This window comes from Rhinoderma darwinii, chromosome 11 (assembly GCF_050947455.1).
Source record: "Rhinoderma darwinii isolate aRhiDar2 chromosome 11, aRhiDar2.hap1, whole genome shotgun sequence".
NCBI classification, from domain to species: domain Eukaryota; kingdom Metazoa; phylum Chordata; class Amphibia; order Anura; family Rhinodermatidae; genus Rhinoderma; species Rhinoderma darwinii.
Window position 1 is genome coordinate 57,405,561 of NC_134697.1, and position 60,948 is coordinate 57,466,508.

At 41.0% G+C, this 60,948-nt stretch overlaps 1 protein-coding gene across 1 annotated transcript; it reads left to right on the forward strand.

The window, feature by feature from the left end:
- The first annotated feature begins 6,745 nt into the window (after positions 1-6,745).
- Positions 6,746-57,649, forward strand: WNT8B (Wnt family member 8B). Its single transcript, XM_075842729.1, has 6 exons — positions 6,746-6,867; positions 35,586-35,619; positions 42,883-43,021; positions 49,303-49,428; positions 53,389-53,531; positions 55,527-57,649. The coding sequence occupies exons 1-6, from the start codon at positions 6,803-6,805 to the stop codon at positions 56,091-56,093; spliced, it is 1,074 nt and encodes a 357-aa protein (XP_075698844.1). The 5' UTR covers positions 6,746-6,802; the 3' UTR covers positions 56,094-57,649.
- Positions 57,650-60,948: the final 3,299 nt, after the last annotated feature.

Genomic DNA, 60,948 nt, shown 5'->3' on the forward strand with positions numbered 1-60,948 from the left:
CCGTTGTATATAGTGCCACAAAGCCCCCCCCCCAAAAAAACAAAAAATTGTACTTACCTAGCCCTGTTCCGGCGTTGGACGGATCGCTTCACAGCCTCCAGGTGCAACCATTGCACAAGCCAGCGTTCTGCAGTGATGTAATCATGCCGGCCTGCGTAGGGATTCTTCCCAGCGCCTTATAGGCTGCAGCCTAAAGTGTTCAATTGTATCTGCATCCTGAGGACGCAGATACAAGTGAATGTGGCTGTCATTATCACACGCCCCCGCGGTGCTAGTGACGCTACCGGACATGAAGGGGATCATGACACCCTGGCCATAAATGTTCTGTGCCAGGCGGTGCGGTCCCCATAGCAGCCGCTATGGCTGCTATAGTGGGCAGAAGGCCCTAAGAAGATGGGGGCCCTGGGCAATTGCCCAGTTTGCCCCTCCCCCTAGCGCCAGCCCTGCCACTGACTTCTGTTGGGAAAGCTTGGCATGCATACAGCGTAGAGCATGCTGTAATTAAAGTGTCAATATAATTTATCACAACTTCTGACACGACGGTGCAAAATGACAGTAACCCTTTTAAGTGAAAAATTATGAGTTTACTACCTGCATAAATTAATTTGCATTTGGAAGGTTGGTCACAACTACGGGTGTCTTATCCCCTCTGATGGTTGCGTTGTGTAGTTTCTTGTTTCTTCTTGCATTTACCTCACAGGATAAATGGATTACGACCACTACTGTTGGAGACACTTGATTCCCTCCCTGATGAGGCTAACGAAGTACTGGAAGCGGATCGTGGTCACTTTGTCGTTTTTTCAGAAAGCTTCTATCTCCTCTTCCAAGACTGAAAAAATTGTTGGCATTATGTTTGATAATCAACTCAATATATGTAACAGAGCATTTGGAGCTCGCCTCCTCCGACTGACTGATGAAAGCATCATCTACAATGGGGAAGGAAGGAAAATCTGAATGCGTAGACCTCTTGGAATAAGACCCCACTGGATATAGTTCTCAAGTGAAATCTTATTCCACCATAAAAGAGTACAACGATAAAGTAGATACTTAATCAGATCCTTTTGAGATTTCCGCTGAGTCTAATCCAGTTATTGTACCGGGTCTTTAGAGAGAACATTTTCCAAATATGCCCTCCAGGACACATCTATAGCTTTATAGTCCATGAGGGTAGAGAAAGATAAGTTACCTGCTCAGGTGGCATTATACTGTATAGGGGGGCACCTGCTTAGGCAGCATTATACTGTATGGGGGCACCTTCTCATGCGGCATTATACTGTAGGAGGGCACATTCTCAGGAGGCATTATACTGTATGGGGACACCTGCTCAGGGGGCATTATACTGTATATAATAAACACACTATAACGTTACTGCAGTGTCCTGACAATGAATATACATTACCTCCAGCCAGGATGTGATGTGTATTCAGAATCCTGACCACTTCTGTAGCGTCTCTGTGATATTTACAGCAAGGCAAACGCGAGATTACGCTTGCCTTGCTGTAAATATCACAGAGACGCTACAGAAGTGTCAGAATTCTGAATACACATCCCGTCCTGGCTGGAGGTAATGTATATTCATTGTCAGGACACTGTAGTAACGTTATAGTGTGTTTATGTGGCTGCACATAGTGATATAGCTATATCGCTATGTGTTGTGTAAATGAATGGGGAGAAGTGTATGACACTGATTGGTCAGCATCATACACTTCTCTCCACAACGCCCACTTGGCCAAAAAGTAAAACACGCCCAGTTGTACATTAAGAAAGTCATTAGCATAAAGCTAAAATAGGTCATAACTCCGTCAAAAATTATCGTTTTTCTAAATAAATAATCTACATTATAGCGCCGATCACATCATGTACAATATAGGCCACTTATAATGTGGCGACAGAGCCTCTTTAAAGGAACAGTGTCACCAACATTTTTTTTTTTATATCAGTTTTATGTTAGGGTTTTATTAAAAACGTTTATATTTATTTGTGTGTTTGTGTGTTACTTTTTTCTATTTTTACACTTTTTCTTCCATCCACTTTGGTGTACGCCGTGTGTGTGGGAACGGCGCATGCGCCGCTCCCACACAGTCCGATTTGAAATGCGCGCCGTCCGGCGCCATTTTCCTGTGGACCGGAAGTCGTGGCCGGGCAGTAAGATTACTACTTCCGGTCGCGGCTTCCAGACTTGTGCACATGGAGCAGCGGCAGCAGACGGAGCGGACGGACCGGAGGGAGCGGCGGCGATTGGAGCAGGTAAGTGATTTCTATGTATGTTCGTGTTTCAGTGTGTTTTACTAGTGTATGTAAACCTTCTACACTGTGTGTTAGCTCAAAAAATGGCGACACACAGTGTAGGAGGTTATACCGTTCAAACCCCTCGTTTCTCCCGGCACTAGCCAGGATAAAGGAGGGGGGGATTCTGAGAGCTCACTAGAGCGAGGGATTTTTTCCCAATTTTGCAGCATAAAGCAATGTGGTTGCTTTACCACATGCAATGCTGCAATTTTGGGTATTGCTCCATCTAGTGACCAGTGCTGGGAAATATTATAAATTGAATCCAATTTATAATATTTCCTGACTCGTGAAAAAAATAAAAAAAATTAGAACAATGTTTAATCACCTACACACTAATTGTTTAACTAAAAAAAAAAAACATGTTTTGCTGGCAACACATTACCTTTAAGCACACAAATACACGCACAGAGACACACATATTGGAACATATACACATACAGACACAGACACATATAGAGGCACAAACAGCAGACAGATTCTCCATTAGGCACTCACCATCTCCCTTGCTGACAGCACCCCTGGGGAAGCCACATTGTGGCGATGCGGGTGGGGCTCTTTGTCCCCTTTTCCCTCCATGGCAAACACAGCTACACACATCTGATGGTTTGATGCAATATTTAGATTTATCTATGAATTAGCGACGCATATTGAGGGGATTGGTGGTTTTTGTGGGGTTTCATATTCTGTCCACTTATCAAGGTGGCAGCCCCTGTGAGTATAGTGGTTAGCATGTTTATGCTATTTTAAATGTTTTTAATTTTTGTATATGTGGTGTAATTTGTTTCAAATAAAATTTATTTTTGTGTCATATACAGTGGAGGAAATAAGTATTTGATCCCTTGCTGATTTTGTAAGTTTGCCCACTGTCAAAGTCATGAACAGTCTAGAATTTTTAGGCTAGGTTAATTTTACCAGTGAGAGATAGATTATATAAAAAAAAAAAAGAAAATCACATTGTCAAAATTATATATATTTATTTGCATTGTGCACAGAGAAATAAGTATTTGATCCCCTACCAACGATTAAGAGTTCAGCCTCCTCCAGACCAGTTACACGCTCCAAATCAACTTGGTGCCTGCATTAAAGACAGCTCTTACATGGTCACCTGTATACAAGACTCCTGTCCACAGACTCAATTAATCAGTCTGACTCTAACCTCTACAACATGGGCAAGACCAAAGAGCTTTCTAAGGATGTCAGGGACAAGATCATAGACCTGCACAAGGCTGGAATGGGCTACAAAACCATAAGTAAGAAGCTGGGTGAGAAGGAGACAACTGTTGGTGCAATAGTAAGAAAATGGAAGACATACAAAATGACTGTCAATCGACATCGATCTGGGGCTCCATGCAAAAGCTCACCTCGTGGGGTATCCTTGATCCTGAGGAAGGTGAGCGCTCAGCTGAAAACTACACGGGGGGAACTTGTTAATGATCTCAAGGCAGCTGGGACCACAGTCACCAAGAAAACCATTGGTAACACATTACGCCGTAATGGATTAAAATCCTGCAGTGCCCGCAAGGTCCCCCTGCTCAAGAAGGCACATGTACAGGCCCGTCTGAAGTTTGCAAATGAACATCTGGATGATTCTGAGAGTGATTGGGAGAAGGTGTTGTGGTCAGATGAGACTAAAATTGAGCTCTTTGGCATTAACTCAACTCGCCGTTTTTGGAGGAAGAGAAATGCTGCCTATGACCCAAAGAACACCGTCCCCACTGTCAATCATGGAGGTGGAAACATTATGTTTTGGTGGTGTTTCTCTGCTAAGGGCACAGGACTACTTCACCGCATCAATGGGAGAATGGATGGAGCCATGGACCGTCAAATCCTGAGTGACAACCTCCTTCCCTCCACCAGGACATTAAAAATGGCTCGTGGCTGGGTCTTCCAGCACGACAATGACCCGAAACATACAGCCAAGGCAACAAAGGAGTGGCTCAAAAAGAAGCACATTAAGGTCATGGAGTGGCCTAGCCAGTCTCCAGACCTTAATCCCATCGAAAACTTATGGAGGGAGCTGAAGATCCGAGTTGCCAATCGACAGCCTGGAAATCTTAATGATTTACAGATGATCTGCAAAGAGGAGTGGGCCAAAATTCTATCTAACATGTGTGCAAACCTCATCATCAACTACTAAAAACGTCTGACTGCTGTGCTTGCCAACAAGGGTTTTGCCACCAAGTATTAAGTCTTGTTTGCCAAAGGGATCAAATACTTATTTCTCTGTGCACAATGCAAATAAATATATATAATTTTGACAATGTGATTTATTTTTATTTTTTTTATATAATCTATCTCTCACTGGTAAAATTAACCTAGCCTAAAAATTCTAGACTGTTCATGTCTTTGACAGTGGGCAAACTTACAAAATCAGCAAGGGATCAAATACTTATTTCCTTCACTGTACCACTACTTGATTGTTTTTGCCCTATTCATACCCTATTGTTTTTTCGCTCATTTCTTACTGTTAGAAAAGATGACAAACCACAGGGGATTATGCCATGCTAGACACTAAAGTTGCTACTGCTGAAAATTAGCCTATAGATAACCCTGAGGATACATACAGCATGTGGTGACTGTGTATAGGCAGCTTTTACAGTAAATCACTAGAAATAAGTAGACATACCTATTGTTGACATATTAGTCTTTCTTTTTGTAACGTATTGGGATACATATAAATTTGTCATTTTAATATTGCAAAAAACTCTGTGTGAACATAGCCTAATAAGGTCTAATAGGTTATTTGTGAATTAACTCATAACAAAAAGACTTGCAGCCAATTATTGTGTCAGACATTGGACCCACGAGGGGGCCAATCGAAACCTGAATTATAGTTTCGATGATGTCACTGTGGTTTCCTATTAAAAAGAGGAGGGTCATACTCTCTTTTGCAGAACATGGGCTATGCAAATGCCATGCAAACACAGCACTGCCTGCCTAAGAGAACAGTATTTCCACATTAAAAAAAACAAAACAGGGTGTGTAAAGACACAGGCCGTCCATTTATAAATTTGTGTTCCTAGATGTAAACTATAGGTTATCATGTGCCCAGTCATTATTGAATCAAATAATAACATGTGACTTATTCATCTGTATTAGTTTTACTATTTCATTATATAGCAATAACATGTTCTTTGGCACATGCAGAATTAGGGCTCGTCCACACGTACCATTCCTGCGTATTTTCCCTCTGGAATTGCGGACGGAAAATACGCAGCAGAATACAGTAGCAGAAAAGTGGGTGAGATTAAACAAACGTCATCCCCACACTGCGTAGATATTCCGAGCAGAAATTGACCTGCGGTGCGTATTTTTCACACCGCAAGCATGTGAATTCCTGCTGCGGAAAGTGGACAGAATTGCTGCGTTTTTCATAGGTGATGTCATCACCTCCCAGCATTGTGAAAAACACAGCAAAATATGCACCATTTTGTGTAGTTAAAAACACAGGAAATGGTGCGTTTTTATCGCAGTGGAATTTGATAGTTTCAACGGAATTGCTGCAGAAATTTTCTGCAGCAATTCTGTTACGTGTGGACAAGCCCTTAGAATTAGCGACTGGCTAATACAAGAATTGCACACGCCTAAAATGAATCAGGTGAGATACGACAGAACATAATAAAGGGAAAACTATTAGGACCAATGTTGATACCGCACATTTAAGGACTACACATAAGGCCTCGTGCCCACTTCAGTTTTTTTTCGTCATGGTGCTATTTGTTGTTTTAACTGATAGCACCCTGACACATTCATTTCAATGGGGCTATGCACACTTCCGTTGTCTTAACGGAACCGTGCAGCCGTTCTGTCAAAAATAGGACTGGTCCTACTCATTCCCGTTTTTGACAGAACAGTCTCTGCCTTTTCATTGATTTGGTCCGTGAAACATCGGAATGCACACGGAAGCCATCCGCGTACTGTCCGTGTTTCACGGAACCTTCATTAGCGGACGCACACCGGCCGACGGAAGTGTGCATGCAGCCTAAATCTTTGTCCTTCTCTGAATATCATATGCAATTTGCCATGGTCCACTGGGGGGATGTAGCTTATGACCCAGACCCTAAACACATTCAAGCTGATCTGCAAAGTCTCCGCTTCAGCTTCATAGAATTATGCCTTCTGCATCTCACCGTTTATATTAATAACAATTACTAGTGTGAAATGAAACCACAAGGTCCAGATGAATGGCATTACATGCACTGTACACATAGGATCCCTTTTTCTAGAACTCCCTCCTCCCTCTTAACTGCTGTCTTCTGTCTTGGTGTTTGTTTTATTGGAGCCTGGGGTGTTCTTTTGATCAACTCAATCTCTCTCTGGCACTTGAGTCCTGATTGGCTAAAGGGTTTAGAGGGAAAATCTTTAATTAAGTAGATAATCTCTTCTTAGTAGGTTTGCAGCTCCATTTCTCTACCCCCTTGGTTCTCACTTGGGATCCCTTACTGGTCCTGACTTAAACTTGCAGAAGAACAGTCTTTGCTTGTAGTGTCTCAGGGTTTTCCAGTGTTGGATTATGTTGTATATTGGCTCTCTGTTGATCATCTTTCTCCTACTTCTAGTTCATTTTGGGAATACTTGGTAAGTACCAGTGAGTGCCTCCTGTATGAAGCTAGGATTTATTAATACTATTACACCCATGTTCATACTCCTATTAATAAATGAAGAAGGTAACAGACAGGGAATGTTTTTCCCGAATTTGAGTTAAAGAACCAATAGTGGTTGATACAAATACACTTTCCAGATGTATAAGAATAGATAGATATTAGTTTATTATTAGATGTATTAGATTATACCTGTGCATGTATTATCATAAATATTATTTCTGTAAATCTTTCTGCTTCTAGAAAAAAAATCCTTTGTTATGTATAACTTCCTTTTCTTATAGCGTTGCATCTTTTAGAGTGCAGATCTGTAAATCCGTGATACATTCCTTACATCTCTCTCACTTCTAGACACATGCTGGGTTTCTAGCATGTGATGTAGGGTCATGAAATGCAGACATCTGATTTTGCCTTAACTAAGAAGTCTATCCTTTCAGTGATTATTAAATTCATACTGCCTGTATTCCATATGGCAATCTTCTGTGATGGACAGCCATGATTCTGAACATTTTGTTGTTGTACAATATGTTAAATGTTTTAATTTTCATGTATAATTATTGCATGTTTGAAACTAGTTATTGAGTTGCAAGAATGTTTTCTTGATTTTACCTTGTAACACAAAAGCCCTTTAATAAATTTGAATATTTATATATAACTAAATATACATACATACATATATACATACATACATACATACATACATACATACATACATACATACATACATACATACATACATACATACATACATGTTTGCAGAATAATCACCAAGTATATAATTCTATTTGAACAATGTAATGCATTAACTTATAACTCCCAATAGAGAGATAGATATTAGATAGATATTCGATACATAATAGATAGATTAATATGAGATAGATACCTTATTACAAAGTTGGTTTTCTCTTCTAAATGTTTATTTTTTTATGTTTATGCATTCAGTAAACCATTTGACATATTAATGTGAAAAATATTTCAAATGAATTACAGAAAAAAAAAAGCTTGAAATAGTTTTGATTAAAAAATTAATTTTCAAATAAAATCTAGACATGTGGTATATAGCACAGAGGAGAAATAAACAGTTAATACCAGTCAGCAGGAACAGGGCTAACTATTGGCTTGTGCATATGCCAAATGTTTCCTCTGATAATTAATGTGCAATGTATCTGTAAAACATTGATGCTAAATTTTCTCATGTGTAAGCATTAATTCTTAAGCTGGACATAGATGCGAGAATTATTTTATTTTTAATTGGAAGGGAGGGGGCATACAAAAATATATTTCCCATGATATGTAAGATTGTATCATTGTATCCTGTGAAATATTGTTTATTTATATTACCCCACATATATTTTACACCGGCAATATTTACTTAAATGTTAATGACCGGGGAAAATTTTTGCAACATGAACAATAAGTGTTCTGACCAGTGGAGCAGATTTGCATTGGTTGGGACCGATCGTTTTTAGCATCATAGACATAACAATTGTCATCAATAGCATTGGTCAGATCATGTATGATAATAGTTATGTCTATGACCAGCTCAAGGAGCTCTACAGCATTTATAATCTGGCTATTGATTTATATATTAATGAACATTACAACTGGACAGTCTTTTCCTTCATATTCTAAATGATGTAAACCTGCTGTGCTCTTGAATATTTGAATGTATCATAAAAAAATATAGTTTATTATTTTTTATTTCTGTACAGTACAAATAAATCCCTGTGAATTGTAAATGTTTCATATATCAAACTGTTGCTACCTAAAAAAAAAAAAAGGGCTAAATGATGCACCAAAAAATGACTTCTGACAATGTAGCAGAGCTAGTATTACTACACCAAATGGAAGACCTTTTTTTTAGGATTTAAGATCATAACTTTATTGGGGTTTTTGCTGAGGCACATGATGTACAGAAGACATTCCTAAATCTGCATTTTATTTATTTTTAAAGCTACTGTATTTTGAGTTTCAAAGTATTTTGTGGTAGTATTGAATCGTCAATAACTTTGATAAATAAGATATAGTAGCAGTTGTATATTTCAGAAATAAAACTATTATTCCTATATAGTAAACCAGTTTTTTGCTGGAATCACATTTTGCAGATTCTTCGCTAATTAGGTGGCATTGGAGATTTCATTGGCCAGATTTGAGATGCGCTTTTGGCAAATTTATGAGAATAATAGGCAAAGTGAGCAAATCGGCCAAATGGACAAATGCATTTGCTCATCCCCACGTCTACTAATTTATTAAGTCATTGACATAAATGATAAATAAATGATCTATTAGCTAAAAACAACTCCTACTTCTTTGGCTTTATTCAGACGAACGTAAAATACGCGCGTGCAACGCGCGTGATTTTCACGCGCGTTGCCCGGACCTATATTAGTCTATGGGGCCGTGCAGACATGTGCGTGGTTTTTGCGCAGCGTTGCTCCGTTGCCAAAAAGGCACGACATGTCCGTTGATTCAGAGTTTTCAACGCATCACGCACCCATTGAAGTCAATGGGTGCGTGAAAACAACACAGGGCACACGGAAGCACCTCCGTACGCACAGCGTTTTTCACGCAACACTTGTTAAGTCTATGTAAATGAGTTGAGCAGACTAGACAAAACAAGCACAAACCAGGAAGTGGCTTTTCACTTTCTGAGCACATGCGCACAGTTTAAACTGACATCTGCAGCAATAGTAGTTTTTTTACCTGTAAAACCACCCAAAAACAACAAACACGGGCCAAAGTGTGAGGTAACATGAAATCTTGATGCGAACATGTGCTCACAGCAAGCAGGTGTTGGAGAAGGTGTCTTTTTGTAGGCTGCCCTCTCCATTACTCCACCCTCCGTTGTTTTGACGCGCGTAAAAAACGCATGCCATACGCGCGTTAAATACGCTATCACGCTGCCCAAACGGATGCCACACGCAACTCCAAAGCAACCGAAACGGCGCTTTTTTCACGCGCGCAAAAACGCAACGTTCGTGTGAATCCAGCCTTTCAGTACCATAGTGGCCATTCACACAAGTTCATATACTTGCTGTTACTTCCTGAGAAGAGTCTAACCTTTCATCCTGTCCATCCTTACAGAAGATATTTTGTATCTGAGTTTGGAGACAAATGATAATAAATCAGTGAAGGATCATTTCTTTATGTGTGTGCACAAATGATCATGTTTCTCGAGTATGGGATGTAAAATGATGTGACCCGGTAATAATAGTGGCCACCACACTCCAAGGTCCTTTGACTTGGAATTCCCAGGAAGTTAAGCATTATTATTAGGATGGAATGTCTGGGAAATTTATGGAATCTGAGATTTGAAGTCACTTTTGTAATTAGCCTAAATGATCAGGATTCCACCTTAGGTCAAAGTCCTGCAAGATAGGACATAAGCAGTAAATAATGGTCTTCACATTCCTAACTCTATAACTATACTCATAGGTGATTGCCTTTCTTTTCACTAATAAAATGCATAAGAAACATTCTTTCGTGCTTTAACTTTCCATTTCACTGATGGAAAAAAATGTTTATTCGTTTTTAAGTCCGAGATTTTGTTGCAACCTTGCTTTACGTTTCTACTTGTATTTCTCATGCTGCGGGATCACTATTTCCCTAGTTCTTTGTCTGCGTGTCTAGGGGACTCTCTTCTATGTTTGCTCATACCAGAGTTTGTTATGCTGTTCTCTATAAAACCTTAAATCAAGAATAAGGGCTCATTCAAAACTCGTCCGTGTGGTGTGCGTGGAAATCACTCACAGCACACAGACCCATTGATTTCAATGGGGCTGTTCACACATGGTGAGTTTTCACGCAGCGAGAGTCTGTTGCGTGAAACTCTCTGCATGTCCCATATTGGTGTGTTTTCACGCACCTACGCGCCCATTAAAGTCAACGGGTGCGTGAAAACCACGCACAGCACATGGATGCACATGAGTGTGCTGTGTGTGATTTGCGCATCAATTCCATTGAAAAAAAAAAGTACTTTGCGAGTGCGTGAAAAACACATGCAACTCACAAAGCACACTGATGCAATAACGCAACGCACAGGGATAGATTTACACACGTTTTTTTAGGCTTGTAAATTTGTCACGCTTGTGTGAATGCAGCCTAATTTTTTTTTTATTAGTTTCTACCATTGGTACGTTTGTGACGCTAATGGAAAAATCTTAAAGGGTCTGCTTATTATCTTCCACCAGCAGTATAGGAATATAGAATTTGATGACCGAAAATAATCTACTAGTCCATCTAATCTGCCCTTTTTGAAACAACGCTGCTTGTCAATTGGCTGGGTCTGGAATTGTAGCTCATCCCTAGTTTCTTGAATGAGGATGACTGCAATACCAGACACAACCAGTGGTCAAGCGTGGCGCTGTTTCTGGGGAAAAAAGCAGTCCATTTTATCTAATCCTGGGCAACGCCTGTTAGGGATATTGTTACCTTAAAAAAATGTGTATATGGATAAATATTATAACATAAAAAATATAACTCCACTCAAACTGACCTGTCCACGGTTTAATGGACCACTTGTTACTGAACTGAATGCTGAGCAATATTCAATATTTGAGAGTGGTAAATTCTTATTTATTTATACATATATTCTTACTATTTAGAACAGTAAATAAAATGAGATTGTTTGAGTCATTTATATACACGAAAAGGAGGTGATGGTCACCCTTACAATTGGAAAAGGTTTTACCGTAAAGTAAATGCAGTAAAAAAAAACAAAAAAACTGTCTATCCTTCCTGCAGGGCATTTTTGGGATGAAAGTGAAGCCATAAAGGGTGTTTTGGATGTTTGTTTTCGTATAAGTGATCCTGAGATAACCGGCATGCTAATTACACTAAGCCTTTCCACTAATAAGATAAGACTTTCCTCAGTTTATGACTGTCATAAAAAGCAGGCAATCCTTTGGAAAACCAGACATGGGCATCCTATCCTTTGGAACCTTGTGATAACAATCCGATGTTTCCAGAAATATTCATGGTTTCTGGAATTATTTAAACTTTTGTGACCTTTCATTTTTATTGCCTTGGAATAATCAGAAGCCATCTTAATAAAATAAAACCTGTAAAAGCAGAAAATAGTAATGATAAAATGTACACAGAATATGAATGATATACAGCTGCTGAAATGGTAACACTTGAGTTTTGTATATGAAGACTATAAGTTTCCCATTTCTATGTGAATTGCAGTGTTGCCAGGAATAACTAGAGAGGCTGGTTTCCTATGGCTGTCACACGGCCGCAGTTTTATATCTGTATTACGGCTTCTTGAGTCGAGCTCCCTGCGACTTTACTGAACTTAAAGCCCTATGGCAGTCACAGTTCAGTAGAACTGCGGGAGTTCCGGGTGTTACGTCTGTAATATGGATACTGAAATGCAGCCATATTATGTCTGTGTGAAACTGGAAATGCCTCTATAGTTCTACTGCCTGTTACAGTCTCTCACTAAGGCTACATTCACATGGACAGATTTACGCGTGTAAAAAAAGTGCGTAAATCTGTCCATGGGCATTGCGTATTTGCATCCGTGTTGCATGTGTTTTTTACAAACACTTTTTTTTAAAATGTAAATAGTGTGTGGAACACGGACAGCACACAGATGTGCGCCCATGTGCTGTCCGTGGCTTTCAAGCACCCATTGACTTCAATGGGTGTCTAGGTGCGTGAAAGCGCACCAATATAGGACATGCGGTAAGTTGTTGTTTTTTATACGCTTCTTTTTTTTTTGTAAGATTTGATTGCTTGACTAAATAGTGGTAATTGCCTTGGTGGAAAGAAATATATACATATCTATCTGCAAATGAATTTACCTTTTGCGAAGTACTATTTACATATGCATTTTTTGCTGCATATTTAACAATTTGGGACACTTTCCCTTTAAAGAGACTCTGTCACCAGATTATAAGTGCCCTGTCTCCTACATAATGTGATCGGCGCTGTAATGTAGATAACAGTGGTTTTTATTTTGAAAAACGATAATTTTTGACGGAGTTATGAGCAATTTTAGATTTATGCTAATGACTTTCTTAATAGACAACTGGGCGTGTTTTCACTTTTGGCCAATCGGGCGTTGTAAAGAGAAGTGTATGACGCTGACCAATCAGTGACCAATCAATATCATACACTTCTCATCGTTCCCGCCCAGCTTCTTTCACTGCACACAGCGTGACCTCGTGAGATCACTCTGTGACGTCACTTCCTCCCACAGGTCCTTCACCGCCGGGTCAGAACAGAGAAAAACACATCGTCTCCAGGGTAGATTCTCTAGGGAGTTCACTATGCTTACCTGCACACTGTGATGCTGCTGCAGATTCAACTCTACCCTCTCGGACGCCTGGAGACGGTGTGTCTTCTCTCTTTCGAAACGGCGGTGAAGGACCTGTGGGAGGAAGTGACATCACAGCGTAATCTCACGAGATCACGCTGTTTGCAGTGAAAGAAGCTGGGCGAGAACAATGAGAAGTGTATGACGCTGATTGGTCACTGATTGGTTAACGTCATACATTTCTCATTACAACGCCCAGAAATCTAAAATAGGTCATAACTCACGTACAGCACCGATCACATTATGTAGGAGATAGGGAATTTATAATCTGGTGACAGAGCTTCTTTAAGCACGGCAGTATAAAGATGCTGCATTACCCTGTACTGATTGAACAGCTCTGAGGAAATCCCGTACAGGAATCAAAGGCGTCAGCTGGAACCATCAAGTTGCTCACGGCAGGTAGTGACTTCAACCATGCTTTACAATCCCAGGCAGTTTTGAATGCCATATCGGAGATAGCACAATCTGATTTCTTACTCCACCAAACTTTTCTTTAGACCTCTATATTATCTTAGAGGGGACTATGTTCTTATATGGATCACCTTAAAAGCCTTGGGATGAAGCTTACAGGCAGTTTGAAATAATGGATTGAATCGCAACTAAATCCGCGTAGCAGGCTCTTCAACTACATGGGAGTATTTGGTGGTGATATTAGACCGGACCTGGTCAAGACCTGAATGACTCACCTGCTCTCCCATTATTTCCTATGTGGTCTTTGGAAATGGGATCCAACTAAAGGAGGAAACGCTCCCTTGCAGTCCTGTCGTTTACTCCCTAAACCAGATGAGTATAACATGGTTATTTTGTGGAACCAATATACCCGTGTCCATAAATAGTTATTGCACTCAGTGGACATACTGTGCTGATCTATGTCTCAGAATATGCAAATATTTGCAAGTGTGAATGAAGTCAAGCGGCTTTTTAGAAAGGAAGAATTTGCTGGCTTTGAAAAATTCCAGTTATATTATTTCCTCTGTATTACCGATTCTCCACTAATGTGATGGGTTATTAAACTACTTATTGCATATCCAACTGAAGGAATTAAAAGCTCTTCTGCAGTCTTGGCGTTTGCATTTTACCTCGCGGACGACAAACAGATGAGTGTAACGTGGTCATTTTTTTCTTTTTTGAACCAATATACCCGTATCTATAAATCACTATTGCAATTGATGGGTAGACTGTTTTTATTCACGTCTCAGAATATATAAATAACTGCAAGTGTGAATTAGGTCAAGCAGTTATTTGAATTCAAAAGGAAGAACCTGTTAGGTTAAAAAAATAAAATAAATACAGTTACATTATCTCCCCTGCATTACTTATTTTGTACTTTTTAATGGGCTTTTGAATTATTTATTGTATATTTAAAATCGTAGATTTGTTTAGCCAACACATAGATGGGGGATATATCTGAATCTTGCAATAGGAATATAGTCTATTTGCATTTATGTTAGAACCTGGCCAGGTGGTGTTTTTAATTATTTTGTATAATGTTATGAAAAGTATCTCTAGTAATCTTTCTATAATTCAAATAATAAATTCATACAAATTATTTCATATCTCAGAGTGCCTGCTATGTTTCTGGAATCTTTTTTTTCTTTTTCAATAAATTAGCTTTTTCCTGAGCAGGATAGCTACTGTATTTTTTGGGATCTTTATTAGATACGGTGTAAACCATATTTTAGTCTATACATGCAGTAAGTCTCACGCAACGGACACTCGGGGTGTGAAAACTCACGCATGTGTGGATATCGCCATTGAAATCAACAGGTCCATGTGCTCTGCGTTGTTTCAATGTACGCGGACGAGAATTGCGCTCGTTTGAATGAGCCCTTGCAGTCAATGATATGGCTATTGCTTCATCTATGTAGTTCACTCTGTATTATACTTGGTATCTCAGAGACTGCAGTATGTGAAGACGCACGTATATACAGTAATAAACATTCCTTCATATAGTGCGGCTCCAGAAATCTCTGCTTAGAGACTGACCGATATAGCTAAATGATAACTGCAACTGTAGTTCTGCTAAAAAATATATATATATATTTGTAGTAGTACACACTCACAAGTCATAGGTAAAAAAAAAAAAGTACTCAAAGATGCAAAGACATGTTAAAACAAAACACTATGAATGAATTTCAAAGATGCCGTGAACAACTACTTACACATTCTTCTTAGATGTCTGTGACAATGCAATGCAGACACGGTCTGGTATGTTGGTTTGAATAACCCTTTTGCAAAACCTTTTTATTTTTTATTAAATGGGTTCCCCTGATCACAGTGTCCTACTGCTGGGACCACCAGTGATCATCTGTAAAATGTTGGGGTACCTGGCAGGCGAATGTTCAATTCCCCTACAGCGCCACTACAGGAGAAATTAAAAATTACACAGTTGCCATCCGTGTAAAAGAGTCCAAGTCCTCCAGAGCGACTGGTGATATTTGTATTAACTCTCTTCTCTAAATAATAGATGAGGGTCCTAAGTGGGAAATTCCTCCCTCTATTAACTCAGAATAATAGAGTGTTATAAAATGGTGTTTTTTTTTATGGGTTTTAATGTTTTTTTTGTGGTTAAATTAGAATGAAAAATGTTATTGTCATAAAAATTCTTACAAGAACCCCGAAGTTACATATCTTATGTTTCTAACCTCACATTATAGAGAACATGCTTGGATCTAGGAAATTGACTAATACTAATTTCTCTAGAACATGTATAGTGTCCTTTCAGGGATTTTAACAAATAAATGTTCCAAAATTCATGGACTATTATTGAATTTAATAACTATTATACCCATGCTTATTTAGCTTAAAAAGTACATTATCCTATATAAATATGTGTATACACAGAACCTGAATGGTGGTACACAGGGTTCTAAAGGTCTATACTCGGTGTTCCACCACATGTTGCCTCTGTGAGGAACCATATTTTTTCCATAGAAGTAATGCTTTTAGTGGGAAAAATATCTCGGCAATATGAAATGGATTGGAACATGCTACCTCTGAGGGCCTCCGTAGAGAATCTGAGAACCATGATGTACAATATGGGCCTATTGGATGTGCCCTATATGTGTATGTCCAGCTGAAGAGGTCCACTAAAGAATTGGATGTTGACTGCATTGTAAAGCATTGGTATATTGTGACCATCTTCTCTGTAGTAAAAGGCAAAAACAATAATATTGGAGTCCCTATCTAATTGAATTTGTTTCCTGATGTTCCACCTCGCTTGCCCCTGTCACACGGAGCCATGGCTGGGGACGAGCGGTCGTTACTCCCAATACATTATTATCTTGTCGGCAGCACGGCTCCCTAAATACAGGGAGATGTGCTGCCGACAACGATAATCTTTTACTTTTTTAAAACGATGCGACCAGCAGATGATCGAGCATTTGCTCATTCATCTGCTGATCGCTGCCCTTTTTTACACAGGGCAATTATCGGCAACGAGCATTATATGAACGCTCATCTGCTCGATAATCGTCAAGTGTAAAACCCCATTTAGGCTACATTCACACAAACGTGGCCAACCTCAGACGTGGAAAACTGCAATTTTTCATGTCCGAGGTGTACCCGTGCGGGACGCGTTATCACGCATCACCCATAGACTATGGAGGGATGCACGAAGCGCAAAAAAATAGGACATGTCCTATTTTTTCACGGACCCTTCACACGCTCCTTTGAAACAACAGTCGTGTGAACGACCCTATTGAAATACATGAGTCCGTGTGACGGCTGTTGTTTTAACGGCCGTCACACGGACGTGATACGCTCGTCTGAATGAGCCCTTACACTAGCAGTTTTCTTGATTTTATAAATTTTTGTCATAGACAAGTTTGCTGGTGTCAGCTTAACACAGTACACATTGAAAAATTAACAATTTAGATAAAGGCAACTGCGGATTTTCAAAAAGGCATGAGTGATCACAGACTGTGCTAATGTGTTTGCCCAGACCTGGAAATTCTTGTAGTAATTGTGTTAATTGGACATGAGAACGAACATAAAGCGGAGCAGAGATAGAGTGGAATTTATTCATGAGCAGGAAATATAGTGGTCCTATGTATTGTACAGTCTTATCTGGACAAATGTGCTTTCACAGTTCTCGCAATCCGAAACGTATCTCCATTCTATTAATGGCAGAATATATACAAGAAAACCGTTAATAATACAAATGTGCCTGTATATAAAGCCGGACATAAACGTACGTTACATTAACCTTTCTGTCAGAAATTAGGAGATTAGAAACCCAACAGTCAACGAATGTTTGTATATGTGAAGTCTAAAACAAGGACATTTGGCCTCTTCAAAGCTGTCCATTCACTTTGACATAGTCCTATTGCAGATTAGGGAATATTACAGTTCCCTCACAGATCCACTTCATACCAGGTGTGACTGGGTTTAGAGTTAATAGGATTATGATAATGTTGACTGGTCACCAGCATCAATGTTTTTCCACATGTTCTTTATCCCTTTTTGTCCTGTGGTATCAGAGGTTACCTCTTCAAATTAATCCCCTTGGTATCCTGTTTGGTCCTAAATGCTTTACAGGAACACAGCCCTTAGCATTCCCCAACCTAAATACATTTGATTTGAAGAGGTCAGATGAAGTGCTTGGAATAGTCCGTGAATGGAAACACTAGAATTATGCAGGCCTGCAATGGTTGTTACCCCTTCTTTCAATATCCTGTTTTAGAAAAGCTCCATAGAAATGGTTACCAAGTAATTAAAAAAATATGTGGTGTGCGTGTTTTAATTTTAAGACTTTTCGTAATTAAATGTTATTTGGAACTTGATTTGAGACACAACTAAACGTGTTGAGGCCCAACCAGAAAGTTGCAGCCGTATCCGGTGCAAATGGTTTCAGTTTGTCACCATTGCGTAAGGGTTCCGTCGTTTTGACGGAATGAATAGCGCAGTCGACTACATTCCGTCAAAACGGCGGAACCCTTACACAACAGGGACAAACTGAACCATTTACACCAGATCTGTCACCATTGAAATCAATGCTGATGCAAACTGAAACCTATGGTTTCTGGTTGTTTCAGTTTGGATTACATTTATGGGTTCCCCTGATGGAAAGCTCGGACGGAAACCATGAACGGAGTCCCACCGCAGATGTGAACAAAAAGCCTAAGATTTAAAAAACAAGCCCATCAAGTTCAGATATGTTGATTTAGGCAAATCTTTTATATGCTGATAGGAATTCCATGTAGTATTAGCCAGGGGATCCCAGCTCTCAGACCTGTTCTCTTTATTATCTAAGTGAAAAAGTTAAAGGAGTTGTCCAGTTTAAAAAACGTATATACCCTATAAAGGAATTCTGAGGTAATAGAGGTGGTCCTCTATTCAGGATCCTCATCTCTTGGTCAGTAGAGGGTGGTAACAAAGAGCGTCTTGAGCTCTGGAAGACCTGTCCTGCATTACGCGGACAAGTCATTGATATGAACAGGCACTGTGTAATGCTTAATTTCTCCTGTGGTGGTGCTACAGGGAAATTGAACACTTACTGACAAGTTTCCCCACAGATAACAGCTGTGGGTCCTAGCAGGGGGACACTTTGTAATCTTCTTATTGTCAAGGGACCCTTCTAATGAGTAGGGATTGTCCAAAGCGTAGAATGCCTCACCACCTCTGTAGGGGACAAAATCTTGTCTGCAAATTTCAATACACAATTCCTGTTCATTTGCTAAATTTTTTATGGTTAAAAAAAATAATAAACAACATTTGGCATGTTGGATGCAACATTTCTTTTCAGAATACTTTTATTTCACAAATATTCTTCGGTCTTCTTACATGCGTGTCTGGGGACTGAGAAGGCCATTTCATAACTTTAATCTTTTGTTTGTAACCCCTTCCCTGTTTGGCCACTTTTGACCTTCCTGACAGAGCCCCATTTTTAAAATATGACGTTTCAATTTATGTGGTAATAACTTAGGAATGCTTTTACCTATCCAAGCGATTCTGAGATTTTCTCGTGACACATTGGACTTTATGTTGCTGGCAAAATTTGCTCAATTTAATTGTGAAAAACACCAAAATTTTGTGAAAAATTGCAAAAATTAGCATTTTTCTAAATTTTAATGTATCGGCTTGTAACACAGGCAGTTATACCATACACAATTGTTGCTAATTAACATCCCCCATATGTCTACTTTAGATTGGCATCATTTTTTGAACATCCTTTTATTTCTTAGCAGACATTTCCCACATTTACAAGAAAATTTCAAAAGGCTATTTTTACAGTGGCCAGTTCAGTTGTGAAGTGGCTTTCAGGGCCTTATATATTGGAAACCCCCAATAACTCACCACTTTTAAAAAATTCACCCCTCATGGTATTCAAAACCGCATTTAGAAAGTTTCTTAACCCATTGGACATTTCATAGGAATTAAAGCAAAGTAGAGGTAAAATTTACAAATTTCCTTTTTTTTTGTTGCAGAAATTCATTTTTAATCCATTTGTTTTGTAACACAGAAAGATTTACCAGTGAAATGAAACTCAATATTTATTGAAAACTGGGAGGAATCCTCTGGCTCACCTACAACTCGTCTCGATCAAGACTTCGCCCGGATCCTGCGCGACAGCACACGGCAAGGAAATAGAAGAAAAAAGGATTGATCCAGCGCTTATGGAACATATTAAAAGGCAGCAATGTTCCAAGTTTATTTTCCAATATTAAAATGATTCTCAAAGTGCATAGGGGTGGTGACAATAGCCAACATGTTTCGGACAACGCTCTTGTCCTTATTCATGGCTCGTCCGAAACGTGTAGGCTGTTGTCACCACCCCCATGCACTTTGAGAATCATTTTAATCTTGGAAAATAAACTTGGAACATTGCTTCCTTTTAATATCGTCCATAAGCACTGGATCAATCCTTTTTTTCTTCAATATTTATTGCCCTGATTCTGCAGTTTTAGGAAATATCCCACATGTGGTCCTAGTGTGCTACTGGACTGAAGCACCGGCCTCAGAAGCAAAGGAGCACCTAGTGGATTTTGGGGCCTTCTTTTTATTAGAATATATTTTAGGCACCATGTCAGGTTTGAAGGGCTTTTGCAGTGCCAAAACAGTGGAAATCCCACAAAAGTGACCCCATTTGGGAAATTAAACCCCTCAAGGAAATTATCTCGAGGTATAGTGAGCATTTTGACCCTCCAGGTTTATTGCAGAAATTATTGGAAGTAGGCCATGAAAATTAAATTTTTTTCAAAGGAAATGTTGGTTTCGCTAATTTTTTCTCATTTCTACAAGGACTAAAGAGCAAAAGGCACTGCAACATTTGTAAAGAAATTTCTCTTGAGTAAAACAGTAGCCCATATGTGGTCATAAATGGCTGTTTGGACACACGGCAGGGCTTAGAAGGGAAAGAGCGGTATTTGGCTTTTGGTGCTCAAATTTAGCAGGAATGGTTTGCGGAGGCCATGTTGAATTTGCAAAGCCCCTGAGGGGACAAAACAGTGGAAACCCCCCAGAAGTGACCTTATTTTGGAAACTACACCCCTCAAGGTATTCACCTAGGGGTGTAGTGAGCTTGTAGAAATTAGTGTGCACTCAATGTTGCAGAGTGAAAATGGGAATTTTTCCATAGATATGCCAATATGTGGTGCCCAGCTTGTGCCACCATAACAAGACAGCTCTCTAATTATTATGCTGTGTTTCCCGGTTTTAGAAACACCCTACACGTAGTCCTAATTTTTTGCCTGGACATTCGACTAGGCTCAAGAGTGAAAGAGTACCATGCGAAGTTGAGGCCTAATTTGGCGACTTACAAAGTATTGGTTCACAATTGCAGGGCTCTGATTTGAAGTAATAAAAGAAACCCCTGAGAAGTGACCCCATTTTGGAAACTGCTCCCATCAAGGCATTTATTAAGGGGTGTAATGAGCATTATCACCCCACAGGTCTTTTCCATAAATTATAGCGCTGCGGATGGTGCAAAGTAAACATTTTCCTAGATATGAGATTTCAGTGGCAAATATGCCGTGCCCAGCTTGTGCCACTGGGGAGACACACCCCGAAAATTGTTAAAAGCGTTCTCTCGGGTATGGCGATGCCATATATGTGCAAGTAAACTGCTGTTTGGGAAGGCTGTAGGGTTCAGAGGGGAGGGATCGCCATTTGGCTTTTGAAGCGTGGATTTTGCTTGGTAGATGTTTTGTTTGAAGTATTAATGGTATTTCAGTTTATAATGTGGGGGTACATGTAAGCTTGGCAGAGTACATCAGAGGCATAGTCAGGTGATATAATAATGGGGTAAAGAAAACAAATAAAATAATCCATCGATGTGTATTACACTGTGACACAATCCTTTATGCACATGCCGCTATCGCACTGATAAATGTCCTTCCTTATCCTCCTTTTGGTCCACACTCCGCACCTTTGCAGTTTGGGGAATTTTGCTGGGAAGTGTTGTCCTGGTATAATACGGGCGCCCTCGCTTCTAGCAGATATATTTGGCCCCTACTCTTCCTGGTTCCCTAATTTTAGGGCCTTGATATTTTGCCTCTTGAAACAGTAGAAATGTTCCCCTCGGGCCTGCACAACTGCATATTTTTTTTTTCCGGGCTTATTGGAGCCTTAACTAACTTTATTTTTTGATAGACGTAGTGGTATGGGGACTGTTTTTTTGCGGGACGCGCTGTAATTTTTATTGGTACCATTTTGGGGTACATGCAACTTTTTGATCACTTTTTATCATATTTTTTGGGAGGCCAGTTGATCAACAAACTGCAATTCTGGCATAGTTTTGTTTTTTTTGTGTTTTTTTTTTATATACAGTGGTCATCATGTGTTTATAAATTAAATGTTAACTTCATTCTGCGGGTCGGTCCAATTCCGGCGATACCAAATTTATAGCACTTCTTTATGTTTTACAACTTTTTGCACAATAAAATTATTATTGTAAAAAGAATGTATTTTTTCTGTCGCCAAGTTGTGAGAACCATAAAGTTTTCATTTTTTAGTTGACTGAGCTGTCTGAGGGCTTGTTTTTTGCGAGACGAGCTATAGTCTTTATAGGTACCATTTTTGGATACGTGCGACTTTTTGGTCACTTTTTATTCCAATATTTGTAGGACAAAGTGACCAAAAAACAGAAATTCTGGTATAGTTTTTTTACGGGTTTTTTTTACGCCGTTTACCGTGTGGAATAAATAACATAATATTTTTATAGTTCAGGCCATTACGGTCACAATGATACCAAATATGTATGGTTTATTTTATTTTTTTGAATAATAAAGGACTTGAAACGGGAAAAGGGCGATTTTATTTTATTACTTGAAACTTTTATGATCTGTTTTACAACTTTTTCACTTTTTTTTTACACTTTTGTTTTTTAAGTCCCACTAGGGGAGTTGAAGGTCCAACGGTCTGGTTTGTTTTTTTCTAATACATTGCACGACCTATGTAGTGCAATGTATTAGATCTGTCAGTCATTCACTGACCTCAAGCCGATTAGGCTTCGCCTCCCAGTGGGGCCTAATCGGCTTCTGTAATGGCAGAGCAGGAGGCCATTGTTAGGCCTCCTGTTGCCATAGCAGCAGTCGCTGCCGATCTGCTAGCAACCTCTAAGATGCAGCGATCGCTGCATCTAAGGGGTTAATGGCAGGGATCGGAGCTAGCACCGGTTCCTGCCATTACAGGTGGATGTCAGCTGTAACATACAGCTGACATCCACCGCTGATGATGCCGGCTCAGCCTCTGAGCCGGCGCCATCTTGCCGTCGGCTACAGAAGCCTTTCAGGCCCCGCCTCCGGGTGGGGCCTCAACGGCTTTCGTGCTAGGCAGACCGGGACTCCAGTATTAGGCTTCCGGTTTCCATTGCAGCCACTGGAACCTCAGCAATTTCATTGCTGCAGTGCCGATGAGCTGCAAACACCTTAAATGCAGCGATCGCATTTGACCGCTGCATTTAAGGGGTTAATGGCGGGGATCGAAGCTAATTTCAGTCCCCACCATTACAGCCGGATGTCGGCTGGAATACACCGCTGACATCCGGCGATGATGGCACCGACTCAGATTCTGAGCCGGTGTCATGCATTTGTCGTATAGACACGGTATGGACACGGCAAAATGCGGGAAGCACTGGCTTTCCATGAAATATCCATACGGCAAATGTCGGGAAGGGGTTAAAGTAGTTCACGGTTGATTTTTTATTTTTTTTTAAAGTATGGTTTAGAGCATAATCTTGTTGCGATATTTCACTTTCTTCACCATCTTAATAAACCTCAACAAATCCTGGAAGCCAATTTTATAAAGTACAGTAAAAAATAGTGTAGTACCATGTTAGCCAGAAACAATATGCAATGTTAAATACTTTTGTGTCAAAAAAGACAAAAGTAATGTAGGTATGATACCTTTATTGGCTAACTATAAGGGTATCTTCACACGGTCTATTTTCGGCAGTTTTTCCGGCCGTAAACCGCCGAAAAGTCGGGAGCAGAATGCCTCCAAACATCTGCCCATTGATTGCAATGGGAAAAACAGTGTTCTGTTCCAGTCGTTTTGAAAAAAGGCCGCGGAAAAAAACGCCCACGAAAAAGAAGTGCAGGTCAATTCTTGGGCCGTTTTTGGAGCCGTTTTTCATAGACTCTATTGAATACAGCTAAAAAAAAAAGCCGTAAAAAAAGCTGCAAAAAACGCGAGTTGCTCAAAAAACGTCTGAAAATCAGGATCTGTTTTCCCTTGAAAACAGCTCTGTATTTTCAGACGTTTTGGAGTTTGCATGTGACCATACCCTAAAAATTATATATGCAAGCTTTCAGAGCACACAGGCTCCTTCTTCAGGTAGGTTTACAATTGAACGAATGACAACATTTAACCCCTTAGTGACCATTTTAAATCTTCATGACCAAGCTATTTTTTGCATTTTTCCATCGTCGCATTCCAAGAGCTATAACTTTTTATTTTTGCATTGACATAGCTGTAGAAGGTCTTGTTTTTTGCAGGACAAGTTGTATTTTTTAATAGCACCATTTTGGGGTACATATAATTTATTAAGTTTTATTAACTTTTTGGGGGGTAATGGAAAAAAAACCATACATTTCGCCTCTCTTTTTTGCGTCTTAGATTTACGCCGTTTACTGTGTGGAATACATAACATAATAACTTTATTCAGTGGGTCATTACGATTGCGGTCATACCAAATTTATATAGATTTAGTATGTTTTACTACTTTTCCACAGTAAAAACAGTTTTTTTTCAAAATTATGTGTTTTTCTAGCGTCATGTTTTAAGAGCCATAATTGTTTTATTTTTACGCCGATGCAGCTGTATGAGGTTGTTTTTTGCGGGACGACTTCTAGTTTTTATTGGTACCATTTTGGAGTAATTGCGACTTTTCAATCACTTCTGAATTTCACAAATTCTGAAGGCAGGATGAACAGAAAACAGCAATTTTGGCATTGTTTTTTATTTTATGTTTTACGGCGTTCTCCGTGCGGGTTAGATAACGTAATCGCTTTATAGGTGGGGTCGTTACGAACGCGGCGATTACAAATATCTGTCATGTTTTAATTTTTTGTTTTTTCCTATTAAAGTAATTTATAAGGGAAAAGGTGGGTTTTTCATTTATTTTATTTGGGATTTTAATTTATTTATTATTAACTTTATTAAACTTTTTGATAACTTTATTTTTAGTCCCACTAGGGGACTTCACTATGCAATCTTCTGATCGCTTTTATAATACACTGCAATACTTCTGTATTGCAGCGTATTATTCCCTGTGTATTATTCCCTGTGTAAAACTGACAGGCACCTGCTAAGTCATGTCCAGGCATGGCTTAGCAGGCATCCACTACAGGCAGATCTGGGGGCCGTTGTTAAGCCCTCGGTTGCCATAGAAGCCATTGGCACCCTATGATTGCAATTGCAGGGTGCCGATGGGGTGAGAGAGGGAGCCCCCTCCCTCCAAAACCACTTGGATACGGCACTCGCTATTGAGCTCCGCATCTAAGAGGTTAAATGGGTGAGATCTATGTTGAAATCGATCACACCCGTTAGTGCAGGTGTCCGGCTGTCTTTAGACCGCACGACACCCACTTTAGCTGGCACAGGACACCTGTGCCGGGCTTATGTCAGAGCGCCGTGAAAAGGCGGCGCTCTGGCATAAGTACCCTTAATGGCCTCCGTGAAAAGGCGTATTGGCGGTCATTTAGGGGTTAAGAAGTTACACTTCCACAGATTGTGGCTGAAAGAATTATTTTCTGACAAAACAGATATGACATCACAAGCTAGGATGGGACAAGAAACATCAAGAAAGAAGAAGACAAACTGGACCCCACAATATGGACACAATCCAACTCTGGATTACTACATAGACTGTTTCAGAAAAAAAGTTAAATCTGAGATCTTGGACCAACAGCACAAAGTAACACACAATCTCAGCATGGAGGAAAGGAATGCCACAAAATCACTAAAATCCAACTGTAACGTCCTTGGTCACTGACCACGAACTCCTCCCATCCTGTCGACGTCCTTCTCTCCAGAGATGTCTGCACATGCGGCCGTTCTGTTTTGCGGTGACCACTAGGGTGCGTTCGCGAGCTCAGTCCAGCCTTAAAGAGGCTCTGTCACCAGATTTTGCAACCCCTATCTGCTATTGCAGCAGATAGGCGCTGCAATGAAGATTACAGTAACGTTTTTATTTTTAAAAAACGAGCATTTTTGGCCAAGTTATGACCATTTTTGTAGTTATGCAAATGAGGCTTGCAAAAGTCCAAGTGGGTGTGTTTAAAAGTAAAAGTCCAAGTGGGCATGTATTATGTGCGTACATCGGGGCGTTTTTAATACTTTTACTAGCTGGGTGCTCTGATGAGAAGTATCATCCACTTCTCTTCAGAACGCCCAGCTTCTGGCAGTGCAGATCTGTGACGTCACTCACAGGTCCTGCATCGTGTCTGACACATCGGCACCAGAGGCTTCAGTTGATTCTGTAGCAGCCTCGGCGTTAGCAGGTAAGTCAATGTAGCTACTTACCTGCAAACGCTGATGCTGCTGCAGAATCAACTGTAGCCTCAGGTGCCGATGTGTCCTCGCTCGTCTGACACGATGCAGGACCTGTGAGTGACGTCACAGCAGTGATCAGGCAGAAGCTGGGCGTTCTGAAGAGAAGTGGATGATACTTCTCATCAGAGCGCCCAGCTAGTAAAAGTATTAAAAACGCCCCGATGTACGCACATAATACACGCCCACTTGGACTTTTACTTTTAAACACACCCACTTGGACTTTTGCAAGCCTCATTTGCATAATTACAAAAATGGTCATAACTTGGCCAAAAATGCTCGTTTTTAAAAAATAAAAACTTTACTGTAATCTACATTGCAGCGCCTATCTGCTGCAATAGCAGATAGGGGTTGCAAATTCTGGTGACAGAGCCTCTTTAAGGAGCTAGAACTCACACATGTGTGAGATTGAGCTGATTGCTCCCAGGTCACCCTGGACTATAAGAAGGTCTCTGCTCCTCCCTGCATTTCCTGAGAGTTGTTCTCATTACCTAAGTTTGTCTCTGCAAATGGTCCACTAAGTGTCTCCAGTTCCCAATGTTCCCCGTTCCTGCCACCTGTAACCTCTATCCCGTGTTATCCTGGTAGAAGTGCCATATTCGGTTGGAGTCGTGCTGCGCTGAGTACCTCGCCTGTCCTGCTTCACCATGCCTCGTGCCTGCATGCTGCCTAGTCCCATCTGAGCCTGTCTTGCTACTGTCTATACGAACTATAGACTTTGACCTGTGTCCTGTTGGCCTGCTGCCTTACCGTTAAGGCGGTACGGCCCAGTGGGTCCACGCACCCTTCGTGACACCAACAAAGACATCATCATCAAACCAGCTGATAAAGGAGGCACTGTAGTAATGCTGTATACATCTGATTACATCCAGGAGGCACACAGACAACTCTCAGACAAAAGAATATGACACCCTGCTTAAAGAAGATCCCACTAAACAATACACAGAGGAACTTGTCCATATCATCAATAGTTTCAACGTTGTGTCAGACAGTGTACTGGACCATATACCGGACAATCCCAGAATGGGTACATTCTACATGTTACCCAAAATACATAAAGAAGGCAATCCAGGGAGACCAATCATTTCTGGTGTTGGGACTTTAACTGAGAATATTTCTGGCTGGGTGGAAAATCTTCTAAAGCCCTTGGTGAGGTGCACACCCAGTTATGTCCAGGACACCACAGACGTCCTCTGCAAACTCTCAGCCCTAGGTCCACTACCAGAGGGAACAATATTGGCAACTATAGATGTGGAGTCTCTGTATTCTAACATCCCCCATGAGGATGGCATAGCCGCATGCCAACACTTTCTTCAAAAAATCAATCTAGCGGCAGAGCCAGCCCTACAACTCATCAGGTTCGTACTCCAACACAATTATTTTTTATTTGACAGACATATATCTGCAATGTATGGGAAGCGCTATGGCTAGCAAAATGTCACTACAATATGCTGACCTCTTCATTGCCAAAAAAGAGGAGGAGTTTGTCAACCTGCACAAATAAACCTCTAGCATATTTCCGGTACATTGATGACCTGCTGATAATCTGGACAGGCTCTGAACATGAACTGCTTTCTTTCCATAAAAACTTTAACAAGTTCCATCCTACCATCAAACTCACTCTGAACTACTCCACATCTCAAATACATTTCCTGGACATGACCATATACATGAGAAGCAATACCATACAAACAACAATCTACCATAAACCTACAGGCCGTCCAGCATATCTGAGATGGAACAGCTTCCATCCGAGACACATAAAGGAATCCATAATCTACAGCCAGGCTCTGCGGTACATACGGATCTGTTCAGACAGTGGGGACAGAGAACAACACCTGCTATCACTGAGGAATACATTGTTACAACAGGGATGCCATCCAAGGATTATAGATGATCAGATCTAAAGAGCAACAAGAATTCCAAGGAGCAATCTTCTGGAGTACAAAAAGAAGGAATACTACAGCAGGGTGCCCCTAGTGGTCATATACAACCCACAAATGAACATCTTGAGGAAAATTGCTGCTGATCTCCAACCTGTATTTAGCAAAGACAATACATTGAAGGAAATATTCCTGTACTTACCTCTCCTTGCATACAAACAGCCACCAAACCTAAGGAATCTCCTGGTCAGAAGTGCCCTCTCACCACCATCAGAGACTGGCACTTTTCCTTGCAACAGTAGAAAATGCAAGACCTGTACCAACATCTTGTCATCAAACACCATCCAGATACCAAACACGCAGCAGGACTATAAAATCACTGGCACGTTCCCCTGTACATCCTCCAATGTAGTGTACATGATCCTATGTACTAGATGCATAGATAAAGGAATCTACATTAGAGAAATGAAACAAAAACTACAAACCAGGATGAATCTACAGATATACAATAAAACAGGAGGTGGATACACCTGTGGGAAAACACTTCTCTGGACCAGACAAAAGTTTGGCAGATTTAAAGGTCCTAATACTGAAGACTATATTAAAAAAGAAAAAAGTACAAAGCGCACATAGTGCATGAACCAGTAATCCCAAAGATATGAGAAGCGGTGGTTAAATATGCTGACCTGGTATAGTTATGCTAGGAGCATAACATCCAAAAAAGCGTGCTCCAATAATCCACCTAGGTGGAATGCTTGGGGTAAGGTTGCAGCCCAAATTCCGATTCGAAAGCCGTGGTAGCCTCGCTGTGTATAATGGAGATATTTGGAGAAAAAATGCAATATACAAGAGCGCAGCCGTAGTCAAACTAAATTTTAATTGTACAGATAAAACGACTCGTTTCAAGGCCGAACTGGCCCCTTCATCAGGTTAAGTATATTCAATTTTTTCTCCAAATTTCTCCACTAATACTGAAGAGTCATTTTAAGTACGACCGAGAAAAAAAATTGGGAATTCAAGCTGATAACATTCCAGTCATTGACACAAAGGCCTCAATCTAACACCTGTATTTATGAGCCATTACATGGACACACATCACCTCCCCCATCAGACTGACTCCAGATCCCTTAAAGGGGTTTTCCCACCAGGGACATTTATAACATATCCACAGGATATGTCATAAATGTCAGATAGATGCAAGTCCCACCTCTGGGAATTCCGACCAAAAATTCCGGCAGGTGAATTCTGACCATAAAGAAGGAAACAGCATAGCTCTCTGAGCTACGCAGTTTCCGTAAGTCCAATAGAACTGAATAGTAGTTATGGAAACAGCTTAGCTTGCATGCTACGCTGCTTCCATAACTGCTATTCACTACTATGGGACCTACGGAAACAGCGTAGCTCAGCGGACTACGCTGTTATCGTAACTCCCGACCATAAAGTCAGGAAGTGGCCGGGAGGCAGTGAGAGCAGAAGAAGGTAGAATGGGGTTTAGGGGGCCCCGTTCTAAAGATAGGTGCGGGTCTCAGAGGTGAGACACACATCTATCTGACATGACACATCCTGTGGATTTGTCATAAAGGTCCCTGGTGGGAAAACCCTTTAATTCTTAAAGGGCACCTGTCACCAGCATTTCACCTATTGAGCTCTACTCACCCCTTGCTGGCTGCTGATGTCAAAAGTTCATTGGCGTTATCCCCTCTGTTAAACTGCTCCTCCTACCGTAAATAGTGGACTGCAAACAATTTGCGCCTTTTATAGTAATAATCTGGCGTTCCTTTGAGCGCACGCACCAGAACAGGACATCGATGACAGGCACGGGATTTAGTGTGTGTTGGGGGGGGGGAGGCGAGTAGCTGTCAATCAAGTAAAGAGACGGGGTAAACTCGGAAAGGCCTGAGGAATGAAGATATGACTCTTTTCAAGCAAAGATATGACTCTCATCTGCTCATTAGCATACGGTGTGGGAACACTAAACTGAATACTAAAGGTACAGAGCCTCCTTCTGAGATAATTATAGGTTACATAAATATGATTTTTCACCCACTTCCACCAGGTATTGCTGCTTTAATAGGTAAAATGCTGGTGACAGGTTCCCTATAAGTCATCACCCCTTTAACCTCTGTTTGATTGCCCCGGCTTATATTAATGATGTATCACCTCATGTACTAAATTTCTTTGTGTAACGTGCTTTTTTTCTAAGTCATTCATTTGTAAATTTGCCTGAAGAAGGAGCCTGTGTGCTCTGAAAGCTTGCATATATCTTTTTTCTCATTAGCCAATAAAGGTGTCATACCTACGATACTTTTTGTCTTTTTGATACAAAAGTATTTAACATTGCATATTGATGTTTATTACAATTCATTCTTCTCTTTAGCACATATTTCCATTGTCACAAACTGCCACACATCCCCAAAACCTACCAGACTTCCCCTCATGCTGACTAATGGCAAGATTTTCTTGCTTTGCAACGATTTTTCTTTTTTTTCTCTAAATACTTTATACTTTTGGCCATAGTTCAGTATTTTTGGTTTTTTTCAGACCACCGCGCTTAAAGAGACTCTGTCACCACTTTATCAATTCCCTATCTCCTAACTAATCTAATAGGCGCTTTGCTGCTGATAACTACAGTGTGATTTTTTTATTTTTTTTTAAACGTTTATTATTTTCAAAGTTATGATCATTTTTCTAAATATGCTAATTTGGCTATACTTCCCAAATGGGAGGTGACTCTTTCTTTTCACTATGGGGGTGTAATGTTTTCTGTATGACGCTGTCCAATCAGCATACAGCTTCTCCCCTTCCCTGCCCAGCAACAGAGTGATCATATAGCATACAGCTTGCATTCCTGACTGTGTATTCAACTGGTGATACCTCCGGTTGTGTCACAGCTAGAACTGCGATCCTGGTGTCATATGAAAGATTAGAATGTCATAATGATGGCGGCTGCGCGAAAATCATGCAGCCGCGCATAATATGCTGATGACACACGGAGCTTTTATGGACCTTTTGCGTGCACAAAACGCACACGCTCGTGTGAATCCGGCCTAAATCTAAAATCTAAGGGGGGTGTGAAAAAAAAAACACAAAAAAATGATACCACACACACTTACATAAGCCATAAATGTAGGATGGGAGGGCAGTGGAGGCCCCAAAATAAATTCAGACCTCAGACCAGACCCTTAAAGCGTCCTTCTAGTTATAAAAGAAAAACTATTCTATTAAGAGAGTTTGTAATATAATCTTTTTTCTAAACCATTGTGTTAGGCTAGATTCACACGAGCGTTGCATCCGTGCTGTACGCTGCGGGTTGCGTTATCACGCATCCCCCATAGACTAGAGTCTACGGAGGGATGCGTGAAGCGCAAAAAAATAGGACATGTCCTATTTTCTCACGGACCCATTACACGCTTCGTTGAAACAGCGGCCATGTGAACGGCCCCATTGAAATACATAGGTCCGTGTGACGACTACAGCTCTCTCCAACTGTTTGATGTGCATCGCGTAGCGAGGACATCGCCCAGTCTGTGCTGCAATTTAACATCAATATACCATAACAGATATACGATTATATTGGAAACTCTTGCACTATAATCATAACTGAAGGTACGCTGTAAAAAAAATCAGACCTCAAACCACACATCACAATGATTTAAAACCCCAGACCAGACCCCTGATTTAAAAAACAAAAACAACCCCAGACCTCCTAAATAAATAAGATCCTTGACGCTACCCCCCAAATAACCCTTCGGAACTCCATCCCAACCCAAACACACCCTTCCTGTCTTTTGTGCATCACTGTTTACTTCCAGAGGCTGAACACCCCATACGTTATTCTTAGTTTGCTACAATTGTATCCAGTCTTGACCATCCTCTGCCTGGACTTCAAACTGATACATTGAGCTGTATTGTGTTTTCATAAAAAACCCCTATTGGTAAATACAGCCTAAAAATAAAACCATAGGTACACAGGTTAATTAACATGTAAACATGTGACTATTTAACGCTATGGTTTAATTAAAATGTAAATAAATGACTAAATATTTGACATCTTCAAATACTAAATGCCCTTTTATTTTTGCTTTTGAGGAATTTACTTTTAACCCGTTAGTGACCATCAATACGCCTTTTCACGGTGGTCACTAACGGGCCTTAGGCTAGGCCGCCGCCTTTCCTCGGCAGCCTAGTCTAAGTCCTGCATGGGTGTACTGTGCAGGCTGGAGCAGGTGCTTTGCTGTCTGATGGCAGCCAGGATCCTACTCTAGTGGTCACAATTGAAGTTTACTTAGGTTGCGACAGTTTAACCCCTTAGATGCTGCGTTCAATAGCGACCGCGGAATTTAAAGAGGCTCTGTCATCAGATTTTGCAACCCCTATCTGCTATTGCAGCAGATAGGCGCTGGAATGTAGATTACAGTAACGTTTTTATTTTTAAAAAACGAGCATTTTTGGCCAAGTTATGACCATTTTTGTAATTATGCAAATGAGGCTTGCAAAAGTCCAAGTGGGTGTGTTTAAAAGTCCAAGTGGGCGTGTATTATGTGCGTACATCGGGGCGTTTTTAATACTTTCACTAGCTGGGTGCTCTGAAGAGAAGTAACATCCTCTTCTCTTCAGAACGCCCAGCTTCTGGCAGTGCAGATCTGTGACGTCACTCACAGGTCCTGCATCATGACGGCCACATCGGCACCAGAGGCTACAGTTGATTCTGCAGCAGCATCAGCGTTTGCAGGTAAGATCGACTTACCTGCAAACGCTGATGCTGCTGCAGAATCAACTGTAGCCTCTGGTGCCGACACGATGCAGGACCTGTGAGTGACGTCACAGATCTGCACTGTCAGAAGCTGGGCGTTCTGAAGAGAAGAGGATGTTACTTCTCTTCAGAGCACCCAGCTAGTGAAAGTATTAAAAACGCCCCGATGTACGCACATAATACACGCCCACTTGGACTTTTACTTTTAAACACACCCACTTGGACTTTTGCAAGCCTCATTTGCATAATTACAAAAATGGTCATAACTTGGCCAAAAATGCTCGTTTTTTAAAAATAAAAACGTTACTGTAATCTACATTGCAGCGCCTATCTGCTGCAATAGCAGATAGGGGTTGCAAAATCTGGTGACAGAGCCTCTTTAAGTGGTTTACAAAGGGAGGGGGTTCCCTCTGTAACCCATCGGTGGCCCACAAATGCGTTCGCGGGCCATCGATGTGTTACAATGGCTGTCAGGGCCCTGGCTATGTGCCTAATAGGTAGGCATGGCCTCATAGAGTTTACATTGACAGGCAATAATGCTTTGGTATACTAAGTATACCAAAGCATTAAATAAGCAATCAAAAGCTTTCCCTGGTGAGACTTAAAAAAAAATGAATGTGAATTTTTTTTATTTAAAAATGTTAACCGTAAAAAAATAAAAAATGATTTTATTTTTTAAAAGTGTAAAACAAAAATAAAAACATACATATTTGGTATCGCCTCGATCAGGATGACCTGAACAATAAAGTTACCATGTTATTTAAACCGCAAGGTGAACAAGGTAAAAAAAAAAACACCAAAAACAATTGCTATTTTCCCATTCCCCTCCCCAACAAAAGAACAAATAAAAGTTAATCAATAAGACCCTTGTACCCCAAAATGATAGCAATAAAATCTACATATCATGTCACAAAAAACAAGCCCCCATATAGCGACATCGACAGAAAAATACAAAAGTTGTGGCTCTTGGAAAGCGACGATGCAAAAACAAATAATTTTAGTTCAAGTGTTTTTATTGTGCAAAAGTAGTAAAACATATAAAAAAAACCTCTACATATGTGGTATCGCCGTAATTGTACCAACCCATAAAATAAAGGTAACATGTTGTTTACACCACACGGTGAACAGCGTAAATTTAAAATGCATAGAACCATGGCATAATTGCTGTTTTAATAAAACTTCATCCAAAAAATTATATGTACCCAAAAATTATTCCATTGCAAAATACAACTCATCCTGCAAAAAACAATTTCTCATAAGCTATGTCGATGTAAATATAAAAAAGTTATGTCTCTTTTAATGCGACGATGGAAAAACAAAAGGAATTGGTTGGTCATAGCGGCATAAAATAGGCTGGTCACTAAGGGGTTAAGCTTCAGCCTATAAAATCTGTGAACACATAGACACACTATATAAACAAACACCTACAGGAGCTTTTATGACACCTCATTCTATATTCATAGGCATTAACATGGAGTCGTCCCCCCCACACACCCCTTTTGCAGTAAAACTGCTTCCACTCTCCTGGGAAGGTTATCTACAAGATTTTGTATTGTGTCTGTGGGAATTTTTTCCCATTTCATCCAGAAGAGCATTTGTGGGGTCAGACACTGATGTTGGAGGAGGGGGCCTGGCTCGCAATCTCCATTATAGTTCATACAAAAGGTGTTTGATGGGGTTGAGGTCAGGACTCTGTGCGGCCAGTCAAGTTTTTCCACACCCGACTCACCCAACCATTCCTTTATGAACCTTGCTTTGTGCACTGGGCAAATTCGTACAGGAACAGAAAAGGGCTGAACCCCAAATTGTTCCAACAACGTTAGGAGCTACAATTTTCCAAAATGTCTTGGTATGAAGCATTAAGATTTCCCTTCACTCGAACTAGGCCAACCCCTTAGAAACACCCCTATAGCATTATCCCTCCTCCACCAAACTTTACAGATGGCACAATGCAGTCAAGCAGGTAACGTTCTCCTGGCATTCACCAAACCCAGACTCGTCCATCAGACTGGCAGATAGAGAAGCGCGAATCATCACTCCACAGAACACGTTTCACTACTCCAGAGTCCAGTGGCGGCGGCTTTACACCACTCCATCCAACGCTTGGCATTATGCTCGGTGATGTACGTGTTGTATGCAGCTGCTCGGGTCATGGAAACCCTTGCCATGAATATCCCGGCGCACAGTTTTTGTGCGGAAGTTAATGACCGAGGAGGTTTGGATCTGAGTCAGCAGAGAGTTGGTGACTATTATGCACTACGCGCCTCAGCACGCAGCGACCCCGCTCTGTAACTTTACGTGGTGTGTCGCTTTGTGGCTAAGTTGCTGTGGTTCCTAAATGCTTCCACTTTGCAAAAATACCACTCACAGTTGAATATCTAGGAGGGAAGAAATTGCACGAACTGACTTGTTCGAACGGTGACATCCTATTACAGGACCACGCTGGAGATCAGTGATCTCTTTAGAACGACCTATTCTTTCACAAATATTTGTAAAGGCGACTGCATGGCGAGGTGCTGGATTTTATGCACCTGTGGCAATGGGACTGAATGAAAAACCTGAATTCAATGATTAAGAGGTGTGTCCCAATACTTTTGTCAACATATTGTATCTGTCTGTGTCTCATCAAATCCATCACGCATTTACTCATAATAAAATAAGTGAATGAAAAATTCTTGGAATGGTCTGAATGATGAAGCTGGGGTTTGTTTCTTTCAATTAATGGTTTGCTCTGACTCTTGCAGGTCAGTGAACAATTTTCTGATGACCGGCCCCAAGGTAAGAGACATTCCTTTGATCTACATGTAGACTTTGTAAATTGATTTCTGGCCTGTGCAAGATCTCATTTGTAATCAGAAGCAGGGTTATGGCTTTGTCTTGTTCTCAGTCGTGAATACAGATTATTGCAGAATATGAATTTATTGTAATTGCTGCAATTGTCAAAAAAACTTTTAGTTGAGGGCCTAAAGAGCAATTCCACCAATTATATATTTACATATCTACATTTACATTACTTTAAGGGTTATTTAAGAAAAAAAAAATCCACTATAGAAGCCTTTTCACGGTCCTGATGTTTCGGAACTTCTCTTAGATCGGTAGGTCTTCTCCCTAGGGTTGGAGATTTATTTCCTATTGCTTATTTAGCACCAACATATTTTGCAGCGTTGCAAAGAAATTGTTACCATTCGCATCAGTCCTTGTTCCCAATGGGGCTCACAATCTAATGTCCCTAACTCAGACACAAACTAGAGCTAATGTCATAGGAAACCAATAAACTGATTTAGTATGTTTCTGTAGTGTAGGAAGAAAATGGAAAACACAGGAGGAAAACCATACAAACTCCATGCAGATGGTGTCCTTAATAAGATTCCAACCCAGGACAACAGAACTCCGGGCCGATTCTAGCTTTTCTGCTGCCTGAGGCGATAATTAAAAAATAAATTTCCATACCCCAAAAAATCCATACCACCCATTATCTCGCTACAGAGCATACAGTGACTACAGTACTGATTAAAAGCAGAATAAATATTTACATTGACCCCTCCCACACCTTGACGTAACTGCACATCACGGTGAGCAGTTAGTTAGCGCACCTTGACGTGCAGTTATGTCTGGAGTTTAACAGTTAACCGCCGCACGCCACTATACCACAGCAGCGGTTAACTGTGCAGGGTATCTACCCTGGTCTCCCACTTGCCGATCAGCGGCCCATTGGCGCTGATTTAGGCAATTAACCCCTTAGATGTGGGGTTAAACCGCATTTAGGCGGTTTGAAGCACATTGGCAGCCCCGCATTTCGATTTCGGGCGCTGACGATGGTTGGCATGGCAACTGGAGGCCAGACAATGGCCTCCAGGTCTGCCATGTACGGAAGCCTATGTGGATAAGCTTCCAGCTGGTCCTCATACGCTTCCTAGTACATCACTGTCTGTATCAAACTGACAGTTAGAATACATTACACTACATAGGCAGTGTAATGTATTCTAACAGCAATCAGAGCTGCAAGTCTTCAAATCCCCTAGTGGGACAAAAAAAAGTTTGGAAAAAGTTAATAAAAATATTTTATAAAAGTGTAAAAATAAAGGTTATAAGTTACAAAAACAAAAAATGCTTTTTTAAGAAGTGTTTTATTATAGGAAAAAAATGAAAACGTTAAAAAAATGTATACATATTTGGTATCACTGTGTTCGTAACGACCCAAACTGTAAAACTATAATGTTATTTTCCCCGCGCGGTGAACACCGCAAATAAGTAAAGACCAATGCCAGAATCACTATTTTTTGGTCTACACCCCTCCCAAAATCTAGAGTAAAAAGTGATCAAAAAGTCGAATGTACCCTAAAATAGTAGCATTAAAAACTACAACCCGTCCCACAAAAAACAAGCCCTTACACAGCTTTTTTGACTGAAAAATGTAAACGTTATAGCTCTCAGAATATGGTGACACAGAAAATGTATTATTTTCTAAAAAAGGGATTTTATTGCGCAAACGCTACAAAACATAAAAAAACTCTAAACATATGGTATCGCTGTAATCGTATCGACCTGCAGAATAAAGTAAAATTTAATTTATAGCGCACGATGAACACCGTAAAAAAAAAAAAACTGAATTGATGGTTTTTTTAATCACCTTGCTAGCCAAAAAATTTAATAAAAGTGATCAAAAAAATCGCATGTTCCTTAAACTTGTACCAGTGAAAATTACAGAGATTGTCCCGCAACAAGTAAGCCCTCACACAGCTCTGGTGGAGATAAAAAAGTTCTGTCTCTCAGAATATGGCGACAGAAATTGTGCAGTGTTCCAAAAGCAGATAAGTTCGGACACCAATTATCAGTGCGACACCGGCCACATATCTATGAATTATTATTTATATACCGCATTATTATACCCTCTTATTATGCCCTGATGTTCTCCGCACAGATTACATTTGCCCCAACATCATAAACTGAAATACTATAAAAACCCCAAACAGGCTCCAAAAGCCAAATGGCGCTGCCTTCCTTCTGAGGCCTACAGCGTGCCAAAACAGCAGTTTACGTCCACATATATGGTATTGCCATACCCGGGAGAACCCGATTAACAGTTTATGGGGTATTTGTCTTCAGTGGCACAAACTGGGCACAACATATTGTGCACTAAAATGGCATATCAGTGGAAACTTTTCACTTTGCACCAACTGCTGTTCATTAACCCCTTCACACACCACAACTTAATAGCATGTCGTGGTGGGGTAGTATATGGAGCAGGTTCACGCGCTAAGCCCGCGCCATACGCTGCAAGTGTCAGCTGTGTTTTACAGCTGACATCCGGGACTAATGGACAGAAACAGCGATCGCACTGTTACAGAAGCCTGTAAAACTGACAATATGCTGCAATACATTAGTATTGCAGTGAATTATAACAGCGATCTAATGATCGCTGGTCAAAACCCCTAGGGTGACTAATACAAATGAGTAAAAAAAAAAAAGTTAATTTATTATTAGTGAAAAAAATGTATAAATTAAATAAATAATAAGTCCAAAAAAAAACACTTTTCCCAATTTTCCTCTAAAGAAATGTAAAATAAATAAATAACCAAATTGGTACTGCTACGTCCGTAAAAGTCCAAACTATTACAATATACCATTATTTAGCTCGCATGGTGAACGCCGTAAAAAATAAAGAATTTCCCAAATAGGGTCACTTTTGGGGTTTTTCCACTGTTTTGGTCTCTCAGGGGTCTTCGCAAATGCGACATGACACCCAAAAACCATTCCAGCTAAATTTGAGCTCCAAAAGCCAAATAGCGCTCCTTACATTCTGAGCCTTGCTGTGGGTCCAAGCAGCAGTTTATGATCACATATGGGGTATTGCCGTAATCGGGAGAAATTTCTCTACAAATGTTGGGGTTCTTTATCTCCTTTATTCATTGTAAAAATTAAACATTTCTGTTTTTTCTGATTTTTTTTTTTATTTTCACTGCCTAATTCCACTAAATTCAGCAAAAAACCTGTGGGGTCAAAATGCTAACTATACCCCTAGGAAAATTCCTTGAGGGGTATAGTTTCCAAAATGGGGTCATTTTTGGGAGGTTTCCACTGTTTTGGTCCCTCCAAACGTGACATGGCACCCGAAAACCATTCCAGCAAAACCTGCGCTCCAAAATCCAAATGGCGCACTTTTGGGGGGTTTTCACTGTTTTGGCACCACATGACCTCTTCAAACCTGACATGTGCCTAAAATATATTCTAAAAAAAAAGGAGGCCCCAAAATCCACTAGGTGCTTCTTTGCTTCTGAGGCCGATGTTTCAGTCCATTAGCACACTAGGGCTACATGTGGGGTATTTTTAAAAACTGTAGAATTTGCGCAATAAATATTGAGTTGCGTTTCTCTGGTAAAACTTTCTGTGTTACAGAAAAATGAACGTCATCGCGCCACTTGCGTCGATGAAAGGCACTGATTGGCAGGGTGCCTTGCCCTGTCATTCAACGACGCAAGCGGCGCTATGACATCATCACGCCGGATACGTCATTGAAAGGTGACATTCAAAGTGTATGCAAGTAATTGTATCTATAGACGCAGGAACACTTATAGTGCAGGATGGTGTAGCGGCAGCTGGCCTCAGTGGCGGTGCTCATCTCGCCTCATGGACGTGCGGCCTTGCCAGTGCTGCAAGGAAACCGTTGTCTTCCCCCTCGGAATTGTAGTATAGGTCATGCAGTCTGACTTTGGTTAAAATGGGGGAATGTGCTTTGGCTATTTAAGGGTTTTGTTTTAGGACAACCAGTTGTCATGTTCATATTAACCCCTCAACACACGTTGACATGAGTGCAAGTCATGGTGCTGGGGGAGAAGTATGGAGCACGCTCCATACGCTGTGGGTGTCATCTGTGCTTTACAGCTGATGCTTGGCACTAATGGCCAGGAAGAGCGATCGCGCTGTTCCTGGCTGTTTAACCCCTCAAATGCTGCAGTTAATCGTGATTGACTACAGCATCTGAGGCGTTATAGAGAGGGGGCGACCCACTCTGACAGTTCATTGGCGCCCCCACAACGCAATCGTGGGGTGCCGATGAAGGTAATGGCAGCCCATGGGCCTAATGAAGGCCCCCAGGACAGCCTTCACTCTACCTCTGTTAAGCCGTGCCTGTGGCAGGACTTAGGCCTCATTCACACGGCAGGGTTTCCTGGCCGGGTGCCGGCCGTTCATAAATTGGCCGGCACCCGGCTGCATTAGGAATAATAGACCCCTAATGGGGCTATTCACACGACCGATTTTTTGACGGCCGGGAAAACCGGTCGTCAAAAAGTAGGACATGCTCTATCTTCGCCCGGGTACCCGGCCGCCCGGCTCACATTGAAGTCTATGGGGCCGGGTAATACACGGCCATCACCGGGATGTGTCCCGAGTGATGGCCGGGTTTTCCGGAGCTTGCGCTCTATCTCCTCCTCCTCACAGCGCAGAGTGCATGTGAGGACGAGTTGATGCCATTCTGACGAATGGCATCGCTGTACACTGTGTGGCAGGGCCGGGGTGTACAGCAGGTGGAAGGGAGCGCTGCGCTGGCTCCCTTCCCCTGCTTGTTTTAAAAGCACCCTGGCCCGGCGACACCTTCGATGGCGCCGCTAGCAGCTGCAGTTGCTGCTGCTGCAGCTGCTACTACTGTAGCGACGCCACATGGGGATTCCCCTTCAGTAGTTGCCGCTGATGTCACTGTCCGGATCTGCCCGGCCCGGCTCGGATGCAAAACTTAATGCAAACCGGCCGGGCAAAATGGCCGATTTTACCGGCCGACACTCGGGCTCGGGAACGACCCGGTCGTGTGAATCCCACCTTAACAGAAGCCGGTAAAAGTATTGCAGTTTATTGTACCAGTGATCCAACGATTGCTGGTTCAAGTCCCCTAGGGGGACTAGTAGATTGTGTAAAAAATTTAGTAAATAGTCTATAGTAGTGAATTATAATTTTTTTTTAAATACAAGTAAAAAAAAAAAACCTTTTCCCATTTTTCCTCTGAAGTAATGTTAAAAAATAAACAAAATTGGTATCGTTGCATTCGTAAAAGTCTGAGCTATTACAATATAGCATTATTTAATGCGCACTGCGAACGCCATAAAAAGATCGCCAGAATCGCTGTTTTTTTGTCAACTTAGCGGCGAATGAAAATTGTAATATAAAGTGATCAAAAAGTTGTACCAATAAAAACCACAGCTCATGCCACAAAAATAAGCCCTCACACCGCTCAATCGACGAAAAAAAAGTTATGGCTTTCAAAATATGGAAAAAAAATATATTTTTTTAACAAATTAGTTTTTTCCTTGTAAAAGGAGTAAAACATTAAAAAAAAACTATATAAATTTGGTATCGCCGTAATCGTATTGACCAGCAGAATAAATTAAATTTGTCATTTTTACAGCACGGTGAAAGATGTAAAAACTAAACCCAAAAGAAAATGGAAAAATTAAGTTTTTTCCAATTCCACCCTACATAGAATTTTTTTTCAGTTTCCCAGTACATTAAATGGTACTTTACATGATGCCAATAGAAACTACAACTCCTCCCGCAAAAATCAAGCCCTCACGCCACTCCGTTGACAGAAAAATAAAAAAGTTATGGCAAAAAAAAATAATGGCTTATGATCATTTTTGTATTTATGCAAATGAGGCTTGCAAAAGTCCAAGTGGGTGTGTTTAAAGTAATTGTCCAAGTGGGCGTGTATTATGTGCGTACATCGGGGCGTTTTTACTACTTTTACTAGCTGGGCGTTCTGACGAGAAGTATCATCCACTTCTCTTCAGAACGCCCAGCTTCTGGCAGTGCAGACACAGCCGTGTTCTCGAGAGATCACGCTGTGTCGTCACTCACAGGTCCTGCATCGTGTCGGCCACATCGGCACCAGAGGCTACAGTTGATTCTGCAGCAGCATCAGCGTTTGCAGGTAAGTAGCTACATCGACTTACCTGCAAACGCCGATGCTGCTGCAGAATCAACTGTAGTGTCGGGTGCCGATGTGTCCTCGCTCGTCCGACACGATGCAGGTCCTGTGAGTGACGTCACAGCGTGATCTCTCGAGAACACGGCTGTGCCTGCACTGCCAGAAGCTGAGCGTTCTGAAGAGAAGTGATACTTGTGATCACTAGAAGTGATCACTAGAAGTGATACTTCTCGTCAGAACGCCCAGCTAGTAAAAGTAGTAAAAACGCCCCCCGATGTACGCACATAATACACGCCCACTTGGACTTTTACTTTAAACACGCCCACTTGGACTTTTGCAAGCCTCATTTGCATAAATACAAAAATGGTCATAACTTGGCCAAAAATGCTAGTTTTTTTAAAATAAAAACGTTACTGTAATCTACATTGCAGCGCCTATCTGCTGCAATAGCAGATAGGGGTTGCAAAATCTGGTGACAGAGCCTCTTTAAAAAACAAAAAAACATGATTTTGCGATACTCTGTCACTAGATGTCTATGCTATATGTGCCTGTGTGACCACCCTGTGGTTGTGATGTGAATTGTCTGTGCCGTACTTAGAATGGTTCAGTTAAATAGATTGACTAAAGGTTTTACTTGTTTATTGGAGGGACTAGGTCAAATATTGTGTTTTATCCTAAACCCTGTGGGAAGATTTGGTCTTTGCTGCAGGTATTTTCAGGTTGAGGTTCCCAGAATAGTCACTAGTCCGTGGCAACTGCTAGTATACGGTAACAACAAAAATTGATTGAAGGCCAAGGCAAGATGCAACTAGCAGTCAAGTTAGAGTCAAGATGTGTAGTCGTAGTCAAAGTAAGCTCGTAGTGAGAAAGGTGCAATTCCTCTCTAAAATTTTTACTACCGTAAATGGTGTTCCAGTCTGCAGTAATAGGACCATGAGTTAATTTACACTCCGTCCTCTCCCTGCTTACATTAGTTTCTCCAGAAAAGCACTGTTTTCTCCCCCCATGAACACTCAACACATTTAAATTTACCGGATATGCAAGCAAAGTTATTTCTAAATGATACATTTTGTCTATATGTTTTGGGGAATATGATGTCATCATTTGATTTACATTGTTTGCAGGCTTACCTTATCTACTCAAGCAGTGTGGCAGCTGGGGCACAAAGTGGTATTGAAGAGTGTAAATACCAGTTTGCTTGGGATCGGTGGAACTGTCCTGAGAGAACATTGCAACTTTCCAGTCATAGTGGATTACGTAGTGGTAAGAAGCTTCCATCAATTGTTCAATTGTAACACTTCAGAATTTCGTTTTTTCCGTGACTAGTCTTACATTTTATTTAGAAAAAACTGTAGCCTTCAAGTTTGAAATTTTGGTTGCTACATTGTTGACATGTATAGTTAATGGAGTATGCTCATAGTTGGCCATAAAAACCATGAAGAGTCATTCCTTGGATTGAGCAAGCCTATCTGGGCTGTTTGCCATTTTTAGTGGCTTCATCATGGTGGTGGAGTCCATTCTTATTTACAGTTTTTATCTTCTAATCAACTGGACTTTCTTTCATCCTCATGGATAACTTTTTTATTGTACCCTCCAAATAAATCAAGTCTTCATTAGCAAATTTCAAAATAGGTTCAAAATAAAGTGACTGGGGTTAAAAACCCTCAATTTCCCAAGTATCCTCTTTTCCAGACTGGATCCCTCATTCTTCTGGATCTTCTACCACAGGCAGCAGTCACTATGAAACTGGATCATCTTCTCCAGTCTGGAGCATTCATTTCAACAGGATCCTCTTCTCCAGACTGGAATCTCAATACAACCGGACTCTCTTATCTCGTCTCCAGATTCCATTTCCGCCGAATTATCCACCATCTGGAGGCTCTCTTTCAACAGGATTCATTTTCCCAGGTTAGAGTTTTCATGTTTTTTCATAGGACCATTTCTTCAACTTGTAATTTCTCCATGGTGCTTTGGCAGTTCCTTTGTGATTACATTTTTATCTCTCAGGTGGTACTGAGCATTTCCTTGGTTCATAATTTCACAGACAGAAAATGTCATTGACTTTTTTCATTCTTTACCATCTTATCTGAAGATGACTCGTCAAATGTGCAAGTCAAGTTGTCTTAATTTAACCAAACATCAAGGGGTTTTTCAATACTTGTTTTTTTTCTTTTTAATCACAGCAACTCTTCTCAATTTATCTATTAATGCCCCCTGAATATCGTTATCTACATTTTTTTATTTACCATTATTCTCTTTTGTTTACATTGAGAGGTTTGTTTACCTCTGTGTGTTCGTTGTCTTGATTTTCCGGTCATACAGTTCCCGGCATGCACCGCTTGTGTCCCAGCATGCAATGCGCTGGCAACAGGAACTCATCACGCCTATTATACCCAGCTATAAACATTTTCTAATCCCCTTTGCCATTTTACTGCTCTCATTAGATCGGTGAGATCTAACGATAAACGTGCAACATATAAGTGCTGTACCAAACAACACACTCTTTCATAATGGTAAAAAAACCTTAATTTGATCCCAGAATCGGAGTCCCAGAGCAGAGGAGAGCACTAGCATAGGCTTTGCTCCGGGACTCTGTGGAATCCTCTGACATCTCTGTCCATATATGGACAGCGTTGTCAGGGGCTTCCTCAGAACCAGAGTCCCGGGCAGAGCGCTAGTATAGGCCCTGCTCCAGGAGTCTGTGGAATCCCCTGACACCACTGTCCATGTATGGACAGTGATGTCAGGGGCTTCCCCAGAGCCGGAGTCCTGGGCAGAGTGCTAGTATAGGCTCTGCTCCTGGAATCTGGGGAAGCCTCTGACATCACTGTCCATATATGGACAGTGTTGTCAGGGTCTTCCCCAGAGCCAGAGTACCAGGCAGAGCGCTAGTATAGGCTCTGCTCCGGGACTCTGTGGAATACCCTGACATCACTGTCCATTTATGGACAGTGTTGTCAGGGTCTTCCCCAGAGCCAGAGCTCCGGGCAGAGCGCTAGTATAGGCTCTGCTCCGGGACTCTGATGTCAGGGGATTCTACACTGTCCATATATGGACAGTGTTTTCTGGGGCTTCCCCAGACCTGGAGTCCCAGGCAGAGCAGTAGTATATGTTCTAATCCAGGACTCCATGGAATCCCTTGTTGTCAGGGGCTTCCCCAGAGTTGGAGTCCCAGGCAGAGCACTAGTATAGGCTCTGCTCCGGGAGTCTGTGGAATCCCCTGACATCACTGTCCATGTATGGACAGTGATGTCAGGGGCTTCCCCAGAGCCGGAGTCCTGGACAGAGTGTTAGTATAGGCTCTGCTCCGGGACTCTGGGGAAGCCTCTTACATCACTGTCCATATATGGACAGTGTTGTCAGGGTCTTCCCCAGAGCCAGAGTACCGGGCAGAGCGCTAGTATAGGCTCTGCTCCGGGACTCTGATGTCAGGGGATTCCACACTGTCCATATATGGACAGTGTTGTCTGGGGCTTCCCCAGACCTGGAGTCCCAGGCAGAGCAGTAGTGTATGTTCTAATCCAGGACTCCATGGAATCCCTTGTTGTCAGGGGCTTCCCCAGAGTTGGAGTCCCAGGCAGAGCACTAGTATAGGCTCTGCTCCGGGAGTCTGTGGAATACCGTGACATAGTAATCCATATATGTATGTATATAATCCATAGTATATCCAGTAGTCCATATATGGACAGTGTTGTCAGGGTCTTCCCCAGAGCTGGAGTCCCGGGCAGAGCGCTAGTATAGGCTCTGCTCCGGGACTCTGTGGAATCCCCTGACATCACTGTCCATATATGGACAGTGTTGTCAGGGGCTTTCCCAGGCCCGGAGTCCCGGGCACAGCAGTACTATATGTTCTACTCCGGGACACCATGGAATCCACTGTTGTCAGGGGCTTCCCTAGAGCCAGAGTCCCGGGCAGAGCGATAGAATAGGCTCTTCTCTGGGACTCTGATGTCAGGGGATTCCACACTGTCCATATATGGACAGTGTTGTCTGGGGCTTCCCCAGACCCGGAGTCCTGGGCAGAGCAGTAGTATATGTTCTACTCCAGGACTCCATGGAATCCCTTGTTGTCAGGGGCTTCCACAGAGTTGGAGTCCCTGGCAGAGCGCTAGTATAGGCTCTGCTCCGGAACTCTGTGGAATCCCCTAACCCCAGTACCAGAGTCCTTGTCAGAGCGCTAATAGCTACTGGCTCCTGACAAAATTTCTTCTTTCCAGTCCGCTGCTTGGGGGAAGAAACTGACGCACAATCACTGTGATAGTGCAGGAGTAGACATGCATGGTAAACACTGCAAGTGTAGAAACCACGCATGCTCAGAGACTAGCAGTGTTTACCACGCATGCCTGCTCCTGCACTATCACAGCCCCTGCGCATCATTTTCTCTCCCCTAGCAGCAGACCGCAAACTATCAGAAGAAAGGGAGTATCGGGTCCACCACTTCCCTCAGTGTACAGAACTCAGATCATAGACAGGCTGGCGCCGGAAGGAAGGATTTTGCTACTGGAGACGTATTATGTGACCAGCGCTGGAATCGGGTGTTAGAAGATTAAATCAAAACGTAAGTATATTACAAATTGCATTATTTTTATATGTGCAGTGAAATAGAAACTAGTTAATTGGTTCCAGAAAACCCATTTGGAATCCAAAATCCCTTGGGATTTTTTGGTCTTTAGTGGGAATACTACGGTACATTAAACAGAACATGATCACAAATTGTTCACACAATTGGAAAATCTTGCATCACAAAAATGAGGATCTAGTAAGTTTAAATGCCTTATAATGGTCTTGTTAAAAGGAACCACACCATGTCCTGTAACCTTGGAAAGCTATGGCATCTATCCTGCAAAAATTCATAGAGAAAGTATTGCTGTTCCTCTTAAATTTTCATCAGCTGCAAATTAAGAAGTCGATGTTAACCAGATGTCTCCCTATGTGAAAACACTGTTAAAACTCCTGCATGAAATATCTTTATGGTGGCCTTCCTGAAGACATTCACGGGACTACAGTACCGGCAGATGTAAACCGCAAGGAAACAGAGTGGAAACAACAAGGTGCACCAAAGACAGGCCGTGTTCTGTTCAGCAACATCTATACAAAATGATCAACAGCATGGCCAAAGTACATTGGGTGCATGGTAACATTTTCAACATCACAGTATTTCAGGTTTCGTCAAGCATTACAGTTTTCCTTGTGGATTTTTGTTAACACACTAATTCATATTGTAAAGCTATAATGGGACTACTGTAAAAGGCTCTTCTTACGTTTCCCATTCACATGTATTATAAACTATTTGATTTCTCCTTTCATCAGAGGTTACAGTGTTATGAATTCCAGAAACACAATACCGAAAAAGTAATTAATTTTTTTTTAAATTTTTTATAATATATTTAACTAGGCTATGTTTACATCTGGGTTGCGGTTATGCTCCATCATAGGAGCACAACAACGAGAATACTGGAAGCGCCGGATTTGTCGTATGACGGAAACCCATGGCACCCAACAGAACCCATTGGTCCATTTGGGTTTGTCATGGTTTCCATTGTTCTGCTGGACATATTAGTCCTGCATACTGCACTATTTTGTCAGAAAAAACTATGGAATCTGCAACAGTGTGCACAGATCCTTAGTTGAAATAATGTAATACTGTCTACAATAAATGATGTAAATAGAAAAAATAAAAACAAATTATTTGATGTTGTAATTACATTTTAGGATTAGCCTCTGTACATATCGCTTTTGGGCCATACCGTTGAGATATACATTGGGTTGGGTTTTGGGTCGTTCTAAAGAGATCACTGATCTCCAGCGTGGTCCTGTAATAGGACGTCACCGTTGTGAGGGTATGTTCACACGCACTAATTACGGACGTAATTCGGGCGTTTTTGCCGAAAATAGCGCCTCAATAGCGTTGACAAACATCTGCCCATTGAAAGCAATGGGCAGACGTTTGTCTGTTTACACGAGGCGTAATTTACGCGCCGCTGTCAAATAACGGCGCGTAAATAGACGCCCGCGTCAAAGAAGTGACCTGTCACTTCTTTGGCCGTAATTGGAGCCGTTATTCATTGACTCCAATGAATAGCAGCGCCAATTACGTCCGTAATGGACGCAGCGTTCAAGCGCCTGCACATGCCGTTACGGCTGAAATTACGGGGATGTTTTCAGGCTGAAACATCCCTGTAATTTCAGCCGTTACGGACGCCCTCGTGTGAACATACCCTAACAAGTCAGTTCCTAAGATTTCTTCCCTCCTAGATATTCCACATTCAACTGTGAGAGGTATTGTTGCAAAGTGGGAGCATTTAGGAACCACATAAACTCAGCCAGAAAGTGCAAATCATGTAAAGTTACAAAGTGGGGTCGCTGAGTGCTGAGGCGCAGAGTACGTAAAAGTCGCCAATGCTCTGCTGACTGAGTTCCAAATCCCTCTGACTTTAACATCAACAAAAAATCTATGCGCTGGGAGCTTCATGGCATGGGTTTCTGTGGCTGAGCAGCTTCTTGAAGGCCTTACATCACCAAGCATCATACCAAGCGTCGGATGGATCGGTGTAAAGCACACCGCTACTGGACTCTGGAGCAGTGGAAACGTGTTCTGTGGAGTAATGAATCACTCTTCTCTATCTGCCAGTCTGATGGACGAGTCTGGGTTTGACGAATGCCAGGAGAACGTTACCTGCCTGACTGCATTGTGCCAACTGTAAGGTTTGGTGGAGGAGGGATAATGCTATGGGGCTATTTTTCAGGTATTTTACTAGGCCCCTTAGTTCCAGTGAAGGGGAATCTTAATTCTTTATTATACAAATACATTTTAAACAATTCTATGTGTCCAACTTTGTGGGAACAGTTTGGGGTTCTGTTCCAACATGACTGTGCCCCAATGTACAAAGCAAGGTCCATAAAGACATGGTTGGGTGAGTTTGGTGTCAAAGAACTTGACTGGCCCACACAGAGCCCTGACCTCAACCCCATCGAACACTTTTTGGATGAACTAGAACGGAGATTGCGAGACAGGCCATCTCCAACATCAGTGTCTGACCCCACAAATGATCTTCTGGATGTAAGGGGCAAAAATTCCCACAGGCACTCCAAAATCTTGTAGAAAGCCCACAGAAGAGTGGAAGCTGTTTTCGCTGCAAAGGGGGGACCGAATTCATATTAATGCCTATGGATTTAGAATGGGATTTCATAAAAGCTCCTGTAGGTGTAATGTGTACGTGTCCCGATACTTTTGTCTATATAGTTTATTATATAAAAAATGTATTGCATTAATATTTGTTTTATATTTAATAATCTAAGCATCTTTTATTTAAATAAATGTAATTTTTAGAGTATAATGTTTTAGAACAAAGGGTTTCATTATTCTTCCTGATGGATTTACAGACCTCAGATATATACAGTATGTATCTGATTTTACGTATGTAAGATGTTTATAATACTCTGTGTTATTTAATAATTTAGAGGTTTTTCTTTTTTATTCAGTTCTGTAATGGAGAATAACTTTTTTACAAAATAACGTAATTTTTACCCTTTTTGTGTTGCAGCAAACCGAGAAACTGCCTTTGTGCATGCTATCAGCTCAGCTGGCGTAATGTATACACTGACACGGAACTGCAGCCTTGGAGACTTTGATAACTGTGGTTGTGATGATTCCAGAAATGGACAGCTGGGTAAGACACAGATTCAGTTAAAAAAAATAATAAAAGTCCTGATAAGCCAGCTGGCTTAAATGTATTAGAATAATACTCATTTAGCTCTTTTAACCCCTTAAGGACACGGCCAATTTTGGCCTTGAGGACAGAACAATTTTTTTCTATTTCCCTCTTTGCATCCCAGCGCTCAAAACGTCTTTATTTTTTGTTCAGCGTAGCCGTATGAGACTTTGTTTTTTTGCGGGGCGAGTTGTACTTTATGTAGGTGCCATTTTTGGCATATTTTCATTGTTTAATTTATATAAATTTTGATTTTGGCAAAAATGCAGAAAAAAGCAGTCCCACTGCAGTTTTGTTTTTTTACACCATATACCGATCATCATAAATAATGTCATACATTTGTTGCACAGGTTGTTACAGGCGTGGTGATACCAAATATGTCTATATTATTTCATGTTTTGGGTCTTATATTTTGTAAAGTTTATTAATTTGCATTTCTGTGTATTTTTTTAAACTTTATTTTGATTATTAATTTTACCTTTTTTTAATCTCATAGGGGGATTTTTTATTTTTATCTTTAATGTACTGGAATATATCTATATGCCAGTACATTAGCCTGTATACGGATAGTACACAGGCAGTTGTTACTACCAACAGGAAATACGGTCAGACAGCCCTGGGGTCCTTCAATGGACCCTGGGCTGTCTGTCCATATATGACATGTTCCTCAATTGCGTCACAGGGATTCCCGGTGACGTGATCCACGGGGGGCCCCCCTTTTTATTTTCCCTTTGAATGGAATTCAAGGGGGTTAACGGCAAAGAGGAGAGTTTTTTGTTATCTCCGCCATTAGAGCGGGGCTGCGGCTGTGTATTAGTCATTGCCCAGCTCCTGATCGCTCGCGCACACTTAAATCACACAGAACGAGAATGCTCGTCCTAATACGCCAATCACCCGCCGCTCAAGACGAGTATTCTTGTCCTGTGTCGGCAACCAGTTAAAGTACAATTTGAATCTAGATCATCAGTTCCAAGAAGATAATCATATATATGATTTTAGATTTGTTTGAGAGTAATGTACTGTTATTTGGGCACAGTACTCTATGGCACTGAGACTTAGGCACCGTATGTTATGGTAATTTGTAAACCGTACACCATATAGAGGGATGCCCACAGGTGCTGCACTGGGCATTATCCAATGTAAGGCTGGGTTGTGCTATGATGTGCATGATCCTCAAGTAAAAATAATTTTGAGAGTTACCAGAGGTTGCAAGTATGAGTCCATATGTAGAAACCTATCTGTGAAACTATGTACCTTTTGTGGCAGTGACTTTTTATTGGTGGGGGTCCGAACGCTAGAACTCGTGTGAGCGCTCAGCTGCTCAGTTTCTGTTTAGCTTTTTCCGGTAATCAATGTATCGGAGGACGGACTCAATAGAAAGGCTATGAGCCCCTACTCCGATACATCGGATTTCCGGAAAAAGCAGAACAGAAACAAATCGGCTGAGCGGTCACCCGAGCACTTCAGCTACTTCGTTCTAGCGATTGGTGGGGGTCTCAGTGCTCGGACCCCCACCAATCTAAACTTCTGACATGTCACTATGACATGTCAGAAGTTTGTTAAACGTTTAGCTACACTTTAATTTGTTTATGTACTATACCTAATAGTTTGTTTTTTCTTTCTATCCTTTTCTACTCTTTATGCCAATGATTCAGCGATTTTCCTTCTCAGAAATGACTGGGGGGGGGGGATGGCTGCTATGGCTAATGAAGGCCCCCAAGTCCGCCATCTTTGTGCTCCTATTTAGCCCAATAGGGGCTTAATAGATGCCTGTCAGAATCGCAATATACTGCAATACATTAGTATTGCAGTATATCGTGCAAGTGATCTAACGATCGCTGGTTGAAGTCCCCTAGGGGGACTAATTAAAAAAAAAGTGAAAATGAGTTAAATAAATAAAGTTTTTTTTTAATGTAAAAAAATGTTTTAAATTAAAAGTAAAAAAAAAACAAACAACCTTTTCCCATTTTCCCCCTAGAGCATAGTAAAAAATAAATAAAATAAACATAATTGGTATCGCCGCGTCCATAAAAATCTGAACTATTATAATATATGATTATTTAACCCGCACGTGAACGCTGTAAAAGAAAAAAATTGTAAACGCCAGAATCGCTATTTTTTCGTCACCTCCTCTCCTACAAAAAATGAAATAAAAGTGATCATGTACACCAAAATTGTATTATTAAAAACTACAGCTTATCCTGCAAAAAATAATCCCTCATACCACTTAATCGACGGAAAAATAAAAAAGTTATGGCTCTCGGAATTTGGTGAATTAAACTTTTTTCTTCCTTATACTTAGGTTTTTACTTGTAAAAGTATTAACATATAGAAAAAACTATATATATATATATATATATATATATATATATATATATATATATATTTGGTATCGCTGTAATCGTATTGACCCACAGAATAAAGTTAACATGTTGTTTTAATTGCACAGTGAATTCCGTAAAAACGACACGCAAAAAAAACAATGGAGGAATCGCTGTGTTTTTCATTTTCTACCCCACAAATAATTTTTTTCCCGTTTCCTAGTACATTATATGACACAATAAACTGTGCTACGAAAAACTACAACTCGTCCCGCAAAAATCAAGCCCTCATAGTACTATATTGACGGAAAAATAAAGAAGTTATGGATTTTGGAAGGTGGGGAGGGAAAAAACTAAAATGAAAATCTGAAAAAGGGCTGCGGTGGAAAGGGTTAATGGTTCTATTGTGTATGAACTGATATTAAAAACTGATATTAAAAAGGTTCGTGTGAATTGAGGCTAGCATCTTTGTTAGCTTTTCTTCCCACTTTTTTGGCCAAACCATTATTCAATTTCTGCTAGTTCTGTGCCAGCATTGTTGCAGATTTTGTGAAGGCAAATATCTGCTGTGTGTCCATATTTTAACATCATGTCATTTTTAGGTCAAAAATTCTGTGCGGATTATATTTCTGGCTATGTGCAGCCACCACTAGATTAAGTTTAGGATCTTGCTGCATACTGTTTATACATTAAACTCAATAATGAAACCTGAGGTGGCAAGATTCTAAGCTCCCTCTAGTGGTGGCTGCAGGCAGCCAGAATTTTGTCTTTTAACCCCATGCCTATGTAGGGGATGTGGATTTCTTTATCAGAAAAACAAAGTTTTGACCCCTATAAAGATATAAAAAAAATTTAATCCTCACAAAATAATAACTATTTATATAGTGCCAACATATTCCGCAGCACTTTACATTTCAGAGGTAACATGTTCAGACCAAGTCCCATATTACACAGTAATAAAAATAATTAAACAAGTGAAGCGAGTGCCCTGCTCGCAAGAGCTGACAATCTGAGGATGTTGGAGCCGTTTGGATTGAAAATAAGCAAAATGGCTTTCAAGAGTGGACATCCTCTTATGAAAAGGCAGGTCTGTGCTTCTATAAGCCCAAATTAGGCTAATAGGAGGTTTCAAATAACACAGTGGACTCATAGTTATGAGTCTATTATATTCACGAGGGAATCGCTCCCCGGCCTCGCCCGGTCCCTCAACAGTGATTGTTGGTTGGCTGCTTTGTATGCAGCAGCCCATCAATCATTTCTTTTATAGGGACGATGGAGCGCTCCCCTCATAAATGAAGGTCCGCTTCAATAAATTTTTGGGCTAAAATGGATCATGTTCTTGTACCATTTTCTACCCCCGAGAAAAAAAACAAAAAACAACCCTAGAAGTCTAAGCTGTGAACATATAAATTTCGATGAAGCTTATTTACTACTAAATACAAGATCCTTTGCATATTTTTTGCAAATGTGATCCAAAAGGCCATATTTTACACTTTTTTTTTTATACAAGTTATAGTTATTTAGGTAGAGGCAGACATGTATATCTCAGTCAAAATACATATATTACTTGTTGACACCCCTTTTTTTTTGCTTACAGGAGGACAAGGATGGTTATGGGGTGGCTGCAGTGATAATGTGGGATTTGGAGAATCCATTTCTAAGCAGTTTGTGGATGCGCTAGAGACAGGACAAGATGCTAGAGCAGCCATGAATCTCCATAATAATGAGGCAGGAAGAAAGGTACCGTTGTAAACTACATGTACTCATTTTTCATAAAGCTCTGACATTATAGAAAAAAATGCTAGATTGCAACAATACATAATATATATAAAAAAATACAAATGACTACAAATCAAAGTAAGAAAGGATACGTATATCTGCCAGTGTCCAATTTCTGTGTCACCATTGGCTTACTACAGAGCCTGTTTCAAATGTTGTCCCGTAATAGAACTGAGGGTGATTTAGTGAAGACGATCTGTAGAATCTTGGAAGCTTGAAATCTTGGTCTACTACCCCAACCCATCCAAGGGACAGGTCTACCATTTATGATGGCGGTTGCCTATGGTATCTACATAGTGTTACATGTTTATCATTTCAATAAGGCGGACATTCACTTGACCGATTTGTTGGAAACAATGGGAAGTTATACCAGGCAAACAATACCAGAGACCAACAGTTTTTACACCTCTACTAAATGTCAAAATTTATGGCAGCAAAAAGAAAACAAATTAATTATGGTCATCGCTAGTAAATTGTGAGAACATAACTATTTACATGTACAGTTAGGTCCAGAATTATTTGGACAGTGACACAAGTTTTGGCATTTTAGCTGTTTTCCAAAACATATTGAATTTACAGTTATATAATCAATATGGGCTTAAAGTGCAGATTCTCAGTTTTAATTTGAGGGTGTTCACATCCTAATTTGGGGAATGGTTTAGGAATTACAGCTCTTTAATATATAGCTGCCTCTTTTTCAAGAGACCAAAAGTAATTGGACAAGTATCTCAAAAGCTATTTAATGGGCTGCATGGGCTATTCCCTCGTTAATCCATCGCACTGGTGATCTCGTGAACTCCAAAAGGCCTGGACGTCCATGGAAGACAACAGTGGTGGATGATCACAGAATCCTTTCCATGGTGAAGAAAAATCCCTTCACAACATCTACCCAAGTGAAGAACACTCTCCTGGATGTAGGTGTATCAGTATCTAAGTCTACCATAAAGAGAAGACTTCATGAGAGCAAATACAGAAGGTTCACCACAAGGTGAAAACCATAAATCAGCCTCAAAAATAGAAAGGCCAGATTAGACTTTGCCAAAAAAACATGTAAAGAAGCCAGCCCAGTTCTGGAACAGCATGAAACTAAGATCAACCTGTACCAGAATGATGGGAGGAAGAAAGTATGGAGAAGGCTTGGAACGGTTCATGATCCAAAGCACACCACATCCTCTGTAAAACATGGTGGGGGCAGTGTGATGGCATGGTGGTGGCAGTGTGATGGCATGGGAATGCATGGGTCACTGGGCACTGGGTCACTAGTGTTTATTGATGATGTGACTGAAGACAGAAGCAGCCGGATGAATTCTGAAGTGTTCAGGGATTTACTTTCTGCTCAGATTCGACCAAATGCAGCAAGGTGATTGGACGTCGCTTCACAGTACAGATGGACAATGACCCAAAACATACTGCAAAAGCAACCAAGGAGTTTTTTAAGGCAAAGAAGTGGAATATTCTGCAATGGCCGAGTCAATCACCAGATCTCAACCCGATCGAGCTGCATTTCACTTGCATAAGACAAAACTTAAGGCAGAAAGAGCCACAAACAAGCAACAACTGAAGACTCTGCAGTAAAGGCCTGGCAAAGCATCACAAAGGTGGAAACCCAGCGTGTGGTGATGTCCATGGGTTCCAGACTTCAGGCAGTCATTGCCTGCAAAGGATTCTCTACAAAGTATTAAAAAAAAAACATTTTATTTATGGTAATGTTAATTTGTCCAATTAATTTTGAGCCTCTGAAATGAGGCGGCTGTGTAGAAAAATGGTTGCGATTCCTAAACGTTTCACAGGATATTTTTGTTCAACCCCTTGAATTAAACCTGAAAGTCTACACTTCAATTGCATCTCAGTTGCTTCATTTCAAATCCAATGTGGTGGCAGCAGAGCCCAAATCATGAAGATTGTGTCACTGTCCAAATAATTCCGGACCTAACTGTATTTCTCTGTTTTATGCAGGCTGTGAAAAGCACCATGAAGAGGACCTGTAAGTGTCATGGAGTTTCTGGAAGTTGCACTACCCAAACGTGCTGGCTTCAGCTCCCTGAATTTAGAGAGGTGGGCTATTATTTGAAGGAAAAATATCACAAAGCTCTGAAGGTGGATCTGCTGCAGGGAGCCGGTAACAGTGCGGCTAGCCGAGGTGCCATAGCTGAAACTTTTAGTTCCATCTCCAAGAAAGAGCTTGTTCATCTGGAAGATTCTCCAGATTACTGCCTGGAGAACAAAACTCTGGTTCTTCTGGGGACAGAAGGCAGGGAGTGTCTAAAGAGAGGCAAGACACTCAATAAATGGGAAAAGAGAAGCTGCAAACGCCTGTGTGGAGACTGTGGCCTGGCTGTGGAAGAGAGAAGAGCAGACATGGTCTCCAGCTGTAACTGTAAGTTTCACTGGTGCTGTTCCGTTAAATGTGAGCAATGCAGAAAAAGCGTGACCAAATACTTCTGTGTGAAGAAAGAGAAGCGCGAGAGGAGCGGAGGCGGCGTTACACACAAGAAAGAAACTGAACTAAAAAAGAAATTTTAGACGGTCACTAACTGGTCTATAACTATTGTTTATATAAACTGTCTAGCTGGAACTAAGAATGGATCTGGTCACCTGGTCACACAATATGGTGACATGGTTCCCAGCTACAATTACTAACTGGACTAATACAATGTACGAAAGCATGCAGGATTTTGAGCAGCATTGCCTCTGACACAGTGTGTGCTCATGTTCAAGAATATATATGACCTTTGTCTATTTTACTTACACAGCTCTTAAATCTGTTCTTAAAAAAGGAAAATGTGATATACTTGGTGACCGTTAAAACCACAGAAAAGGCCATACTCACAAGTTACGAGTAGGGTAAAAACCTGTTCCAAACAGGACGCGGCCAGGTCAGAGAGTTCTGCTGAAGGGAAGTGCCCAGGTGTGTTTAAATAATGATAGCCACTCCCACTAACCTTGAGGGGCATGGTGTGTTGGGCATGGAAGTGAATGTGTAATGGAAAAAATAATAAAGTACTGTGTATGGTGTACATGTGAGGTATAGGGGACATTACTAAGTGTGGTGTGTAGAAATCAGGGCTGTGAGTGATACAAAAACGTGAGTGTAGTGTGTAAAACATGGAGGCATAGTGTTTGGATAGTGAGGCACAGCATATATCGCCGAATAACAGCCTATTTAGAACGCCCATACTGTAAGAGAGCGGGCTGCCCTGCATGCAGTGCCAAACATCCGCACACCAGGCTATCTCAGCACCATAAGACCCGGCCGCATCCTGAAAAAAAGTATGTACAGTGTAAGTAACCAGTGAAAAAACATGGGGTATTAGTTGTCATTTTGGCCAAAAGAACGCAAGCTCGCAATCCACGCCACAGATACTTGGTGCTTAAAATTTCTCAAAAAAAAAAAAGGCTTTCTTTCAGTAAAGCAGACTGATTGGATTACAATTTCCAGTCATTCTGGACAAATTACCTCACAAATTTTTGTATAGTTCTTGGCTAAAGGGGGTGCAGAGGTAGCAATCGCACCCAAGCTGTAGTGACTCATTGGTCCAAAATGCTCCTCTGCTACATGAGAAGACAGATTTTGCAGATGTTACAGATTTTGCATAAACCCCCAGGAGCTTCAAGGGGTTCTATAGACAACCAATTAGGAATTATAAATTACAATCCAATCACATATAATCTACTAGGGTGTTTTCTGAGGTTCCATTAATCTTCTTTAGAACCATAAAAAATAATAAGAAGATTCCTTACGCATCAAAACAAACAGAAAAACCAGCCATATCAACTAATCACAGCATAGCTTTCATTTCTCTCAGAGCAGTAACAAAAATGAGAACTGAGCTCCGATTGGTTGCTATGGGTCCAATGAGTTTTTAGACACAGAGGATAATCACATATGCCATTAGTTTTAGGCCTCATTTACACGAGCGTATTATACGCGCGTGCGACGCGCGTGCTTTTCACGCGTGTCGTACGCACCTATAATAGTCTATGGGGCTGTTTAGACGATGCGTGAATTTTGCGCTGCGTGAGTGCGTTGCGTAAAACTCACGACATGTTCTATATTCTTGCGTTTTTCACGCAACACGCACCCATTGACTTCAATGGGTGCGTGAAAACAACGCATGCCACACTGACGGTCCTGCGTTGCATGCGCGAAAATCACGCAAGAGCTGTCAAACTCCTGAATGTAAACAGAAAAGCACCACGTGCTTTTCTGGTTACAAACATCCAAACGGAGTGTCAAATTCGAGATGAGCGCACCGAACTTCACCGGGTTCGGCCAAACTCGTTTTGACCGAAACCGGTAAAAAATGTTCGGGTACGCGACGTCAGGAGACAGTCACTGTCCACGGTGCTGAAAGCGTTAAACTGGTTCAGCACCATGGACAGTGACTTCCGCTCCGAAAATCCATGAACCTGTAAAAAAAAAAAGACGTTCTGACTTACCGATAACTCCGGTCCGACCTCCCGGGATGACAGTTCAGTCCAAATGACAGCTGCAGCCAATCACAGGCCAAGCACAGGCTGCAGCCAATCACAGGCTGCAGCGGTCTCATGGACTGCGGCGTCATCCTGGGAGGTGGGGCCGGATGGCAAGAGAGGGACGCGTCACCAAGGCAACGGCCGGGAGCCCGGACTGGGGGAAGCAGGAAGTTCTTGGTAAGTATGAAAGTCTTTTTATTTTCACAGGTTGGTGTATATTGTGATCGGCATTCACTGTCGAGGGTGCTGAAAGAGTTACTGCCGATCAGTTAGCTCTTTCAGCACCTTGGACAGTGACGGGCCTCGACTACCTCATCTCTATGATGGCGGCTGCGTGAAAATCACGCAGCCGCGCATCATGACACACGGAGCTGTCAAATGCCTTTTGCGCGTTTAAAACGCAACAAGGCTGCGTATACGCAGTGCATACGCCATGCATACGCGCGCAAAACGCAGCGTTTTTTGCGCGCGCAAAACGCATACGCTCGTGTAAATGAGGCCTTAGGCATATGTAGATCTTGTGCTTCTTCAGTTGTGGGCCTACATTCTGCAGTTCATACATTTTGTGCATTGATATTATTTATCCTATTTTGTGTTTTATAAATTTGTGTTTTTGCTTTTCATTTTCCTGAAAATGTCAAATAGTGGGGGGGGGGGGTATACAACGTATAATATATAGTAACCACTGCCTTTCTTAAATGGGGTTTTCCACAAAATACCACTGTGGTTCATAAAGGACATATGTTGTGGGAATATATAGCATTTTGATGTAAAATTGGAATAATGTTAACATTGTGAGTTGCCTTTTGTGAAAAATGAATGGTGAAAATAATCCCTGTGTCTGATTGTGATGTACCATTGTTACCAAGGGAATTTTATTTTTGTATTTTGTAATACTAACAGGCAGAGGGTATGTCTTAGAGAACTTCGCCAGGCAAAACTGGAATTTAGTTTTCATTTTGTACGGAGTAATGGGAGCTTTACCTACTCCCTCCCCCGAGTTTTACCTCAGTTGGCCCCCCAAGTGATGCAATTGACACTTTTCTATGCATTGCTAATAGCAGATCGAATCACAAGAAACTAGCTCGATATATAAAAATGCTAGGCACATCACGCCATTGGACCTCACAGAGTTAAGACATATTGGGGGGAAGCTATGGGCAGAATACAAGTTTATGTTTTGCCTGGACTAGTTCTCATAGCAGTTTAATTACTTTTGTATATAGAAAGTTAAGCACTTTTGAGTTTAATTTATTGCACAGGCACTGACGTAGATACAGGACATAAAGGGTTAATTCAGCAATAGGTAGTGTTTCATTGACGACATTGTCACATCATGTATATCTGCCAACCAGCCCTAATTGTTTAGTTTACATAAGGATGGAGGAACATCGTACATGGGCATGGGATGAGCATAAACGTGTGACCAGATTGGGGACACGACTCCAATTTGTCAGGATTCTGCTATTAGGAACATTGGCTGAAAAGACTGGGTTTATATTTTGTATCCTATGATCGGTGCACTGGTCGCGTCAGCTGCAGAGGTTACGGAATGTTACACAATATGTGCGCTTGTTGTGTACAGAATAGAGTTCTGTAGCTAGATTTTCTCTAGAGCTTTAACCTGTGCTTAGCAGTTATTTACAAGACTTCACTGTATATGCAATGAAGTGATATACGGTATCTATCTATTGTAACAAGATAGCGCCCACTATGGGTCAGTGGTGGGAGTTGTAGTTTAACAGAAGCTAACCCATAATAAGTTGCCGGAGTCTGTTAGAAAAGTGTTTTACAGCTTGTAAAGATATTTAGAAATATAAATGACTAAAATATAACCATTTTAATGTATGTTTTTTTGTTTTTTTAATATAACCATTTTAATGTATGTTTTTTGTTTTTTTTTAGAAAATCCAATAAAATCAGTCAACTGTTTTCTTTTGTTATGTGTAATTGGTTTATTTTAAGGCTTCATGCACACAATCAATTACAGATCCATGTTGTATGGATTTGTAATATAGCAGCAATAAAAATCTACGGGCTGACACGATCTTCATGTGCTGCAGATTTCATATGGAGGCACATAGAAGTTTTTTTAAAAAAAAAAAAAGGATCCATAGATTATCTACGACTAAATAAATTGTGCCACGTTCCATCATAAGCCGTATTACAGAGGTTTCACTGCGGCACCATACGGCAGTACGCATACTACGACTCAAAGCTCTGTGCAAATGGCTGCTATGTGCATATGGTCCATGGCTGGATGATTTTCTTTTCACACAATGTTAACATTTTGATGTCGATACATAATAAAACGAATGACTATGGTGTACTGTATGTCCACAAATATATAGACACCGGTTCAAAAAAAACAGATATGAGCTTGTTGTACATCCCATTCAAAAACCATGGGCGTTCATGTGGAGTTGGGCCCGCTCCACGCTCCTGGATAGGCCTTACACAAGATTTTGGAGTGTGTCCGTGGGAATTTGTATCCATTTGTGTCGTCAGACACGGACGTTGGACGAGGTCTGGCTAACAATCGTCATTCCAATTCATCGAAAATGTGTTTCATGGGGTCAAATTCCACCTGACCTGTATGGATCTTGCTTTGCACACAGGGGCACAGTCATGCCTTAAAGCACATCCGCCGACACTTGATAGTGCACATGGTGATCTTTGACGTGTGAGCAGCTGTTTGACCATAGACACACATTTTATGAAGCTCCTGACACTCCGTTCTTAAGCAACAGTTTATGCTAATTTATTTTATTTTTTTAAGGTCAACATGTTTCAGCACGGCAGCCCCTCTCCGAGTTTGTGTGATCCACTGCTTCTTAGCTTGGAGGCTGTTACTCCTAAACACTTTCACTTCACAATAATAGTTAATTTTAGATTTGCCCCG

Excerpts from the sequence above, each read along its gene's own strand:
- WNT8B (XM_075842729.1), top strand. The coding sequence starts at position 6,803 with ATGTTGTATATTGGCTCTCTGTTGATCATCTTTCTCCTACTTCTAGTT. Across the intron at positions 43,022-49,302 it reads TCATAGTGGATTACGTAGTG|CAAACCGAGAAACTGCCTTT; the intron begins GTAAGAAGCTTC and ends TTTGTGTTGCAG. Across the intron at positions 49,429-53,388 it reads TTCCAGAAATGGACAGCTGG|GAGGACAAGGATGGTTATGG; the intron begins GTAAGACACAGA and ends TTTTGCTTACAG.